The sequence below is a fragment of the Armigeres subalbatus genome, chromosome 2 (assembly GCF_024139115.2).
Source record: "Armigeres subalbatus isolate Guangzhou_Male chromosome 2, GZ_Asu_2, whole genome shotgun sequence".
NCBI classification, from domain to species: domain Eukaryota; kingdom Metazoa; phylum Arthropoda; class Insecta; order Diptera; family Culicidae; genus Armigeres; species Armigeres subalbatus.
Genome location: NC_085140.1, coordinates 24,305,926 through 24,366,873, shown reverse-complemented (window position 1 = coordinate 24,366,873; position 60,948 = coordinate 24,305,926). Strand labels below are relative to the sequence as shown.

Sequence of the window (60,948 nt, the reverse complement as noted above, 5' to 3'; positions counted from 1 at the left end):
GGCCGGGCACGTAGCCAGAATGTTGGACAGCAATACGGTGAAAATGGTTCTCGACAACGATCCGACGGGAACAAGAAGCCGAGGTGCACAGCGGGCAAGGTAAATCGATCAGGTGGAGGACTGCGTGGTTGGCGAAGTGCAGCCATGGACCAAGCTGAATGGAGAAGACTTTCATGTGCAGCACAGGCCACTCCGGCCTTAGTCTGGTAATAAATAAATAAATGAGTTCAGTAAGCAATTATGAGTAATTAATCGGTCAAGAATAACGGCACAAATTATGACAATACCTATTACAGACTACCATGAGCGTAGCCAGGATTTCGAGAAGGGGGGAAGCAACTTTTTTGGTCTTCTAAATCGTAGTTTTATAGTAGTTTTATTAAAACACATGAATAAAAACACATGAATAATAACACATGAAACCAAATCCAAACCAAATCGATACAATAATGATTAAAACAATAATGAATTTAAAAATGCATGATTTATTGCTCATCAGATATTTTCCAATAAAGTGAGAAAAATATTACCGAGCTTAGTATTCAGAAAGAATATAAAATCGGCTATAACAATTATTATAAAAATCCTGCATTCTTCCATAAGTTTAAGAAAACTAGAACCATACATCTGAATTTCTAAACAAATCCAGAAAAATCAATATGCAAGCTTTCTCCAGGAATTCCTTCGACAATTGCTCCTGGCATTCTATCCGAAATTCTATCAGGGATTTTTTAGGGATGCGTCCAGCAACTTCTTCGGCAGTGTCTTCAGGAATTCCACCATAAATTTTGCCGGGAATTGATCCGAAAATTATTTACTCCAAGAAAATCTTTACGAACTTCTTTATAAGTTCTGCAGAATTCCTGCAATAATTCAAATAATTTCGTGCTGTTTCCATAATTTTAAGAATAAGAATATTCCGTGGAAATTCCGCAGAATTGCCAGTAAACATTCCTGAGAATTTCACGAAAATCTTCGAATTTCTTGTGTAAATTCCATAAAATTTTCCGTGAATTGTTTCGAATAATTTCTTGTGAAAATTTCAAAGAATTTCTCCAGGAATCCCACTGGAAATTTATACAAAATTATACCGAAAATGAAATCAACAATGGAATTTTCGGAGGAATTCCTAGATTAATTCGCAATGAAATCCTGAAATAATTCCGGTGGAAATTTCAAGATTTCCACTGGGAGATCGTCCAGGAGTTTCTCCGAAAATTCCTCCTGGAATTCTTCCAGGAGTTCCACCGGCATTTCCACCAAGAATTTCTTTAGGATTTCCTTCGAGAATTATTCCTTTAGTTCTATCGGAAGTTCCTCTGAAAATTCTTCCGGTAATTTCGGCAGAATTGGAATTTATTTAGGCTTCTTCAGGAATTTATATAGATTTTCCACCAGAAGCTCCTCCGAGAATTTATCTGCGAGCTCCTCAGGGAATTCTCCTGGAGGTCCTCTGATGACGGTTTCAGCTAGACGTGATTTGTCTATAAGATGAATTCTCTTGTTTCCGAGAATGCTTCTGGTAGTTTCCCGGGGTTCATTTGAAAATTCTCCCGGGTGTTTCTTCAGAAATTCTTCCAGAAAATTCCTTCGAGAGTTCCTCCGGGAATTCCACCAGCAATTCATCCGGTAGTTTCTCCGGAAATTCCTCCAGGAGTTCCACCAGAAGCTATTCCAGGAAATTATTCAGGCTTTTTTCAGGAAATCATTTAGGATTTCTTCAGGAATTAAGCTGGAAATTCCTCCCTAAGTTCTTCCGATAGTTTCTCTGGGAGCTCATCCGGGAGGTCCTCTAGGAATTCTTCTAAGAGTTCCTCCTGGAATTCCTCCGGGAGTTCTTACGGGAGCTCCTCCGGTAGTTCCTTCGGGAATTCCTCCGGGAGATCCACCAGCAGTTTCTACGAGTATCCCTCTGGGAGTTTCACCGGCAGTTTCTCCAGGTGTTTCTCTGAAAAGGAACTCCCGGAGGAACTCCCAGATTAATTTCCGGAGGAACTCCCGGGGGATTTTCCATAGGAATTTCCGGAGAAATTATCAGAGGAATTCTCGGAGGAACTGCCGGTGGAACTTCTGGAGGAATTTATTGAAGAACTACAGGAAGAATTTCCGGAGGAAATCCTGGAGGAACTCTCGTAAGAATTCTAGGATGAACTCCCAAAGGAACTTCCGTTAGAATTCCAGGAGGAACTCCTGGAAGAATTCTTAGAAGAACCTCCCGGAGGAATTCCCGTAAGAACTCCCAGAGAAATTCTCCGAGGGACTTCTGGAGGATTTTGTAGATAAATGCCTTAATAAATGCTAAATGAATTCCTGGAAGAAAGCCTGATTGGATTTCCGAAGGAACTACTGGTGGAACTTCAGAGGAACATCCGGTGGAATACCCTAGAGGAAGAAAAAAAAATTGCTGAAGAAACTTCCGAAATCACATTTCCCGTGAAATTCCTGCCAAATACCGTCAAGGAATTCCTGTGATGTTCCTGGAGGTATTACCGGAAAATTTCTTGGAAAAACTCCTGGAAGAACTCCCGGAGGAATTCCCACAAGCACTTCCGGAGGGATTCCCACAAGCACTTCCGGAGGAATTCCCACATGGAAGTCCTGAAGAAATTCTTAGAGAAGTTCCTAAAGGAATTTCCAAAAAAATATCTGAAGGAATTCCCAGAAAAATACCAGGAGGAATTAATGCAGAAATTCCCAGATGAAATCCTGAAAGTATTCCCAGATGAATTGCTGAAGAAAATCCCTGCGGATTGTTCCGAAGAAATTTCTGGAAGAAATCTTGGCAGATATCCGAGTAAATTCCGAGTGAAGTCCGGAAGGAAATCTAGTACACTAGTACACTAGAAAATCTCCCGGATAAATTCCTGAAGGAATTCCTGGAGAAGTATCTGAAGAAACTCCCGAAAAAATACCTGTAAGAATTTCTGGAGAAATACTTGGACGAATTCCAGGAGAAATTCATGAAGATATTTCTAGAGGATTTCTTGAAGGATATTCTGAAGTAATTGCGAAAAGAATTCCATATTGAAATGCTAGATGATTTCGCTATTGAATGTTTGGAGGTATTCCCGGAAAATTTCCTGGAAGTAATCCCGGAGGAATTAAAGGAAGAGTTCCGAGAGGAATGCCCGGAGAAGTTCCTAGAAGAATTTCCGAAGGAATTTCTTATAGATTTACAAGTGAAATTATGGAGCTAAATCGGATGATTTCCGTCATAATTTTTTGAAGAAACTTCTGGTAGAATTTTGGGTAGAAATTCCGTATGTATTCTTGACGGAACTCTCGAAGAGAATAGCCGAAGAAATATCTAGAAGTATATCTTGGAGGAATTTCCTCGTGAATTTCCTAAAAAAAAATAAGTGGGGGTTTCCTAGATAAAGAGGAATTACAATTACATGAGAAGGATTTTCTAACGCTTTTCAGAGGAATTTGTGGATAACTTTCCGGAGGAATTCAGAAGTTCCCAGGGCAGCTTCTAGAAGGATTTCAAAGAGAATTTTTGAGCCCGAAAAGTTTCGAGTTGTTTTGAACTTTCATATATTATGGATCCTGGATGCCCTAATAAGTTTTGGGAATCCACCTATTTCTGTATATGATTGGATCGTAAAATGTACATGTTTGAGGGAATTCATTTTAGTACCCGTTCAATTTTTCCACAATTTAGGGGTGGCGACGCCCCCTCTCCCCTGCCCCCTCTGGCTACGCCCTTGAAAACTACACATAAACGATGTACATAAACTTGGAAGCAAACACTAGTGAAATCTACAATTAGTGGTTATTATCATTTTTTTTAACTAAGAACAGCAATAGCAAGATAGATAAAAAGATAACAATGTTCTTCTGTTATTATTCTAACCACTGATAATATACAACAGCCCACAGCAGCATCAACAGCAACAGCATTTCTAGCAACCATCCGCCCACCATTCGATCCCGCAACAACAGCAACAGCGGTAGTGACCCTTCGGACACCACATCAGTATTTACTTTCAGGAATGGATACATGGGATGAATGTATAGATGGATTGGAAGGAAAGAGGCCATTTGGGAGGAAAGGTATCTAATTTGAATTATAACTTTTTGGATGGATTCAAAGGATATCTAAAAGGACGGATTCAACTAGGATAGAGAGAGCTTGTAAGGAAAGGTTTAATTTTCTTGTAGCATGTCTAGCAGCTCATCTTCAGTGTCCACTCGATGATTCTCATTCTGCGGGTACTTCTTGATGTAGACAATTCCCTCTCGCGTTGTCACTGAGTGCAGTTAACCATTTCTTTTGGCGAGTAAAGCCTTGCTATTGATTGCTCTGACAGATTCTGACAATCAGCCTTGTTAGCTTGTCTGGGTATGGGCCCAGGGTTTAGCTCGGACACCATCCTTATCAGCTGCGGTATTGTTATTGTTCTTGATCTGTTGAATGGCATCCTTAACTTCTCTCAAGGCTAGGGCTGGTTGATTTTCATCGTCCGCTGAACTTATGTAGTCGTCTCCTACGATTGACCTTCACTGCCTGTGCTTTCGGCGCTATTTAGGTGCCATGCAGCTTCTTATAGCAGTTCTGTATTAAGAATCTTGCTTGCTAACAAAGAGCTTTGCAAAAAGATTTAACTATAGGATTCATGAAATTATTTAGTTAGAAATAAGAGAAGACTTATGAGGCAGAAGTAGTGAATCAATGCCACCAAGTCATTTAGCAGGGACGTTTAAAGCAGGTTGCAGGTTTGTCGATAAATCCAGTAAGCAAGTACCAGCCACCAGTAATGAATAAATAGTTTTTTTTAAGTAGGTTACAAGTGCTGAGATTGAAAGGGGCCAGACAGGAGTAAACTGGAAACTTGCGACAAGGCATCGAGTAGCTAGAGATGTGCATAACATGATATAACAGACACGCAACCACGCTATTGGAGGACCAGATCGTTATTAGCACCATTAAGCGGTGACATCGTGTTAGCCTCATGATATACGAATGCAAAAATGGTAACTTGGCTTCGAAACCTCGCAGTTAATAACTGTGGAAGGGCTTAATGAACACTAAGCTACGAGGCGGTTCTGTCCCAGTGTAGAGATGTAATGCCAATAAGAAGAAGAAGAAGAAGAAGAAGTTCCAACGCTAGCGGAGGGAACAATTATAGCTAGGAATACATATTTAGAGTAATGTCGAGTTAGACAAAGTTGTGAGCACACTTAGTCGCTACAGGTTCGTCATACCTAATGAATTTATAACTAGCTTCTGAAAAAAGATTCAGGGAAATAAAACAAATGAATGCCAACGGCATTTAACACTGGCTAGACCAAGATGAATACACCACTGTGATTTTAGTTATGGGAGAGCCAGCCGGTTTGTTTTCGTTTTGCACTGAAAATGAATTTTTCACCCCCGCCTTCTTCTCTTCCACAAACTCGGCAGATTGTAGCACCTAGTAGTACTGTATTCATCTTGGGCTAGACTAAATAAGGTTTTCTACGGATGCTACTACGCCCACCTTGGTGGTGGGTAGAACAATTTACTGAGACGATTGACACACTAACGTTTGACCTAGTTAGCCATTCGTTATGACAGATGACGCCTTTGCAGTAGAGTAAGCCAGCTGCTGCATCACCACTAGAGGACAAATCATACTGAGCCTCCAGCAATACTTGACGTAGTTCTCGCCAAACGTCGGGGGCTGTGTGCACGGAATCAAACGTGCTTGCTTCGATTAGTTTTGGAGGAAGACGAATTCTCGCTTAACTTTTCAAAAGGACCTAAGTAACATTTTTTACATGAATTAATTTGAATACTGCAATCAATAGCTTTCATGTTGTTCTGTTGATTGCGCTATTCAAATTAATTCATGAAAAAAAATGTTACTTAGGTCATTTTGAAAAGTTAAGCGAGAATTCTTCGAGAGTATCGCACTGCGAGAGCAACACAACTGCCATGGTTTTAACTTTTAATTAGCTGTTAATCTCAAAATTATGCGGCAGGAAATAATGAACACATGCAATTCATTTGAGGGCGCAAAATTAGGGCTAGAACATATAGCTTTATTGCAATGCAATTGTAGTTGTTAGGACAGTTTTTTATTTGTCTAAAGTTTTACTATGTCTGAAACTCGATTATGCATATGCACAACATGTGATATATTTAGTTTAAAAAAGGTAACCGCTCCCTTCGGTGGGGTTTGATCCCACGAAACCAGTATGCTAGACAGGTGCTTTCCCTACTAAGCTACGAAGAACCTCCGTCGTCCTCCGCAGCTTAGCGGGTTCTGATGAAACCAAATTCCCAGCACCGGGCACGTAGTCATGATTATTGAAGGAGCCAGACAGTACTAATTACTCATCCTACTTGGTTCACATTGTATAAAAATACATATGAGAGAGTTCTGAAAATGTATTGCGAGAGTTTGCATTGAAAATTGCATACAAGATGTAAAATCAAAGTATATTGAATAGTAAATCCTAGGTTTGAATGCTCCAACTTCCGAATTTTCAACTGTGTGGAAATTTGCTGGATAGGGTAATCCTGAACAGGCTGGAAGTGTAACAGAAGTAACAGAGTAACAGTAACAGAAGTCATGATGATTAACAATTGCCATGGGTTGTTGCATGCTGAAACTGCTGAGAGGATAAGGACTTGTTCAGTTAGAGTCCTTGAGATCATTACAGCACCTGGGCGTGATGATTGACGATACCGAGACGATATGTATCATTGCTGGGTAGATGCTAATTGGCATACTATTGGAACAAGATGTTGAATGTTTCAGGGAATAATTGATAGAGGCCAAAAAAACATTTTTAGGAGATATGTGCCATTGGGCACATGTTTATTTATATGCATTAATTTTTATGCATTTAAAACCGTTACAAATATTATATAAAAATTATATCCTACTGGTCATAAAAATTAAAAACATACATTATAATAAAATAATAAAAAAGTCATCAGCTTTTTTTTTTCATATTTCGTTTATTTGAAAGGCTCATTTGCCATGAAGCGTTACGGAGCCGAAATCAAGTTTTACAATACTTTTCTTGATTCTTATACATAGTGTTAGAAGTCATCAGCTTTGTTAAAACAAATTTTGAAAAACCTCAACATTTTCCGGAAATTTTATTTATGCTCAAAAAAATCCTTTGCCAATTTTTTTTAATGATTCCCCCAACAACTCTGAAGCCCAATGGGTCAATCGGGTCAATAGCGAAAATTAGACTCATTGAATGAAACCACATTTTTGTACACATACAGACATCATCTCAAATTGTCGAGCTTAATCAGTTTGAATATAACGCTATGGGTCTCTGAGCCTTCCATTAAAATTTTGGTTTTAGATAGAACATATAACCTTTCAGTGCACGAGAAAGGCAAACAGTTACAAGTCCATCAGAACATTTAAACCTGCGTCAGAACATTCGATTACTATTACGACTTCTTCGATTAGGTAAATGGTTACGGAGTGTTACTCATTTACCTAATTATTATTCATTTACCTCATCAGTGCTATCCCTTCCATTCCAAAGGGACGTTCCTGTACGTTCCTGTACGTACTCACACCGCAGCTATAGTACGGGCCCGTTTGCTGTTATCAGTGAACGATTCTGCCCGTCGCAGGCAGACTCGACCGAACTGGCGCTACCTTACAAGAAGATCGAACGGCCCGGACAGCTCCCAGTCCTACGCTGCCATCCATCCAGGAAAGGTGCAATCGTGTTGTGCTCGCGCATCTCGCCTTCCCCATACCGAATCAACTATTCCGCGAGAACTCTATCATGGAGAAAGGTTCCAATTCAGTAAACGGCCAAATTAGTTTCGCGAATAGTTTCCACTAGCCGCGCGCACGTGCATCGAAGGAAGAACACGACGTTCGTTGTAGGATCAGACAGATCGAGGGAAGCAATGTTGACTTGGACACGGTCCGGTAGATTCCACTCTCATCATTATAGCGCTCGCTGATTGCCTGAGTGACTCCAACGTGCGATTATTTTTTTTTCTCCATATCGCTCGCTCACTTATTCCCGCATTATCAGAACCCAGCGCGCCGGCTCTTGTGTTGGTTCAGAATCGTCCGTCGGTGCAGTTGCAGACAGATCAGAACAGAATAAGACTTTTCTGCACTGTCAACTACCTGGCTACATAGAAACAGAGAACTTTCTTCGTCGTGCGGATTGCCACTGCTGATAAGGGTGAGAGTGCCGCGCCAAAGTGTTGGAAGACCTGTGAACTATCCTATCTGTTGTGAGATTATTTTTGGTGTGCAGCATCCCGAGCATGTCGTCGCTGATGGAAAAACGCAAATTCCCGGGCCTGGAGGCCCGCTCCAAGATGTTCCTCCGGAGCAATTCGTTCCAGAAGCTGTGCGCACTGGCCCAGCCCATGCGGCTGAAAGGTACGTTCGCGAGGCGTTGCATTTCACAGTTAGTTCCGCGGAGTGTAATTAGGGCCGTATATAGCGTGAGTGCATGCGAGGCGCGGAAAATTGTACCAAGTGCTCAATTATTTCCCAGTTTGTTTTACGGCGAAATTGTTCTTGTAGGGTTTCTTGAGCGTATTGATTTGTTTTTTTGCGCTTTTTCTTGTAGTACGAGATATAAGGGTAATGTGATGATTGTTGGACATCCTGTTTGATTAATACGGTAGAGAATGTGCAAATAATTATAAAAATACATCTACATTGGAATAAGTTTTAATACTTTTCAACAGAACTCTGTTGAACTTGCCTTTCTGTTTTACTTAATTAAAATTTAGTTTCTCAACAAATAAGAGGTTACCCTCGAAGTCAGAACAGATGGGCACTTGTTGCGTTTATCATTAAGCGATGCGGTAATGGGATTTGCAATGCGAAGGTAGTGATACTATGTGTGGTGAAATTCTGAAAACGGCAGGATATCGCGACGTAATATGTATTACTATTCTCACTGCTGTGGTGTGGTGAAAGCACCGGTCGGTCGTTCGTTATCTATAAGCTGATGGACAGACGGCGTGGTGTAGTATCTTAACGGTTCATTGCGCCTTTTCTGTGGCACGAAGCTAATGCAATAGTTTGCGTCTGTGGGTTAACTGCACTTGAAAATCAATATTTGTATAGAAATGCTCGTATACATGCGGTCTGAGCAGGATCAGACATTTAGCGATAGCGCACTAATGACAGGGCAAATATTGTCTGCGGATTAGATGTCACTCACGTGCAACGGGAATGATTCGGGAATACGAAGGCCGCTGCTTCCTCAATTCTAAACATAATCAAGTAAAAATCCTTGTGTCTCATACTGGACCGGTGGAAATAAGGAGATCACAAATAATCAATGATGTGAAACATCAATCTTATAAAAGTGAAGTTTATAAAAATAAAAATCGAAACGGATATTATGTATTAGAATCTAGGTCAACGTACACAGTTTTCCTGCGATGTAGAGAGATGTTTCCAACTAACCAAAAATGAATGGTTTCAATCAGAAGAAAAAAAAGTCTTAAACGACGAGCACACTGATTAAATATACCCAAAAACACAATCAAATTTCACTGTTTTTCAGTTCAGATAACCTCGAACATGTGACTAATCATAAAAATTCTAATATTTAGACAATTCAACATAGCTTCGAATTAAATATAAGTTATCAGAACGATGACACAGGCAGCGCATTTCCCTTCATTTAGAAGATTTATATCTCGCCCTTGCACAGCCTTACTCATCATTTACCTGTCAGGAAGAAAATGAGATTCTTACCCACTTTGAAAGCTAAGATTCCATGCAAACGACGTAGGTTTCTGTTTTCATTTACGTATTTCTTGAATTTGAGACACCCTTGGTTTCCAAAATAGAATTAAGTCATTCAACGAATTGAGTTGAGTAAGCTAAAAAAAATGTTCATCATATTTTGGACCTATCATAAAAATGTCGACTTGGTCTAGTTATGATCAAGACATTACGTAGCGTTACAGTTGAGGTCAAAGTACGTATCTGTAAAGGTTACAACGTGGTTGTAACCAATTGAATGGAATAATACTAAACTCGTCTTGTGACAAGTCACATTCCACTAAAAGTGCTTGATAATTTTCGTATCAAGTAGGAATTAGTTGCGTGCAACAGAATTTAAGAAACAATAAAAAAGCTGGATTTTCAAATTAATATCATCACAGAAAATATAAATGAATAGTGAAATGAAATAAAAAATACACTGGATAGAAGTTAAAACATTTGAAATTTGAAAATGATCCATAAATATTAGAATCGTCATACCAAAAAGCCGAGAAAAGCATCTACATTTAGTTTTGTTAGAAGCATTTAAAAACTGTGGAAAAAGTCGTGGGAATGCGATTCAAAATATAGGAACTGTCAATGTTGGACAAATAATTTATTTTATTTAATAAATACAACTTGAATTCTGACTGACTGATTTTTTCATCAGAACGACTTGCAGCCCGGGCCGGCTCATGTGTCTTAAATTAAAAAAAAAATACATTTAAAAAATGTCCAGGCGAAGAAAATCGCGAAAGCCATTAAGCATGAGCATGAGCATGATGAGCGTTCCTTTTGTAGTTGCTACTCCTTGATTGACCAGAATAATCACAGTTGCACAGGGAACCAAATGGAAGGGAAGCATGGAATTTGCTCCCCAACCTCAATGTGAACAGTCCGAGAGCTCTACTACTATTCCAAATGGTCGATAACGTCGCTGGCCACGTCCTCACGGTCTATCTTGGGTGGACAGGAATTGAAGATGCAATCAATCGCCCACTGCAAGCCGAGGACACCTCTAGACTTGCCACGAGTTCATGCGAAATTTTATTGGAATCAGGGGGTTAGGTTTTATGGCAGAGGTTCGTCCTGGTTAACGGGTTGCCAATGTGATAATATACTTAGAACTAATACCAATAGCAGTTAGAATGTGCATACTACACCTTTGTCTGTACGTGTCAACGATCAGTAATAATGGCTGTCTATAATAATGACCGGAAGATTGGATGTGATTATTTTGTAATTTTTTTTCTACATAATATATGTGACTTTTAGTGGCCACAGAAGATGGTCCAAGGCCAGTAAATTGACCGAAACTTCAGGACAGTCGAAAAATATTATTTTATCTTTTTCGCTGAAAATGAATCAATAAGTGAGAACATTTTATTCGATTTGATGCCGATTTGATGTTTTATTCGATTTGAATGCCGAAACGAGCTTTTTCGTTCATTTTGAACTCTAACAGTCATCTGCTCGAACTAGTTAAGTTGAAGGTATAGAGGATAGAAAATGGAAACGGTATGATAGCCCGTTTACAGTTCTAGCTATTGGAAGAACTTGAGAAATATCTGGAAAAATACAAAGTAGGAGGAAATGGAACGAACCTGAGTTTGAAACCACGACCTCCTGCGTATGAAGCAGAAGTGGTAGTCATATGACCACCAGGACCGTTCTTAATTTGAGCGAACAAACCATTCCCAAGTAACAATTTCCATGCTTCTTGGGTTTATTTAATTCTTATAGCGGATTTATGAAAGCAATCGCCACAGCTAGTTGCTCAGTTTTATTGTCGATCTTATTGCTATCAATAAACCATAAATATGCTGAAAAAGCTTCAAACGTCAAACGCTTATTGACCTTATGAGCAGCTCTACGGTCGCGATGAAGAGCGTGATAAATCCTATTTTCAAAGCTCTGTAAAAGCTACAATTTTTGGTCGTAATGTGGCCAAATGAATTACCCCAATAAGAATATTTGCATTGCAAAGAGCTTATGACGGTATTCAATAAGAGCAACATTTTTCTAATCGAATTTTGTGAAGGCCATATTGAAAATGAAGAAGCATTTTAGATCAGTGCAATTTTTTACTAAAATTCATGATTTGATGATAGTTTCACCGAGTAAAGCACTTTTTTGGTGATTGATGAGCATTACAAATATTTTGGGGCGAAGTATCAATCGAATCAGTAGAAAGTTACGATACTGCTGTTATGATTACTTGAACTCAAAAGTCTAGAACTACATTATTTTGAGAGCGCGTTGTATTCAATCTAATTTTTTCACTAGCTTTCGCCATGAAGTTGAACGCGCACCTCATTTGGATAGAAGTGAATTGAAAAACCGACCTGAAAAAAATATTATTTTATAATCATCCTCATCACGATGGTCATCACCAATTTATTTTGTTTTTATTCTCAGCAAAGTTTTGTTTCTCTTTTTTTAAACTAACATTTTTGACAGCTGTCGCAGCCAAATTCCCTTTTTTGCGGGTGGTTTAAAAAGGATTTCTAAATAACTCTTATAAGACGTCTATAGTGGTTAACTAGAGAGGGCCACTTGGCCATATCTTACTCTTATAGTGGTCATCAGAAAGTTGTCACGTAGTCATGGGTTTTATTGTTAGATCTTATAATTTTATCTTGAAAACCATTCCTAGAGCGAAATAAAACTTAAAATGTTACTTGGGTTAGGCCAAAAAAAAGGACATTTGGTCGAATAAATCGTTTATCTGAATATATCATTTGACCGAATACGACATTTGACCTAATAATAATAAGTCATTTTGCCGAAAATGCCGTTTGGCTTTAAGGGGTATTTGGCCGAAAATATAATTTGACCAAACGGGTCAAATGGCCGAAAAGGCCGTTTGGTCGAACATGTCATATGGCCGAAAATGCTTTTTGACCGAAATGGTTGTATGACTAACAGAACCATTCGCCCGGAAATTTCATTTGGTCGAACGGGTTATTTCGCCGAAAAAGTCGTTTGGCCGAATAGGTCATTTGCCTTTAAATGCCGTTTGACATTTCTCACTTCTATTCTTCTCACTATGAAAAGTAAGAAGTGAGTGATGAGAGAAAATTGTGACGTCTTACTTCGTATTTCTCACTCATTATTCTCAATTTTAATTTTTCACTTTTCACAGTGAGAATTGAAATGCGAGAAGAGAGAAATAATAAGTGAGAAGTAAGGCATATCACTTCTCATTGCTCACTCATTGTGAAAAGTGAGAAGTGATAAATGAGAACTGTGAAAAGTGAGAAGTGAAAATGATAAGTACGTAGTGAGAAATGAAACAGTTTACTTCTCGCTCATTATTCTCATTTCTTATTTTTTTACTTCTGACAGTGAGAGTGAGTTGAAGTGAGAAGTGAAAAGAGAAAGTCTAAGTAAGAAAAGAGAAGTGAGATGTGCTGAGTGAGAAGTGCCCAGGCAACATTTTGATACCTATAACTCTTGATATCCCAAGTAACAATTTCCATGCTTCTTGGATTTATTTAATTCTAATAGCGGATTTATAATAGTAATCACCATAACTAGCTGCTTAGGTTTATTGTCATTTTTATTGTTATCAATAAACCTCCTATAAATGTGCAGAAAAGGCTTCAAACGTCAAACGCCTGTTGAGTTTATGAGCAGCTCTGCGGTTATGATGAAGAGTGTAATAAATCCTGTTTTCAAAGCTAGAATATAGCTTCAGTGTATGGTCGTAATGTAGTCAAATGAATAACCCTAATAAGAATATTTGCATTGCAAAGGGTTTATAACAGCGTTTAACAAGAGCAACATTTTTCTGATCGAATTCTCTGATGGCCATATTGGAAACGGAGAAGCATTTTCAAGTCACTGAAATTCATATTTAGACGATGTTTTCATGGCATAAAATACTTTTTTGGTAATTGATTTTCGTTACAAATATATTGAGGTAGATTATCGACAAACCCAGCAGTGATTTATGATAATGCTGTTATAATTATTTTACAGAACTTCATCCTTTTTAGGGCGCATGATGTTCGATTTTTTCACTAGCTTTCACAATGAAATCGAATGCGCGCCTCATTTTTATGGAAATATATTGAAAAACAATCCTGAAAAAAATATTTTGCAGTCGTGCTCATCATGATTTTCATCAACAATTCATTTTGTTATTATTTTTCTGCAGAGTTTTGTTTCTCTTTCTCCAAAGCAATATTTTTGACAACTGCCGCAGCCAAATTCCCTGTTTTGCGGGTGGTTTAAAAGAGGTTTCTAAATACTCTTATAAAAGGTTTATAGTGGTTATCTAAAGAGGACCATTTGGCCATATCCTACTCTTATAGTGGTCATCAGAAGATTGCCGTTTAATAGTTAGTTTTATTGTTAGTTCTTATAATTTGATCTAGAAAACCATTTCTAGAGCGGAATAGAACATGAAATGTTACTTGGGATAGGTTATTATATAAAAACCAACTAAATCGTATATAATGCACAGATTGGTTATATACGCACCAAAGTGGAGGCGATATAGGTACATACGAGTTTTATTACAATTTTTCCCGACATCAGAAGAGCAGTATTACGATTAAACATCAAAATAGAAAAAATATTTAAAAAAAACTTTCTGGCACCAGGTCTCAAATATGCGAACTTTGGCTTTGCAGGCGGATGCTGTTTGAAGTGGATCGGATTTTTGTCCAACATAAACTTCTAAATACAAGCCATTTGGACTGAAGTGGTTTCCACTGTATTACGATTCACATAGACATTCATTCGCACTGATATAGGATATTGCAAGGAATGTAAGTCATTACGAGTTTTTATTCACACAATTATGATTGATTCACTACGGCAACGGTTCTCAACCTGGGGTACATGTACCCCTGGGGGTACCAACGCCGGGCCCAGTGGATACCTCGGACAAAAATGCGTAATGGCGGATGAATTACAATTCTAATCAAAACTTAGTGATAAAGTTTTGATAATTTTGTATTTCAAAACTTTGTCTTGTACTTAATATGGATGGCGATCAGTAAATCATGGCCTATTAAACCCTGCCTTCAACAACCAGTACAATGGATAGAGGACTGTGAGACAAAAGATCAAACAGGCAAAACCACAAATGAACAAATCTGTACTATCTACCTGATCAAAACTGCATGTTGAATGATATGTTAAGAATATGATTTTTAGCTAAAATCTAGATTCAGCAGATTTAGAAGCCTCCATTTGTGAGACATGAAGGCTTTTACCTGAAAAGCTTAGCGGCTTCGTTGCCATAAAATCGGAAGCATTTTTCTACGCTTCTCGGAAACATCCTTCCAAGCAGCTCGGAGGACTCCTTTAAAAAGGTTCAGAAACCTTTTTTTTTCAAGAAGCCCGGAAGCCTCATTTTAAGGTGTTCGGAAATTTTCTTTCAAGAAGCCCGGACTCCTTCTTTTAAGTTTGTTTTATGAAATTACTAGTTTTTTCTGCTTCTTTCAAATGCCTCGGAAGGATCTTTTCAAGAGGTTCGGAACGCATTATTTTTCACCAGGCTCGAAAGCCCCTTTTTAAAAGACTTGGAAGCATACTTCCAAGAGGCTTGGAAGCTTTCTTCTAGAGGCCGAGGAGTCTTCTTTTAAGCTTTCCTCTTTAAAGTTTATTTTTCGTTTCTCCTTCTTCTAAAAACTCGGAAAGCTCTTTTCAAAAGGCTCTGAAAACTCCTTTCAAGAGGCTCGGAAGCCCTCCTTTGAAGAAGTTCGAAGGCTTGGAACCGTACTCTCGAGAACCTTATAGAAGCGTCATTTCAAGATACTCCGAAGCCTCATTTTAAGTGTCTCGAAAGCCTTCTTTCAAGAAGCTCAGAAACCTTTTTTAAAGTGGTTTGGAAGCATTCTTTCATCCAAAAGGGTCGGAAGGCTCTCTTTAAAAAGCTTGGAAGGTTTCTTCCAAGATGCTCGGAAACCGCCTTTCGAGTGGTTCGGAAACCTTTTTTCAAAAGGCTCGAAGCCTTCCTTTAAGAGGCTCGGAATTCTTTTTTCAAGAGACTTGGAAGTGTTCATTAAAGATACTCCGAAGCCTCCTTTTGAATGGCTTGGAAGTCCTCTTTCAAAAGCTAGGAAGACTCCTTAACAGCACAAATCTTACTGCTTTGGTTGTAGCAGCACTTATGTGACTCGATTTGGTCGTATATGAGTGTAGAAAATCGTGTATGACAAGTGTACTACTCGGGCTGTTTTGAAAAGCTCAAAAGCTTCCTTTCAAGAGGCTTGAAAGCCTCCTTTCCATAAGCTTGGAAGCATTCTTTTAAAACACTCGGAACTCTTTTAAAAAGGCTCGGAAGGCTCCTTTCAAGAGGCTCGGAAGCCTCCTTTCAAAAGGCTTGAAGCCTCCCTTTAGAAGGCTCGGATTTTTCCCTTCAAGAGGCTTAGAAGCGTTCATTCAAGATTCTCCAATGCCTTCTTTTAAGTGAATAAAAAGCCGCCATTCAAGAGGATCGGAAGGCTGAAAAGTGTTTATTCAAGATACTCCGAAGCCTCCTCACAGGGGACTCAAAAGCCGCCATTTGATAGTTTCGGAAGACTCTTTTCATGAGCTAGAAAACCTTCCATCAAGATGCTCGGAATCCTTTTTTAAGAGGTTTGGATGCGTATTTTCAAAACAGCTCAGAAGCATCCTTTCTAAGATACTCAGAAGTCTCTTTCAATACGCTCGGAACCCTTCTTTGAAGGTATTCAAAAGCCTTCTTTCAGGAAACTCGAAGCTCTCTCTTCAAGGGGCTCGGAATTCTTTTTCCAAGAGGCTTGAGCATACTTTCCAGCAGCTCAGAAGCGTCCTTTCTAGATGCTCGGAAGCTTCCTTTTAAGTGGCTAGAAAACGCACTTTCAAGAGACTCGGAAGACTTTCTTCAAGATGCTTGGAAGGTTCTCTCTGAAGAGACGCAAAATTCTTCTTTCAAGATGCTCGGAAACCTCCTTTCAATACGTACGGAAGCCTTCAATAGTAAAAAAGTTCTGTAGGGAGCTCGATGTATGAACTTAATTTCAAATTAAAGTTTGAAAAGTTTCAAAGTAAATGAAAATTTTAGAAAATATTTATGGAAAGCCGTATATACCGTTAGTTTTCAGGCCCATTTTTCATATATCGATTATTTTCAGTGACAGCGAAAAACATAGGGGGTACCTCAATTAATGCAAATGTTTGAAGGGGCACCTCTCAAGAAAAATGTTGAGAACCGCTGCACTACGGAAAAAAATTATCGTATACGATGCGTTCAATACAACATTTTTCGATAATAATCTGACATAGCTTGATATGCAATGCGATTTAGATTATTTTAATGGACTCAAATCCAACTTCACACTTTTCGCATTCACTATTGTTCGGTTAAACGACATTTTAAATCACATTGCCCGTTCCGTTGATTCTGAATGAATTTATTGGAATTAAAAATAATTCTCAATAGGTACCAAAGGATTAATCTTGTCTTATTGTTTTTTTTTTGCGGGAAAAAATTTAGGGGCCTTCTTTAGCCGTGCGATAAGATGCGTGGCTATAAAGCTAGACCGTACCGAAAGTGGCTGGGTTTGATTTCCGGTCTGGCCTAGAAAATTTCGGGTTGCCTCATGACATACGAATGCAAACATGGCAAGCTACCTTGGAAATCTCGCAGTTAAGAAGAAGAAGAAGAGTAATCGTCGACGAACATCACCGATGCCACTGGGACCGGTGCCGACGCCATCATTACTATTAAATTTTGTGTCACTTTGAATAAAATTTGTCTCAAATCAACACTCTTCGGTTTAAAATGGTGGTCCTGAGAAGAACTGATTTACGCTTGATGTACCTTAAAAACCACAAACAGCAGTTCAATCAAAGTTAATTGCCTATTTCCGGGGATTAAACCACCTGACTTGGACGTTAATTTGTTATGGAAAATATATGTTATTGATACTTTCTTTTCGATGGGACTCGAACCCATGACCCTACAGTACTGTAGGGTCATGGGTTCGAGTCCCATCGAAGGGAAAGTGGTTACCTCCAATACATTTTTCAAATCAATATCTTCCACATAACGTACATATTCACATATGAGTTTCCATAACATCATAAACAGAAATCAAATTGTTTTTGCGAATCTTGCGAGAAGAACTCACTTGCTGACGACTATGGCCACTCAATGATTCACCACAATTTTCAGAAAAAAAAATGTAACTTAAGGTGCTACTGATACTGATAACGGCCACACGATGATTTCAACAAAACCGTAACAAAGGTAAAATTAAATTCTTTGCAGCAACAACAATGGTTGCATTTTGCCTTTGTGGTAGCGTCAGTAGATTCAGCGGTAGAAAGTGACATTTTCACACGAGTTTAATAATGAGGATAAACGACGAATATTGATTGGTTGCTGTTGAGTTAGTGATTGAAAAGACGCATGGTTAAAAGAAAATCGGTCCTTTTAATTATCAAAAGTTTTGCATAAGAGGTGACCGAAAACTTCCTAGAAGACTACAATCAGAGTAGACGCAACGAAGACGCTTTTTGTCCTTTTGTAGCAAATCATGGTCTGGTGATTTTTGGCAGCAGTTGTACCCTAGTTCAACTGTGTCGCCAGAATCGAACTATCGGTTGACTGTTATCGAGTTGGAGATTGGAAAGGCATACAATTGAAAGCAAATCGGATTTTTTTTTTTCAGAGCAAACATTCAACAATAGAGTTGAAATGAGAGGAATTTTACCCAAAACACTAAACAGAATCGCAGATGGAAATCCTCCCTTGGGGGCATTTGCAAAATCTGATAACACAAATCAGGCTCTATCAAAAAGGGCGAATGTCGCAAGAGAGAATTGGCTCGTCGACTTACCCTCTTTTGAATAAAAGTGACAAGCAGAGGATTTCTTTGCAGTTTACCGCCTCAGAATGTAAATTCGCATTGTTTTCTATCGTTCTGAGGTGATAAACCACAAAGAAATCCGCTGCTTGACACTTTATTTAAAAGAGGGGAAGTCGATGAAGAGAGTCCTATCTTGCGACATTCGCCCTTCTTCCAGATAGAGCTTGAAATTTACTTGATGCCGTTGAGTTGGTTTTATTTTCTCCAGCCAAAGGGCTGGGACGCTATCGACGACGATGTCCTCACGATTGATTTCATAAAATTATAGACAAATCAACTCTCTTCAGTAAAAATGTGGGTAAAAAGAAGAAAAATTTGCAACAAATAATGCACCTCTACAGCCACTAACAGCGAACAAATAATTGTCGCGATACTTGCAACAATATTACAAATGCTGTGTAGGAAGAACTACATTGGAACCAGTTTTGTTTGCGTCATTTGCGCCATGGCATCGTTGCCCTCCGTTTTTTCTACATACAGCGAACTCTCCCTTACTCGGTATTGAAGGGACCATCGAGTTAAGGAGGTATCGAGATAGGGAACAGATTTCCTTTCCCCTTACTAACTGTCGATAATAAGATGATACGATATGTGGTTTACTGGTAGTGGAAATAACTAAATGAAAAGTGCGAAGTCAGTGGTGAAAAGTGAGAAGTGATAGTTGCGAAGTGAGAAGTAGGATGTGAGTAGTGACATAAACAGAAGCAAGGAGTGAGAAATGAGAGATGATAATTGGGAAGTGAGAAGCGAGATGTTGAGTAGTGAGAAGTGAGTGGAGAGATATAAGACAGAAAGAAGAAGGAAGTAGGAAAAAGCAAGGAGGAACGAGAATCTCGTTTTAACTTCTCGTTCCCCGGTCCACACTTCCTACTCCCTTCTCACAAACCTCTTCCCACTCCTCATTTCTCACTTAATACTTACTTCTTACTTTTCTCTTCACACATCTCGGCTCCAAATTTCACTCCAAACTTCTCACTTCTCACTATTCATTTCTCACTTCACACATATCACTTTTCTCTTTGCACTTCTCGCTACTCATTTTCCACTTTTCACTTCTCCCACTTATAATTTCTTATATCTCACTTCTGACTACTTTTTTCTCACTTATCACTTTTCACTTCTAAAATCTAACTTTTAACTTTTCACTAAAATCTAACTTTCAAATTTTTACTTCTCACTTCTCTCTATTCATTTCTCACTTAGCAGTTTTCAATTTTCACTTCTCACTTTTTTAAATTTTATATAGGGGGAATGACGGCTTTGGCAGGTTTTGTTCTATTATTGGCAGGGGTTTTTTTTATGACTGACTAGGCTCAAATGTGGCTTAAGCATTCTTTGCATATCAAGGAATATTGTGGCCAAATTTCATAAAATTTGGTCGACAAAAACCCCTGTACCAATAATAGAACAAAACCTGCCAAAGCCGTCTTTTCCCCTACGTGATTTTTCATCTTTTAAATTTTTTTTTTAAATCGCGTATATAAAGTTTAAAAAAAAGTGAGAAGTGAAAATTGAAAACTGCTAAGTGAGAAATGAATAGAGAGAAGTGAGAAGTAAAAATTTGAAAGTTAGATTGGATTAAGGCAATGTTGGTAAACAGGGAAATATCAGCTACCTTAGGATGCTCATCTATTGATATTAGAGCAGTAAAAGGGTGCCCTCAAGGAGGCGTGCTGTCACCTCTATTGTGGTCATTAGTTGTTGACGATCTTCTCACATACTTGTCGAACCAAGGTTTCGAGATAATCGGTTTTGCTGATGATATTGTCATAATAGTCCGAGGAAAATATGACAGTATTATTGAAAACAGAATGCAAATAGCACTAAATTTTGTGGCTATGTGGTGTGATAGGGAGGGATTGAATATAAATCCATGTAAAACTACTATTATACCATTCACCAGAAGGAAAAACATTCGATTAGGAAATATAAAAATGAAAGGAACACTTTTGAAACTTTCAAATACGGTTAAATATCTTGGAGTTACACTTGACAGGAAGCTCAACTGGAATGCACATCTGGAGCAAGCAATTAACAAAGCGATAAATGCTCTTTGGATATGTAAACGAACGTTTGGTAAGCAATGGGGCCTGAAGCCGAAGATGATTCACTGGATTTACTCGGCAATTGTAAGACCCAGAATTACCTATGCTTCATTGGTATGGTGGCCAAAAACAAAGGAGAAAATTGCGCAAAAAAGCTTAACAGAGTTCAACGATTAGCAACTATCTCAACAACTGGTGCAATGAGAAGTACACCATCCAAAGCGTTGGATTGCTTACTTTTTGTACTTACTTTACATCAATTCATCCAATTAGAAGCCGAAAAGAGTGCTCTAAAGATCCGACGATCAATAAGCCTCTTGGAAGGTGATCTTACAGGTCATCTGAGTATTCTAAATATGATTAAAATAAACCCACTAGTAATAAATAATGAAGACTGGATGGGTAAAATATATAACTTTGAGCGTTTATTCAAGGTAATAAATCCTGGGCGTACTTCTTGGGAAAACGGCGGTCCAAATCTACGATCAGGATCAATAGTTTTCTACACAGATGGTTCGAGGCTGAATAACCAAGCAGGAGCCGGGGTGCCTGGCCCAGGGGCAGCAATCTCAATACCCATGGGTAAGTGGCCCACTGTGTTTCAAGCTGAAATACAAGCGATTTTGAGATGCTCTAATTTGTGTTTGCGACGCAAATACAGGCATTCAAATATCTGCATTATGTCGGACAGTCAAGCCGCTTTGAATGCCTTGAAGTCAGCGACTTGTACTTCTAAACACGTCTGGGAATGTATAAATTCCCTTCAAAACTTGTCTTGTTGTAATCAAGTCACTTTATATTGGGTTCCTGGCCACTGTGGAATTGATGGGAACGAGAGAGCCGATAAATTGGCAAAACTCGGATCATCAAACAGTTTCTGTGGACCAGAACCATTTTGTGCTTTATCTGCATGTGCTCTAAAAATGGAGCTGAAAATGTGGATGCGAGGCAGTCCAAAAGGTTTATCATACCAAATATTTCTGTTACCCGTAAAATCTTAGAACTTTCCAAAAAAGATCTTAGAACATATGCGGGCCTAATAACTGGTCATTGTCCGAGCCGTTATCACTTGAAGCAAATGAAAAAACTTCAAGATGATTCATGTCGATTCTGTGGCATGGATAAAGAAGACTCGGAACACATTTTATGCCATTGCCCGGCAATTGCCAACAAAAGAATAAAGTTCTTCAACAAAGGGCTATTAGAACCTTATGAAGTTTGGAGAACAACACCCAATCTGGTGGTGCAGTTTATTAGAAATGTACTACCAGATTGGGAAAAGGCTACCAGTCACATATGACGGTCATTCTGAATAGTGGCTTGGCATCGTGATATAGCCATATTAAAAAGGGGAATACATCACAATAGATCAAAAAACTGGTCGCAGTGATAATGATACCCAACACGGAAAAAAAATTCTCACTTATCACTTTTCACTTCTAAAATCTAACTTTTGAATTTTCACTATTACTTCGCATTTCGAATTTCTCACTTCTAACTTCTCACTTCTTATTTCCCATTTCCCACTAGTAACTTCTCACTTCTTGCTATGCACCTCTCACTTCACACTTTGAGTTTCGCACTTCTTACTTTCATATTTGCACTTCTCACTTCTGTTTATTTATTTCTCACTTATCATTTTTCAATTTTCACTTATAACTTTCTATATCTCACTACCGATTTCTCACTTCTAACTTTTCACTACTCATTTTTTACTTATTACTTTTTAACTCTCACTATTCACTTCGCACTTCGAGTTTCTCTCTTCTCTCTTCTCATTTTTCAATTCCCACTATTCATTTCTCACTTCTTACTTCACGCTTTTCACTTCTAATTTCTCACTTCTCACTTTGCTCTATTTATTTCTCACTTTTAATTCTTCACTTCTCACACTTCACTTCATTTCTCACTTCTTATTCTGACTTTCTGACTTTCTCACTTATCACTTCTAACTTTTCACTTTTCACTTATTACTTTTCAATTCTCACAAATCACTATGCACTTCAAATTTTTGACTTCTCACTTCTCACTACTTACTTCTCACTGCTTACTCCTTACTACTCGTTTCTTACTCCTCACGTCCTACTTTTTACTTCTCATTTCTCAATTCTTACTTCTTATTTCTCACTTCCCACTTCTCGCTGATCACTTTTCACTTCTGACTTCTAACTAAGATTCTAAATCCCATTTGAAATCTTATCATTTTCAATAGTAAACCATATTCTCAAACATTATTTTTTCTCACAATCAGTCAATTATCGCATAAGTTCACTACCTGTATCAGTTTTCACCGATCCATGACTACCCGTGCGACTTTTTTAATCGCAGCCCAAGTAGTCGCCTAAATAGATCAAACCTAAAATTAAAAGCTACTTGATATTATTGAAAATTTGGTCGCTAAGTAATGGAACTAGACGGTAAAGGCTTTGGTAGCACGTGATATTTGTATTGCGGATAAATTTTGCTCATTGCTTTGGAAAATGGTTACAAAACTTGTCACAATACTAATTATTTAAAATATTTTTTCTGACTAATTAGTAATTACAATATCTTACGGAAATTCTGCTTTTGGGTATTGTACCATACAAAAAAATGACACCTTTTGTTATCACATTCAAAGGCTCTCTTGCTGTGTGAAATTTATTCGCGGTACACAAAACACGTGCTTTCAAAGCATTTACCGCCACAATACATCACGTGGCAGCCAAAATGTCAAAAATCCATATCAAAGTAGTTTTTATTTTCTAGAGGTATGTTTTTCTTAGGTGACTATCCGGCGCTTATTTTCCGTTGCGGCTAAAAGTAAGTGGTGTAAGATTTTGTAATTTTGGTTTCAATTTATATAAATTGATTATTCGAGCAATAGTCGTTCCCGGTCAACCGTTTATTCGGCCAGATAAAATATTTTATTCAACAGTTTTTTTCGGCCAAACTCTACCCCACTTGTTTCCACTTACCTTTAATTGATTTGCTCGTAACAAGTTGCATCAGACGGTATATGGTTTCCTATTAAAAATTGGGCTCCCAAGTCATGACCAAAATACTATTTGAGGAGGTCAAACGTAAAGGGGTGTAAGTGCCAAAAACAGTTCATATTGCGAAAAATGGGTACAACGTGGATGCGTAGGCTCCTGGAGACTATCAAAGGTATAAACTATATCAATATATTGCCGCAAAGCTCTAAAACTAAAGTATTTTTTCCTGCAGTCAACTTAAATTTGACAAAAATGTCACTTACACACCTCTGCTTCTAACATACTCAATTTTTTTTAAATACCCGAAAACGGCACGAGAATGGGGTTTTTATGAAATCAATATTAGAATAATATCCACACTTCTTTTCCTGCAAAGTAAACGAGAAGAAAAAACAAACAGCACTCAGTCTTTTGATATACGAATACGAAATTTATGATTTTGCTTCAAAATTTCAGTTTATAACTGAAAAAGAACTTATTGAACATTGAGATGCAAGGTGGCAATGTCCCAGTGAAGAATGTAATCCCAGGAAGGAAGAAAAAGAAAGCTATTATTGTTGGTTAAACGCAGATTAAACCAGATATTGGAAGGAAAAACCCACATGGCGCCATTAAACATTGACTTTCTTGATATTTCATCTGAATTGCTGTTGATTGACGTAAAGTTTACTTTTCTTAGAATAACCTTTTACTACTTTTACATCACGTTGTCGCACACATGCCCTTCAAACGAGAGTGCATTTCGTAATGATGTAATCGCTGCTAGACATGATAACCGATTTGTCGTCATTATCATCCACTAATCATCCCACATACGTATCGCCACTCAAGTTTACTAACATTCGAATGACATCAAACCATGGGTGCTCCATGAATCACATAAGTGGAACCACGTTCGCCATTAGTTTTGCAAAATTTAGTAAAACCGCCGTAGTGCCTTCGCCGAAGAAAGCATTTCTGCGACGTATTTCGCAGCTCAGTTGTTTATTCATCCATCAATCGTCAGTTGTTATAACCTACGTCGTCGCCGCATTTTGTTTGTGAATTATGCGATAACAAATTTTGAACGTAACGCTCTCCCATAACAGGTACCGACGGTTTTAGTGTGATGACTTGTCGCAATCTCCTGACTGCAGGGCGAATCCAAGTATCGCATCGCTTTCAAATTGATATTCTATGGCACTGCAACCATAATATTTACACCAAATCAATGATCCATTCGTCCCGACAACCGCCGTGCAAAGCAAACAAATAATTTGCACAATTTTATTCTCTCCTTTCCATTGCAGGCTTCAAGTCGAACAAGGAAGCCCTCAAATCGGTGTTTGAATCGCTCATCGTCACGACACGTGGCGTCATCCAGTCGGTCACGTACAGAATCCTGTGCTTTCTGTTCTTGACACCGTTCAGTAAGCTGGTTAGGGAACCGTTAGCAGCCGTCGAGAAGGATGGCCGGTTCCAAACCGTTCGGGTTAGTAGCAGCTACTCGCGGCAATACAGTGGAAATTAATTTATGACAATTGGTCGAATGTCGTTTGTTCAAAAGGGCGTTTTGACATTCAAGATGGCAAAAATGGATTTAGCTCGTTCCATTGAATGTTAAATCCATGCGATTGATTTCATGAATAATCACATTTAAAAGGCAATTTAATGTATTGGAATTTCTTTTCATTTACAGTTGTTCCTTAAACTCACTCTGTCGATGATAATTTCGGACGATAAATCTGCAGTAAAATGTGATAATGGCCGCTTTGACTGTTCGATAAATGATGAACCGGTGGTGAGCCGATTGGTTGACTGCGTGGATGCCGGCGTGCAAACTGATCCCGAATCTTCAGATTCTGAAGAGCCATCTCTGGAGCAGTTCTTCGACTGCAAGGAAGACACTCCTCCCAGTGCTGTTCCGGCGAAACCACCAACCGACGAACTATTGCACAGATTGCTGGAGAGGTCCCCCTCATGTTCACAGCCGGACACATTGCCGACCCAGAGCAGCCAACTTCCGCTCAAATTGACCGTCTATGCCTGCATGTTGGGATGTTTCGTCCAGCTATCAGCACTTGTCTACTTACTGAACGTGGCGACGAGTATTCCGCCCGGATTAGTGTTTCTGATTTTGTCGGTCATCTACATCGGATACGTGATGATGAGGGTAAGTCATAACATAGTCTATACGGAGAAGAAAGTTGATAACGGATGCAATGCAATGTTTCCGTAGTGCATAGCCAGGAGTATAATATTTCAATGCCAATGACATCTTTTACGCGGCACTGCCTCCAATCAAGAATCTAGAAATAGCATTTTAATGTGCATTTGCTACATTGTGTGCATATTATGGCAAAGCATAGTCGACTACATTTTACATCCGAAAAGATCGTCGACTAAAGGTTGTTGAATTTGTTATTAAATGATAATAAGAAATGATGAAAACGCTCACAATCGTCTTTGTTCACGAAAACAAAATTATCGCTACCTGATATGTGTACCACCACAACAGTTTTTGCTAGATGTACCTTTCGACAAATACATATAGCTAAGTAATGCGAATCATTAGCACAATTACGACAGGACCCTGAAATGTTTCCAAATCTGATCATTATTGTAACGTCTATTACAAAGTTGTTAGTCGGTTCAGTAACGTTCAGAGTCGTAGTGAGTATACGGCCCTTTTCTTGTGGTTCATCACAATACAACGCGGTTTTATCGGCCACTCCAGGTACTTAAAGCTCGATACTGAGTGAAACTTTATGGAAACCGGTTGAAACCCCCTGTAATGGTATCACTGTAGGATCAGTGGTCCTCAGCACGGTTTCCCTCAGAATCGTTTTCCACTTCAATTCTCCCGGATATTCTTCCCTTAATATTTGGTGACAAGGCGAACATATATAAACAAAATGGGGGAAAACAAGATTTTCTTTACACATGAGGTGAACCTGCCCAGGGCCGAAAACCTTTTTTAATAAAGATAATAATAATAATAATTTTCTTTACAACAACGTCTTCTTTCTGTCCTGTTTCTCACTGTCCTCACTCACTTTTCCGGCGGTTTGGCCAATGTTACGTGGCCCACAGTTCCGAGAAGCGGTTCCGATTTTGCCAATTAAAATGGAGAAAACAGAACTGTGCAATAAAAATCCTATTCGACTAGATGCTGATGTCATATTCGAAATTCAGAGACAATACTCGTCGATAGAAATCCTTCCGCGCGCACTGTTATATGAGCAAATCAAACCACCTTCCTTTTGCCAGTGAAGACATATCAGTTTCTACACTGATATTCTTTCCTCTCCCTTCATACGGGGGTTTGGAGGAAGGTCGTGCGATTTATACCATCACAAATACTGGCCTCCGCTCGCTTCAATAAAAAAACATTCTCCATGCTTTCCGTATCCTAACGGAATTATAAAATCTATACTTTCGCCTTTTATTCTGTTATTAACATGTACGTCCTAAGTATCCTTCTCCACTGGACTCGATCCTGGGCCAATCGCTTCCAGTCGTCCTGGACATTGAGCGCCCTCAGGTCATCTTCAATTGCAAAGCCATCGTGTACGCGGCCTTCCAAGAAGCCTGCGGCCTCTCCCGGGTCCTCTACTAAATATTATCTTCGCTTGACGTTCTTTCGGCATATGAATAGCGTTACCAGCCCACCGTAGTCTACCGTGTTGAATAGGCTTAATAATATCCAGCCCTTTTACACACTTGGTACAATTCGTGATTCATGCGGCGCCGCCAGATACCGTTCTCCTGTTTTCCGCCGAGTATTGTCCGCAGAACCTTACGCTCAAACACTCTGAAAGCTCTCCGATCAGCCTCCTTTAACGTCCATGTTTCATGGCCGTATAAAGCCACCGGAAGAATCAGAGTAGTACACAGCGCGAGTTTTGTTCTCGTTTACAGACTACGGGACTTAAGCTTGTTGCGAAATCCGTAATAAGCCCTATTTGCAGCTGCAATACGCCTTTTTACCTCGCAGGTAACATCATTATCGCATGTCACTAATGTTCTAAGATACACTAATTCTTCTACCACTTCAAATTTTTCACCATCCAGCACCATTTCGCTACCACCACCACTAATGAACCCACGTTGATTACCAGCGACCATGTACTTCGTTTTGCTGGTATTGATCGTGAGTCCAATCTTCACTGTCTCCCTCTTAAAAGGCACAAAAGCCTCTTCCACGGCACGGCGATCAGTTCCGATAATATCGATATCGTCCGAAAATCCCAGGAGCAAATGCGATAATGGTACCGCTTCTTTGCACACCAGCTCTCCTAATCGCCCCTCGAGAGCTATATTGAACAGTAGATTCGAGAGTGCATCACCCTGCTTTAATCCATGTAAGGTAACAAATGGGGCCCTCCTTAGCCGTGCGGTAAGACAAGCGGCTACAAAGCAAGACCATGGGTTCGATTCCCGGTGCCGGTCTAGACAATTTTCGGATTGGAAATTGTTTCGACTTCCTGGGCATAAAAGTATCATCGTGTTAGCCTCATGATATACGAGTTCAAAAATGGTAACCTGGCTTAGAAACCTCGCAGTTAATAACTGTGGAAGTGCTCAATGAACACTAAGCTGCGAGGCGGCTCTGTCCCAGTGTGGGGATGTAATGCCAAAAAGAAGAAGAAGGTAACAAATGGCGTCGATATTTCATCCGCAACCCTTACACTTGATTTCGATCCGTCCAACGTTATACGAATCAGCCGTATCAGTTTGGCCGGAAATCCAAGATCTTGCATAATTTGGCATAATTCATTCCGTTTCACTGAATCGTACGCCGTCTTGAAATCAATAAACAGATGATGTGTCTGCAAGTTGTTAAACAGAATAAGGGACATAATTGTGTACGACGAATTAAAGAGGGTTATTCCTCGGTAATTAGCGCACTCCAGTGTGTGGCCTTTCTTAAAGAGAGGGCAAATGAGGCCATCCAACCAGCTAGCAGGCAATTCCTCGTCTTCCCATATTTTCGACATAATATGGTGTAGAACTTCATAAAGCTGCTCACTGTCATGTTTAAGAAGTTCAGCCGGGAGTTGGTCCTTCCTCGCAGCCTTATTGTTTTTCAGCTCGTCAATAGCTTTTCTAACCTCATCTAGTGTGTGCGACTCCACAGCTTGTCCATCGTCGCTAATATTTATTCTACTCACCGATGCACAGTCACTTAAACTATTCAACAAAGTCTCGAAGTTCCACCAGGTAGATGGCGAGATGGCGCAGTCTTTCTCAGCACGTAGTTGACAGACTCATAAAACCTCATATCGGAAGCATTATACTACGCTTCTCGAAATCATTCTTCCAAGCAGCTCGGAAGACTCCTTTCAAGAGGATCGGAAGCCTCCTTTCAAAATCTTCAGAATCCAACTTTCAAGAGGTTCAGAAGCCTTCTTTTGGAAACTTCCTTTCAAGAGGCTTGAAAGCCTCCTTTTAAGAGGCCCGGAAGTCTTATTTCAAGCGGCTCGCATTCCACCTTGTATGAGGCCCGGACGCCTCCTTTCGAAAGGCTTTGAAACCTTCTTTCAAGAGGCTCGGATGCCTCCTTACAAGAGTCTCGGAAGCCTCCTTCAAGAGACTTAGGAAACCCTCTTGCAAGAGACATAGGAAACCTTCTTGCAAGAGGCTCGGAAGCCTCCTTTCAAGAGGCCTCGGAAGCCTCCTTTCAAGAGGCCTCGGAAGCCTCCTTTCAAGAGGCTCGGAAGCCTCCTTTCAAGAGGCCTCGGAAGCCTCCTTTCAAAAGGCCCCGGAAGCCTCCCTTCAAGAGGCCCCGAAGCCTCCTTTCAAGAGGCCCTCGGAAGCCTCCTTCAAGAGGCCTCGGAAGCCTCCTTTCAAGAGGCCTCCGGAAGCCTCCTTTCAAGAGGCCTCGGAAGCCTCCTTCAAGAGGCCCCGGAAGCCTCCTTCAAGAGGCCCCGGAAGCCTCCTTCAAGAGGCCCCGGAAGCCTCCTTCAAGAGGCCCCGGAAGCCTCCTTCAAGGGGCCTCGGAAGCCTCCTTTCAAGAGGCCCCGGAAGCCTCCTTTCAAGAGGCCCCGGAAGCCTCCTTTCAAGAGGCCCCGGAAGCCTCCTTTCAAGAGGCCCCGGAAGCCTCCTTTCAAGAGGCCCCGGAAGCCTCCTTTCAAGAGGCCCCGGAAGCCTCCTTCAAGAGGCTCCGGAGCCTCCTGTCAAGAGGCTCTGGAAGCCTCCTTCAAGAGGCCTGGAAGCCTCCTTCAAGAGGCTCGGAAGCCTCCTTCAAGAGGCCCGGAAGCCTCCTTCAAGAGGCCCGGAAGCCTCCTTCAAGAGGCTCAGCCTCCTTTCAAGAGGCCTGGAAGCCTCCTTCAAGAGGCCCGGAAGCCTCCTTCAAGAGGCCTGGAAGCCTCCTTCAAGAGGCCTGGAAGCCTCCTTCAAGAGGCCTGGAAGCCTCCTTTCAAGAGGCTAGGAAGCCTCCTTTCAAGAGGCTCGGAAGCCTCCTTCAAGAGGCTCAGGCCTCCTTTCAAGAGGCCTGGAAGCCTCCTTTCAAGAGGCCTGGAAGCCTCCTTCAAGAGGCCTGGAAGCCTCCTTTCAAGAGGCCTGGAAGCCTCCTTCAAGAGGCTCGGAAGCCTCCTTTCAAGAGGCCTGGAAGCCTCCTTTCAAGAGGCTCGGAAGCCTCCTTCAAGAGGCCTGGAAGCCTCCTTTCAAGAGGCTCAGAAGCCTCTTTTAAAGTGGTTCGGAAGCCTCCTTAAGAGGCCTGGAAGCCTTCTTCAAGAGGCTCGGAAGCCTTCGTCAAGAGGCCTGGAAGCCTCCTTCAAGAGACTCAGCCTCCTTCAAGAGGCTCGGAAGCCTCCTTCAAGAGGCTCAGCCTCCTTCAAGAGGCCTGGAAGCCTCCTTTCAAGAGGCCTGGAAGCCCTTCAAGAGGCTCGGAAGCCTCCTTCAAGAGGCCTGGAAGCCTCCTTCAAGAGGCTCGGAAGGCTTCTTACAAGAGGCTCGGAAGCCTCCTTCAAGAGGCCCAGAGCCTCCTTCAAGAGGCCTGGAAGCCTCCTTCAAGAGGCCTGGAAGCCTCCTTTCAAGAGGCCCGGAAGCCTCCTTTCAAGAGGCCCGGAAGCCTCCTTTCAAGAGGCCCGGAAGCCTCCTTCAAGAGGCCTGGAAGCCTCCTTCAAGAGGCCTGGAAGCCTCCTTCAAGAGGCCTCGGAAGCCTCCTTTCAAGAGGCCTGGAAGCCTCCTTTCAAGAGGCTCGGCCTCCTTCAAGAGGCCTGGAAGCCTCCTTCAAGAGGCCTGGAAGCCTCCTTTCAAGAGGCCCAGCCTCCTTCAAGAGGCCCGGAAGCCTCCTTCAAGAGGCCTGGAAGCCTCCTTCAAGAGGCCTGGAAGCCTCCTTCAAGAGGCCTGGAAGCCTCCTTTCAAGAGGCCTGGAAGCCTCCTTCAAGAGGCCTGGAAGCCTCCTTTCAAGAGGCTCGAAGCCTCCTTTCAAGAGGCCTCGGAAGCCTCCTTCAAGAGACCTGGAAGCCTCCTTTCAAGAGGATTCGAAGCCTTTCTTCAAGAGGCTCGGAAGTCTTCTTCAAGAGGCCTGGAAGTCTTCTTCAAGAGGCTCGGAAGCCTCCTTCAAGAGACTCGGAAGCCTCCCTTCAAGAGGCTCGGAAGTCTTCTTTCAAGAGGCTCGGAAGCCTCCTTTCAAGAGACTCGGAAGCCTCCTTTCAAGAGGCTCGGAAGCCTCCTTTCAAGAGGCTCGGAAGCCTTCTTCCAAGAGGCTCGGAAGTCTTCTTTCAAGAGGCTCGGAAGCCTCCTTTCAAGAGGCTCGGGAGCCTCCGGAATCCGGAATCAATCATGGATCTCAAACAACGAAATCCATCGTCATTGTCACCAGAGGCCGATTGCAACAGAAATTCTGGATCGAGTCGGCCACACCTCATGTAGGGGCGGAAACGAAATCTGAACACAAGCATTAGACTGGATTCCAGCGGGACATTGCAGCAGAGGCAGACCCAGAGACTCATGGCGGTGCAGCCCCAATAAAGAAATAGAATAAGTCGACCGAAATCTGAGTAATTATTTGAAAGGTTTTCTTGGGATTGGCGAACCATTCTCACGTGGACATACTCCTACTAGTAACAACGGAAGTAATGTCTTCACGGTCAATTAGGAATTAAAAGAGAAAAACGCGAGCAGAAAAAAGTTTGACGATATAGTTACTCAAGCCGCTTTCGAACGCTTTTGGTTGGTGGATTTGCTGTCTAGTTTCTTCAAATATCCAGAGATGGCTTCAATCCGGTTTAGTCCCAACCATATCTAATGTGGTGTCATCTGGATCGATTTTGCCATGCTTGCACTTTGCACCATTCTTTCTTATTTTCTCCAGCGCAGCGCATATGGTTCATGAGATGAAATTCGCAAAATTTCATCCTAGAGTAAAGTGGTCCACCGTCGCATTCCAACATTTGGCCCACGCTGAAAAGTGTCCCGCGAAACATCCCTCATTCCCGAATAATGTCCTAGTAAGATATATTTTTTTTAAATCAGTAGGGTTGTGTACAGAACGGGTGGATATTTTCGCATCTTACGATTTTGGCAGCTTTTCTGTTTCGATTTATTTATTAGTGAATTCTAATAGACCTCGGTGTAATGGATCTGTTAAGCGACAAGTCACAAAAGATCAGGAGAGTCTACTAGTTAGAGCAAGAATCAGAAATTGAAGAAGTAACTACGGAATATCATACGAAAATGATGGATGCAGATTTCCACGAATTTTCACGCACGTTCCCTGAACATCTGGGCGATGATCTAAAGAAGTAAGATGAAATATCTGATTAATGTGTCATTAAACCCAAAGGGCAGGAACAGCCAAAATAAACCGTGTATAACCACTACATATAGAAATAGTGCTTAGTAAATAAGAATGAGCAATATGTCATATTGCAATAATTCGAAAATCTGTCTGTGACAGAAGAGTCAAAATCTAAACTTCAATTAATTATACTGCAAGCAAATCAGATAAGGCTAAGTACAAAAAAGTGTGTCTCACTTTTTTTTGTACACACGCACATACATACATACACACATACAGACATCACCTCAATTCGAAGAGCTGAGTCGATTGGTATATAACACTATGCGTCTCCGAGCCTTCTATCAAAAGTTCGGTTTTGGAGTGATCCAATACTTAGTATACGCGAAAGGCAAAAAAAATCACACACATCTTAATCAAGAGTGAATACAATTATATCGATGTCCATATTTCATGTTTGACTCTCAAAAAGCATTTTCAAAAGAAAACAGGCAGGATACCGTCTTTGACTAGAGGACGCCACATACAAACTACTTAACCATCTTACCATCAATGCTCAAAACCACCTTTACCCGTAAATATAAACTGTTCAGATTTCGAAGATTTGTCGATCATGTAGATAAGCATATGCGGTATTTCGAAAAAAATCGTTTTAGGGCATTCGAAACGAAATTCCGCGGAATTTGAGTATGGCGAAATCTGATTTCGTTTCGTATCGTTAAATTTCAAAAATTTCGACAGAAAAATCATTCTTTTAACGAAATTAAACGGAATTTCGAAATTTATTTTTAATAATTCCAATTTCCATATCATAAAAAAAATTCGGCTGCGCCGCACAATGAAGCCATTCAGCTTCCACTCATTATTTTATACATTTAAATTGTTTCACTAAACCTCACTACGTAATACAATTATCTATCTTCAACAGAAACGCATTTAGCTTTCCGCTTGAAAATTTCTTCGATGTTTTGTTAAAAGTGTTCAAGTATAAAACGTAATGCATATTTGTTCATTTAAATAATATTGTTCATTGAAGTAAAAATAATTTGTAATAATTCTGATTGCTTATATCATGGAAATCTATAATTTTCTCACATTTTCCAGATTATTCAAATGCTTCAAAATCGTACCGATTTTCTGTCATTATCGTGCCGGTGCGGTGCGTTTTCCGTAGGGCAGTTTGTTGTTAGTTTGGACGTGCTGCTGCTTTCAACAACTAATATTTGGCAATAATCGTAAATGTCTGCGTTCGAGTTGTTGGCATAAAATAAATCCAGCTTTTCGCGCACGGTAATGGCGGCTCTGTTGATTTAAAAGTGTATCCGACCCCGTACTTCATTGACGTCTGACTTGGGTTTGACAATTCGATTACCCTCTCCCCTTATCCTGGAACAGGAGGAAAACGGAATGTCAAACCCAAGCCAGATGTCAATGAAGTACGGGGTCGGTTACACTTTAAAATCAACAGAGCCGCCATTACCGTGCGCGAAAAGCTGGATAAAAGGTCAAAGTACATGTACAAGTAATGTACAAGAAGCGTATAAATAGTACAGCCATTTGTCTTATCATTTCATATTAAAAATTGGCTGGATCGGACTATGGACTCAGAAGTTATGGCAAAAATACTATTTTTCCGTAATATACCAGAGAGTCACCGATGCCACAGAAGGATTATTCCGAGTTTTTCTTCTAAATAATTTCTGACTACACTACTGCAAGTAAAATAAAACATAGGATTTTTAATTGGCGATTTAATTTTTTATTTTATTTTTTATACATACATATTGTATGGGGAAGTACCTATATGGCCTCCACTTTAGCATCTTATGTGACATCATATACGATCTTGCGTTGACTGGGGAGGGGCATACTTTGGAAAATGGTGAATAGATCCAAAATGATCTGTTACTTACCTATGTCCTTTTGAAAAATTAAGGTGGTTATACAACAAAGCCACAAATCGGCCATCTTGGAAACCACGTGCCTTTTCTTGTGATTTTTCAAGAACACGAATTGAGAAAACCACAATGCCCATGGGGATGAAACATCCGTAGATCGTTTGCTTACTTGTGCTGAACAATCGACTTTAATTTCAGCATTGTACGAAAATTATTACGCTAGATTTGAACTTTTGATAATAGGAGTAGAAAACCGTGTGGTGAATTTGAAATTCACCACATGGCTTGATTGTATAATCACCTTAAGTCAGATTTTCCCTGTGGCATTTGGGTAACAATTATGTAGAATGAAATTAGTAGTGATTCAGTTTCATTTCAAATTTTCGATCACTATTCTACTTTGAATCTGGAGCAAAATAGAACGAACTCACTTGTTTCCCCAACACATGTTTTTAAAATTTTCAATTAAATGAAATCATTATGTTGCTGCCAAGAAAGGCGCCGTTATTGCAAAGTGGATTGATCCGTAGATAAAATGACGCATTCATGCACTGAAATATTTGAAACTCGTGATTCATTATTGATTCAAATCTGCAGAAAATAGAACTAAGCGTTTTGCCAGTTTTAAGTTTTTGACAGCTGACTGGTGTCTGAATCTAAAACAGCTGCTGGGCAAATACATGTTTCAGATTCATATTCAAAATGAGCAATGCTGATTTTGCTCTAAGGCCGTTACATTTAATAAAATTTATGCCCTACTGATGCCGGAAAGGTCAAGGGGGAGGAGGTAATAGAAAATAAATATTAAAATGAAAAAAAAATCAAAAACCTTCTCGGATTTGTTAAAGATTGTTTTGAAAATATTACGTGTCCAGATTGATTTTAAAAAGCAAAATAGTGATTTTGAGCGAAAACAAAAATTTGGGTTGTGATTGTAGTTTTTTTTGTGAAGTTTCGCTTTACAAAAATCACGCAACCACGAGTCCCATTTTTACTACATTAGATTCGGCACCGAGGTTTTACATGGAAACATATCCTTCTTGTAATGTGATTGTGACTAAGTAAAATCCTTCTCACTCATTTTACACAATTGAAGTGCCCGTAAACGCAGCTTATCATTGCTTGTACAAAAGACCAAAGCAAACTGTAACAGATTGTGTGTTCCGTAACGACCTCCAACAATAATAAGATATGCAACATAAGCGACATCCTCCACCATCTAACCTCACGCGAGCTGCAATGTGAGCTCCGAGTACTTCAACAAGCAGAATCAGAGTGGAGGCCATTACTTTTTAACCGCTTTATAATTATATTCGCATAAATCAAGCAACAACGCGTGCCCCTAACCGAATGAACTGGCGGAGTGAGTGCGCGAGCGACCTGCTGCAGTACGGGGCAAAGGACATTTGGCAAACTTTTACATGGCTTCGCATTTCCGTCGCGGTGTGCTTGCAGAAGTATCAATGAGCGTTAGGGCGATCCATCTTCTACGATCCCTTCTGTCATTTTGACTTAATGAGATTGCTAATTTGAAGTACATCTTACATTGATTAATTATTTTAGAGCGTTTTAGGGGAAATACTACAAGGTTAAAAAACTATTATTCAATTGAATAGTGGAAGTAAATGGAAGAATAATAGTCTTTTAACCTTTTAACCTTACATCTTACATGTTAATATTATATAAGTTTGTTCTTTTTTTTTTATTCCTTTCTTTATTTGGTAGGCACTCTGTGTTACTTAACCGCTACTGTGCCGAGATCTACTGTGGCATTCTGCTGCCAGAATCCACACAGAATCTATTTTTAGATTTTCCATTATCATTATTGTTGTCGTTGCTTGTCCATCTCATCGTCAGTCCATTGTGTCCGTTTGTCCATGTCGTCTATCCAATGATCGTTGCATTGTTCGGTTGCCATTTATCCGGGTAACGTTGGAGGAATGCCTCCGAGAAGAACAAGTTGTCAGTCGTCATCAGGCAGCCGTGACGGTAAGGCGTGCACCCCAGAACGCCACCGTATGGGCTGCGGATCCGGTGACTGACGAGGGTTTGGTGGAGGGGCTGGGAATCGAACCCATGACCATTCGCTTGTAAGGCGAACGTGTAGCCAACTACGCTACGGGATTCCCCTATAAGTTTGTTCTAGCAGACTTGAAATAAATTTAAATTCCGAATGCAAAATCTTAATGATTTAACCATAGAAAGTAGAAATACTTTTTCATGAAGATTAAAAAAAAAACATTCGGGAAATTAGCAGTGCTCTAATAAAGATTTCAAAGGGCCTGGCTGGGAAACAGCCACAGTATTCCGTTTTTGAAATCGCTGGAATTAATGTCCTTCCGTAGGACGTCCGTCGTATCTGCTTTTAGAACCGAGTCGAGTTCAAGTCCTAGTTTGGCTAATGTGTGACACATTTTTCCTAGGACCGGGCTTCGATTAATAGCCCCATGACATGCATGCTTCAACTCTAATTAAACATGGCACATTTACTCGGATAGTAATTTTTGTCCACTTCTGTCTCCCTTCCATTGCAGATCACCTTCAACCAGTGCTTACCGCTGAAACAGGGCACCGAACCGGGCCACGTAAAAGCCTCAACGACCGCGACCGCGACCGCGACGACGGTCCACCCAGTGAAGCCTCCCTGCAAAGAGTCAACCACGAAGGCCAAAGAAATTCATCCCATTTTGGGTGCGGTGCGCAAACAAGTGGCATCGCTCCTACAGTGCAAGAAGAGGCTGCTGATGGCGCCAACCAGTAATGGCAGCAGGATGAGCCGCTGCGACATGGCACCCCGGAGCAGAAGCAGGCCTTCTGCCAGGATGATGCTCTCCGCGGAAGATAAGACCATCAGCAAAATAAAACTCTTCTAGTGGGAGGGTGATGGGGACCCACGAAATGCTAACAAGGCTTCCATCGCGGATCACACGAACGCGATGGGAGACACTTTCAATGCCAAAAATTTGAAAACCACCACGGACGACGGGCGGGCGGACGGGAGAAAGACAGCCACCTCCATATACAAACAGCCATCATCATATTATAACACGGACCAAACATGAAAGCAATATTGAAACGTCCTACATGCAAGCGGCCTTTTGCTACTTCACACCAAAGGGTATACGACGTGAAATCAAATTCGGCGGAATTCAATAAATTGAAGAGTGCATTAATCAATTATTCCGTTTGTGCTGTACTGATACAAATACGTAATAAAATACAACTCTATTGGCTAGTCTGTATACAGACTAATAAACAAATGTGTTTTTTACAGCACCAATAAGATTTAGTTTCTTCTTCTGCTTGTTCTTTTACTTATACGTCTTCTTTTTTTGTCGTTTTTCCCCCACAAGGATATTACTGTCTCGAATTTCTAAAAAAGAGATAAAAAATTTCTTACAAAAGTTTAAGAAGAAATCGACATTGCTTTCCCTGCAATGTAACCATGGATGTATTAATTACTCTTTTTTATTATTTTTTATTATTTCATAAACCAATATACCTATGTGAAATGAAATTAAGAAATTAATAACTCTTGTAAAAATTCAACTTAGAGCTGGCACCAAGGCTGGGACGATAGCTTGTATAATCTTCGTTTTATCATTCTGTCCTTTCGGAAAATCTTTCTATATAAAAATGATTTTGCATTTCCTTTGAGGCAATACAACTCACGAACGGATGGACCAAATTGCAAGATTTCCTCACTAATCGATTCGTCTTGGGATCAGTATACAAAACATTTTGCTAGGAAAATGGATCATTTGCAAAAATACAACCTTAAGTTCGTCATGTAGTATTTATGCTTAACGCTGCATCATCCTCAAACCTTCCGGAGAATTATTTCATTATCGCTAATTTGAAACCAATAGTAGGTAGTAGGTAGGTTAGATTTTCAAACCGTTCACATTTCCTTTTCATCCCGGCACAACAAAATCACACACCCTTATTCCACCGCGGAATGTCACCACACTGCAACCGTGCGATGTGGCATTAGAGGAACCTCCCGAACATCCAGCGCCTCTCTCTCTTTCTGCTATGCCGCAAGTCGCCCCCGCGAAAGTGTAATTTGGTGGAAAAATTGTCATGTAGAAAATAATATCATAAATCGAACCTCACCTGTCGCTCCAACCGCGGCGTGGCGCGCCTCAAGCCAACTGATTGGATACACGTTTGTCGAGTAGTAGGAAAAACTTGCTTCAGGAAAATCGAAATCTCACACCCCCATCGGCCATTATTTGGTTTGGTGGTGCATTGTGCCAAAGGGGCGAGGGTCATCGAATCGCGTCGAATAGAGGCGCCTCCACAGCAAAAGCATCCTTCCGTGCAGAGCAATTGGCATGCATATGCAATGCTCTCAGGCATCGGAAACAATGTAAATCGATTGAGCTGGTGGTTTTGTTTGTTTTGAATTGTGCTTTTTATTGTCACTCAAGCCACTGATGTTTGGCCGAGAGTCATGTTGCAAAACATAAGGGGGCAATGTTGGGCGTCGATGGTGTGGTATCATAACCCGATGGTGTCTTAATGTAGTTTCAATTGAGAGGTACACACGTTTATCACTATATGCATCCGAGCATATACACTAGCATTAGCATTAACATTTAGCAGTTCGCACAAATTCGTAGGTGGTACAAGCCAAGACTATTGTATGAGACTAGTATCACTTTCATCCGTTACCACAGATATTGATTTGGGACTAATCACTAACTCTTAGATGGAAGCAATGCAATCTCCAATAGTCGAGATCTGTCCTGGCCACGTCCTTGCGAATGCTGAGGAAGGGGAAGGATGGTTTGTTGGACACCTACTTAAGAAAGATGCAGAGAACTCTACGACCTTTCATAGGTGCCACGGGAGGTTTTGGGATTGTGTGGAAGGTTATAACAGTAGGAATCGTTTTGGTATAACGTGAAACACAGAAAGAATTAAGATACAAAGTAGGAAAGGGACTAGCCTGGATTTGAGCCCACAACCTATTGCTTATAAGGCAGAAACGGTAGCCACTAGACCACCGAGCTCGTCTATCCGAGCATATACACTAGATGATAAAATACGTATAAACATAACGATGATAGTTCAATGTATTTATTTTATTTGCTCAGACTAAGGCCGGAGTGGACTGTGCAGTACATAAAAGTGGCTACACGCCACCAACCACGCAGTCTACGGAAGGTCCGCAAATCGTCCTCCACCTGATCGATCCATCTTGCTCGCTGCACACCTCGCCTTCTTGTGCGCGTCGGATCGTGGTCGAGAACCATTTTCACCGAATTACTAACCGACATTCTGGTCTGCCCGGCCCACCGCAGTCTTACGATTTTCGCGGTGTGAACGATGTATGGTTCTCCCAACAGCTGATGCAACTCGTGGTTTATTCGCATCCTCCACGCATCGTCCGACATCTGCACCTCACCATAGATGGTACGCAGCACTTTCCTTTCGAAAACTCCTAGTGTGCGTTGGTCCTAATCGAGCATCATCCAGGTCTCGTATCCGTAAAGGACTACCGGTCTAATAAGGGTTTTGTCAGATTGTCAGTTTGGTACGGCGATAAACTCTATTCAATCGGAGCGTTTTGCGGAGTCCAAAGTACGTACGATTTCCTGCCACCAGATCATTTTCGGCCCAAATACACATATTCTTCTACCACCTCAATTTCGTCACCACCGATGCAAACGCGCTGTGGATGGCTCACATTGTCTTCTCTTGAACCCCTTCCTATCATGAACTTCGTCTTCGACGTGTTAATGAATAGTCCGATCCGCTTGCCTTCCCTCTTCAGTCTGATGTAGGCTTCCTCCATCTCCTCAAAGTTACGTGCCATAATACACTCAACCCTCTTTTTACGTCACTTATTGGGGGGACGTAAATCGAATGTGACGTAAAAAGAATTTTTGCTAAAATTTCTAGTATTTCACTTAATTTATTGATAGTGAGGATACTTTCAAATACATTCACTTGCGTCTTACATGAGGTATTGTAAGATCTCTCCGAATCCAGCAGATGTTATAAGATCTCCAAATTGTCTTGGAGTTTGAATCAAATGGTCTACCGAATCGACCAAAGCCTTCATGATATCCCAAGTCGTGGTATCAACTCAATTATGTCCTCCAAGGATTTGTCTTTCACTTGCGTCTCAAAACAAGACATATGAGGTGTTGTAAGATCTCCAAATTGTCCTGAAGTTTGAATCAAATGGTCCACCAAATCAACCAAGGCTTCCATGACGTCTCCAGTCTCGGTGTCAACCCAATTTTGTCCTCCGATTATTTGTCTTTCCCATCCGTCTTCAATTCTTGCATGTATGAAGTTGTAAGATCTCCAAATCGTCCTGGAGTTTGAATCAAATGGTCTACCGAATCTTCTGAGACTTGCATGATGTCCTCAGCCGCGGTATCATCCATATCAAGCCTTTCGAGTATTTGTCTTTCACTTGCGTCTCAAGTCCAAGTATATGAGATGTTTTAAGATCTGCAAATTGTCCTCGAGTTTGAATCAAATGGACAATGGTCTACAGAATCAAACAAGGCTTCCACGATGTCCCCAGCTTCGGTGTCAACCCAATATTGTCTTCTGAGTATTGGTCTTTTACTAACGTCTCAAATACAGGCATATTCGATATTGTAAGATCTCCAAATTGTCCTGGAGTTTAAATCAAATGGTGAAATGAATCAACCAAGGCTTCCATGGCGCCCCCAGCCACGGTATCATCCCAATCATGCCCTCCGAGTATTAGACTTTTACTTGCGTTTCAAGTCCAGATATATGAGATGTTTTAAGATCTCCAAATTGTTCTGGAGTTAGAATCGAATGGTCTACCACATCTACTGAGGCTTGCACGATGTCCTCAGCTGCGGTATCATCCCACTCATGCCCTCCGAGTATTTGTCTTTCACTTGCGTCTCAAGTCCATGTATATGAGATGTTTTAAGATCTGCAAATTGTCCTGGAGTTTGAATCAGATGGTCTACAGAATCAAACAACGCTTCCACAATGTCCCCAGCCTCGATGTCAACCCAATTGTGTCTTCTGAGTGTTGGTATTTTACAAACGTCTCAAATACAGGCATATTCGATATTGTAAGATCTCCAAATTGTCCTGGAGTTTGAATCAAATGGTGTAATGAATCAACCAAGGCTTTCATGGTGCCCCCAGCCGCGATATCAAACCAATTATGTCCTCCTATTATTTGTCTTTCACTTACGTCTCAAATACCTGCATATGATACGTTTTAAGATCTCCAAATTGTTCTGGAGTTTGAATCAAATGTTCTGCCGAATCAAACAAAGCTTTCACGATGTCCCCAGCCGCGATGTCAACCCAATTATGTCTTCTGAGCATTGGTCTTTTACTAACGTCTCAAATACAGGTATATGAGATGTTCTAAGGTCTCCAAATTGTCCTGGAGTTTGAATTGAATGGTCTAATGAATCAACCAAGGCTACCATAGTTCCTCCAACCGCGGTATCAACCCAGTTTTGTCTTCTGAGTATTAGTCTTTCACTTCAGTCACAAATTTTGGCATGTAAGATGTTGTAAGATCTTCAAATTGTCCTGGAGTTTGAATCAAATAATCTACAAAATCAACCAAGGCATTCATGATTTCTTCACTCGCGGTATCAACTCAATTATATTCCCTGAGTGTTTGTCTTTCACTCGTCTTGAATCAAGGCATATGAGGTGTTGTAAGATCTCAAAGTATTGCTGGAATTTGGATAGTTTGCAATTGCGTCTCAAATTTTGACATGTAACATGTTGTAAGATCTCCCAATTGTTCTAGAGATCGAATCAAACCCAAGCAACACCTCTTGTTTCTCAGTGAGTAACAACAACTGTGGTATGACTTATTAAAGGTCTAACTTATGCACAACGCGTCGTATTTTCTTTGTGACACAAAAAGCGCAAGAGGTGAAGCCTATTTGCAACATCTTGCGGCTACAATGAAAATAAAAACACAAAAACCAACCGGGAATCGAACCATAGACCTTGAGAATTGCAATCTTCTACTATAACCATCACACCAACAATTCTATTTGGAGATTCTGCTACAAGTGCACTATATAAACAACAAAGTCATTTGTAACTTCATTGTACCTTATACGGAACATGCAGGGAATGTCAAAAATAAAATACTGCTCAGCTGAGCTCAAAGTGTTTTGCAACATATCAGAAACATTGTCGTAACAGCAATGAACCGAAGTGTTATTAATTCTGCAACTTATCTGTTTTGTTTCTGATATGAAACACATCGAATTTAAAACCACCCAAGAAGTCAGATGGGTAGAATATTGCGACGCCACCTAAACGGAAATGAAACATTGTGATTTTCTGAAACTGGGACGTGACTTTAATGTGACTCGATGTATTGCCAGTGTCTTCAATGCAATTTATTAGGAACAAACACCTATTTGAAAGATGTTGCGCGTGCTGCTTGGGAATGGTCTACTGAATCAATCAAGGCTTCCATTATGTCCCCGGCCACTAAGTCTAGACTTCAGATATTTCTTCGATGACATGGAATGGAATAATTGTTGAATGCGTATCTAATATGGATCTATAGATCAAAAAGGGAAGCACCATTTGAAAATAATAATCCTGTAGACCTTATGACCTGTACTCCATTACTTTCTTAAATTACCTGGAATGGAAGAATAGATGAAGAGGTATCCAATGTAGTCCTATGAATCAAAACGGGTATAAGCAAAATTTTTAAAGTGTTAACAGCCTTTTGGTTACGCGTGTTGACTGCAGTGGCGTAGCCACGGGGTGGTTTTGGACATAAAACTCCCCCAGAGACAACATTTCTACAAGAATTTTTTTCGAAAAAACAAATTTTCAGAAAAACCCCCACCCCCCAGACCAATTTTCTGGCTACGCCACTGGTTGACCGTATAGCTTATATTTCAGGGATGGATTGGATGATATTTATGGATGATCTGCAATGGAACAATAATTGAAGCCGTATTCACTTTAGTTCTATGGATCAAAAAGGGCATGGCCTATATGAACTGCCGAATTTAGTCTCAATCAAATTTCTAGAACCATCCCAACAAACATTTTAGTTTTATGCTGATTTCACCGAAGTCATGTAGAGCAAATAATGGTTTTCATGACCGTTATAGAACTAAAAATGTTCCTTGGGATGATTGTCTGACTTGTGCTGCGCAGGTTGTTACTGGGGTTGCTGGGGACATCATGAAGGCCTTGGTTGATTCGGCAAACCATTTGATTCAAGCTCCAGGACAATTTGGAGATCTTACAACAACTCATATGCCTGGAATTGAAACGCAAGTGAAAGACAAGTACCCTGGAAACATAATTGTGCTGATACCACGGCATGGGGCATCATGGAAGCCTTGGTTGATCCGGCAGACCATTTAATTCAAACTCCTGGACAATTTCTTCTTCTTCTTCTTCTTCTTCTTCTTCTTCTTCTTCTTCTTCTTCTTCTTCTTCTTCTTCTTCTTCTTCTTTTTCTTCTTCTTCTTCTTCTTCTTCTTCTTCTTCTTCTTAGCATTACATCCCTACACTGCGACAGAGCTGCCTCGCAGCTTAGTATTCATTAAGCACTTCCACAGTTATTAACTGCGAGGTTTCTAAGCCAAGTTACCATTTTGCATTCGTATATCATGAGGCTAACACGATGATACTTTTATGCCCAGGGAAGTCGATTCAATTTCCAATCCGAAAATTGCCTAGACCGGCACCGGAAATCGAACCCAGCCACTCTAAGCATGGTTTTGCTTTGTAGCCGCGCGTCTTACCGCACGGCTAAGGAGGGCCCTCCTGGACAATTTGGAGACCTCAAATCATCTCATATGTCTGGATTTGAGACGCAAGTGAAAGAAAATTACTCGGAGGACATAATTGGGTTGATACCGCAGCTATGGACATCATGGAAGCCTTGGTTGATTCGGCAGACCATTTGATTCAAACTCCAGGACGATTTGGAGATCTTACTACATCTTATATGTCTGGATTTGAGACGCAAGTGAAAGACAAATACTCGGAGGACATTATTGGGTTGATACCGCAGCTATGGACATCATGGAAGCCTTGGTTGATTCTTCAGACCATTTGATTCAAACTCCAGGACGATTTGAAGATCTTACCACATCTCATATGTCTGGATTTGAGACGCAAGTGAAAGCAAATTACTCGGAGGATATAATTGGGTTGATACAGCAGCTATGGACATCATGGAAGCCTCGATTGATTCGGCAGATCATTTGATTCAAACTCCAGGACGATTTGGAGATCTCACTACATCTTATATGTCTGGATTTGAGACCCAAGTGAAAGACAAATACTCGGAGGACATAATTGGGTAGATACCGTGGCTGAGGAGATCATGGAAGCCTCGGTGGATTCGGCAGACCATGTAATTCAAACTCCAGGACGTTTTTGAGATCTTACTACATCTTAAATGTCAGGATTTGAGATCCAAGTGAAAGACAAATACTCGGAGGACATAATTTGGTTGATGGGGACATCATGGAAGCCTCGGTTGATTCGGCACACCATTTGATTCAAACTCCAGGACGATTTGGAGATCTTACTACATCTCATATGTCTGGATTTGAGACGCAAGTGAAAGAAAATTACTCGGAGGACATAATTGGGTTGATACCGCGGCTGGGGACATCATGGAAGCCTTGGTTGATTCGGCACACCATTTGATTCAAACTCCAGGACGATTTGGAGATCTTACTACATCTCATATGTCTGGATTTGAGACGCAAGTGAAAGAAAATTACTCGGAGGACATAATTGGGTTGATACCGCGGCTGGGGACATCATGGAAGCCTTGGTTGATTCAGCAGACCATTTGATTCAAACTCAAGAGCAATTTGGAGATCTTAGAACAACTCATATGCTTACATTTGAGACTCAAGTGAAAGACAAATACTCGGAGGACATATTTGGGATGAATCCGCGGCTGAGGAGTCTAGGGAATTCTTGGATGACCAGGAAAGGAACGGCTGCTTAAGGCATATTGAGTTTGGTTTAATAGATCATATAGACATAACAGCCCTTCGGTATCGCGGGTAGACCTCAAGACCTATAATCCAGGGAATTCTTGTATGACCTGGAACGGAATTTGGTTCAATATATCAAATTGGACATAAACCATTTTTACAAGAGATAACAGCTCTTTCGCCACGCTTGTAGACCTTAGGTCCTCGGTTACGCGTGTAGACTCTAGGAAATTCTTGGATGACCTGGAATGGAACAAGCATCTACTTTGTTTTTTGGGTTTCTAAGAGTGCCTTCTTATAGGCTTACTTTTGGATGTCAATAATGTTTCAAATTCTTTTACGACACGTGTCGTAAAAAAAAATGCCGTAAAACGAAGTGACGTCTAAAAAACTGCCGTAAAAATAGGGTTGAGTGTATCTATGTCGTCGGCGAAGCCAAATAGCTGGACGGACTTATTGAAAATTGTACCACTCGTGTTAATCCCTGCTCTTCGTATTACCCCTTCCAAAGCGATGTTGAATAGCAGACACGAAATACCATCACCTTCCGGTAACCTTCTACGGGTTTCGAATCCGGAAATCCGTGCATTAGCTGCCATAGTTGGTCCCGACCAATTGTATCATATGCGGCTTTGAAGTCGATGAATAGATTATGTGTGGGCACGTTGTATTCGTAGCATTTCTGCAGTACTTGGTGAATGACGAACACATGGTCCGTGGTGGAGCGTTCGCCCCCCAGTAAACCACATATCGTATATGAAATGATAAATTGTATCGCATATATTGCTATTTTCTTTCACATTCGTATATGACTGCTTATATAGATGGCTGACATATGAATATTATTGTATATGATACCAGTGTAAGCAATATTTACGATTGCGTTTATGGAAGTTATAAACCTATATAAACAATATCAGTTTTATCGGATCAAATCGGAAATATCGTTTATGTATACAAATATTGTCATGCAAATCATATACCGATGTGCGTTGTACGTATATAGCTTCCACCTTCTGCGCGTTGAGCACTGAGCCACTGAACCTTACCGATTGAATTAATTTCAAAATTACTTACTTCATTCCATCTGCCAAAATTCCGATTATTGCCTGTGTACTTTTTCACTTTTTCACTGTATCGCTCAAATCTGCACTAACAATTTATCGAACAACTAAAATGTAATTAAGCTGTAAACACAGTTTGAGAGTAAACACGATGAAAGACTGATGTTGACATTTCATAATCGTTTATACGTGGGTTGAATCGTTTGGAATGATGCGCAATCGTTGTTATGTACGAACATTATCAGGATAATCATAAGTCGTTATCATATACGATTCAAGCCACATTTGTACGCACAACAACATGGGATCCGAATCGTATTAATGTAGTTCATATCGTACACTGAAGCTCTTGCCAATAATAAATCGCCATCTAGATTATGATTGTCAAAATTTTGCTGCTTTTCAAGAGTTGCTGAGTAGCGCAAGGGTAGAGCATCAGCCTTTAGTTCCAGAGGTCAAATGTTCGAGACAGGGTTGTTACCATTTATTTTTCCAAATATTCAATAAGTCGTATAAATGTTCATGGAAACTCGAGAAAGTCGTTATTTAGCCCGTATATGGCCTCCACTTTAGTAGGTATATAGCGATTCGGTGCATTATATACATAATATCTTATGTGTATATGATGACTTATATCAATAGCAATAGGTATAAAAATGTTGACTGGGCCATAACCCGTCTGGTACTGCCCCACGAACTCCCTTGCCATTGGTGTTAGTCGGCGGCATAAAATTTGGGAGAGTACCTTGTAGGCGGCGTTCAACAATGTGATTGCGCGGTAGTTGCTACAATCCAGCTTATCGCCCTTTTCTCCCAAACCTTGGTAATCACCCAGTGCAGCGCTCTAGCCAGTGCCTCACCACCGTGTTTAAACAGCTCTCCTGGTAGTTAGTCAACTCCAGGGGCTTTGTTGTTCGTCAGCCGGCCAATCTCCACCTGGATTTTCTGGAGATCCGGAGCCAGTAAAATTATGTCCTGCGCGCGTTCTCCCAGGTTCATCACCATACCGCCATCTTCGTCTGCCACATCGCCATTCAGGTGCTCTTTGTAGGGCTGCCGCCACCTTTGGATCACCTCACGCTCGTTCGTAAGAAGGTTCCCGTTTATGTCCTTACACATATCAGGCTGTGGCACGTGGCCCTTACGTGAACGGTTCAGCTTCTCAAAGAACTTTCGTGTGTTATTAGCGCGGTACAGTTGCTGCGTCTCTTCACGGTCTCGATCTTCCTGCTGGCGCTTTTTCCTCCGGAAAATCGAGTTTTGTCAATATTGCGCCAGTTTATATCATACCTCGTTCACTTTCGTGCGGTGTTGCAGCAATCTCGCCCATGCTGCATTCTTCTCTTCTACTAACTGCTCACATTCGCCGTCATATCAGTCGTTTCTCTGATCCGGGGGCACCGTGCCAAGTGCAGCGGTTGCGGTGCTACCAATGGCGGATCGAATATCTCTCCAGCCATCTTCAAGAGACGCTGCGCCTAGCTGCTCTTCCGTTGGGAGTGCCACTTCCAGCTGCTGCGCGTATTCTTGGGCTAGTCTACCGTCTTGTAGCCGCCCAATGTTAAGCCGCGGCGTCCGACTTCGACGCGTGTTGTACACCGTCGAGAGTTTTGAGCGCAGGCATACTGGAACGAGGTAGTGGTCGGATTCAATATTCGCACTGCGGTAAGTGCGGACGTTCGTGATGTCGGAGAAGAATTTACCGTCGATTAGAACGTGGTCGATTTGGTTTTCCGTTTCTTGGTTAGGTGATCTCCATGTGGCCTTGTGGATATTTTTGCGGGGAAAGAAGGTGCTTCGGTGCGTTCATGTTACCGATGACGATTTTGACGTCCCGCAGTGGGCATCCATCGTATGTCTGCTCCAGCTGTGCGTAGAACGCTTCTTTCTCGTCGTCGGGTCTCCCTTCGTGTGGGAAGTGCACGTTTATGATGCTATAGTTGAAGAAACGCCCTTTAATCCTCAGCTTGCACATCCTTGCGTTGATTGGCTGCCATCCAATCACACGATGGCGCATCTTACCCAGCACTATGTAGCCGGTTCCTAGCTCGTTGGTGATGCCACAGCTTTGGTAGAAGGTAGCCGCTCGATGCCCGCTTTTCCACACTTTCTGTCCTGTCCAGCAAATCTCCTGCAGCGCCACGACGTCGAAACCTAGCGACTTGCAGTTCCATGTTCCAAGCTTCCAATCGTGGTCCTTTATTCGTCGCCCAGGTCTTTGCCGATTATATCGAGTCGCATTATCTCTTATATTGTTCGTAATTATTGGTTTTCCAGGCGGCTTATTGGGCCTGCGCAAACCTCCTTTCTCGTCGGAGGGCCGTCGTGTCAGGGCTGTTTGGCGTCCCACATAACACCAGGACTTGGGCTTGTGCGCTTTGAGCGGCACACGGTTGCTTTGGCGGAGCCTACTCGCGGATACATGCAGCTTTTTATAGAGGTTTAACAGGGCCCACTATCAAACCCCATCACATCCTAGACAGGCGCCACAACTCGCAGATGGCCTGGGGAGGGATCGTCAAGCCTTTGAGCATAGTCCCTGCTGCCCGAAAAATCCTTTCATATCCCTTTTCATACAAATCCCTTCATATTCCCTCATATTTACTGTTTTGCGATTTTTTCACCTCATCAGCAAAACTGTAGTTCAATCCATTAAGAAAAAAACAAACAACCATGCGTTCACCATTATTTAACTTGCAATTGAGTCATTTTGCACCACCACTAATTAATACTAAGGATTTATATAATTTATTTTGTTTTGTTATTGTAATTGTAAATGTCTTTATTAGTTTGTTTACGTAAGCGTGTCGGTACAAGGTCAAGGCTCTAACTAATTGATTATAATATGTCTAGTAATACGAAGACAATAAGTTTTAAATAAATTCCAATCTGCCCTTTGGTAATTAAAAGTTGATCGGATTGGATTATTGGAAGAGGTCCCAGAACGCTTCCCCCCACGAGGCAAAACGCATTTTTTGTACTCCCTCATATTTGCCATGTTTGAGATGTTTTTAACCTGGGAAGGAACTTGCAAAGAGGTAAAAATATAATTTCATCTGCTGCTACTTTTTCACTTTAACGAGTATCCTTATGAAAATGACTAATTCGCGAATTGGTCAAAGTGCCCTATGCGACTGTCACCGTTCGCCAATCGTCTGAGAGAATTTAATAACTTGGTGGCTTTAGCGCCACTCTCGCGTACGAGAGAACACCAGTATGTTGACTTGCCCGACTATTTTTGAGATAATTCCTCAGGGAAAATCCTCGAACGGTTGCTGGCTTAATGTTCAACAACCCGCTTAATCTTGAGAGAACCAAACTGCAACCCTTTTCCTAGTAACCCTATCAATCACTTAAGCTCGCCCAACCGAAAAGCAAAACCAATAGAGGAATAGAAGTCTGAGGTGCAATCTACCAACGGAAACGTAAAGAGAACAGCAGGTTCCCACGGAACTGCCGAAACAAAATCAATTGACTCTCAGAGCTTCAAATTCAACAAATTTTTTTGGGTTGGGCGGAATTTTTATACTAGCTAGGGGGAAACTATTCCATGACCATGATTATACAAGTTTTCACGTACGCAGGATTTTTCGATGACTTTGAATTCCGGCGGGGTGCCGAAGACGATGTTCTTTCTTGCGGGAGAAAACGATGTTTTCCGGCGGGACGCCGAAGGCGATGTTCTTTCCGGCGAAGCGCCGAAGACGAAGAGTTTTTCTGGCGGTGTGCCTTGAGCCTTTAAAGCCTCTTTTCAAGAGGCTCGGAAGCCTTTTTCAAGAGACTCGGAAGTCTCCTTCAAGAAGCTTGGAAACCTCCTTTCTAGAGGCTTGGAAGTCTTCTTTCAAAAGGGTTGGAAGTCTCCTTCCAAGAGACCCGAAAGCCTCGTTTTAAGAGAGTCGGAAGCCTTATTTCAAAAAGCTCGGAAGACTCCTTTCAAGAAAGTCGAAAGCCTTCTTACAAAAAGCTCGGAAGCCTTACGGAAGACGAGATCCGGAAGCCTCATTTTAAGATGCCCGGAAGCTCAGTTTCGAAAGTCTCGGAAGCCTTTCTTCAAGAAACATGGAATTCTTCGTTCAAAGGGTTTAGAAGTTTACTTTCAAGAAGCTAAGAAGTGTCCTTCCGAGATGCAAAAGAACCCTCCCTAGTAGCACAGTTCGGATCGATTTAGTTGCAGTAACTCCAATGTGACTGGATTTGGTCGCATATGAGTCACAGTAAGTGGTATGTGACAAGTGTGCTACTCAGGCTTTTTTTAAGGGGCTCGAAAGCCGCCATTCAAGAGGCTCAAAGATGCTTCAAGGCGCTCAGAATTATCTTATCAAAAGGTGAGGAAGCCTACTTTCAAGAGATCCAGCAGCTCCTTTCAAGAGGCTCAACCTCCTTTTAAGAGGTACCGGAAGCCTACTTGCAAAAAGCTTGGAAGGGACCTTTTAAGAGGCTCGAAAACCTACTTTTAAGTGAAACGGGAGCCTCCTTTCAAAAGGGCTCGGAAGCATCCCTTCAAGAAGCACAGAATTCTTCTTTCAAGAGGCTTGGAAGCATTCTTCTAAGAAGCTCAGAAGCAACCTTTCAAGATGCAAAGGAAGCCTCTTTTTAAATTGCTCGAAAGCCATCATTCAAGAGATTCGGAAGCCTTTTGTCAAGAGGTGCAGAAGCCTACTTTCAAGAGATTCAGAAGCTTCTTTCAAGATGCTCGGAAGTCTTCATTCAAAGGGCTCGGAATAATTATTTCAAAGGCCTACTTTCAAGAGGGGGTACCTCAATGAATGCGAAAGTTTGGAGGGGTACCTCTCAAGAAAAAGGATGAGAACCGCTGACCCAGACGATGGCGGCGTGAGCTTGTGTCAAAATGGCCGAACTAAAGGTGCGGAGGGAGTGGCGGCTGGACGGAAGGCTTCTGATTTGGAACCGTCGAGAGCGTCCGGAATAACCGTTTCCTCGAACTAGTAGCCCACTTTCCCTTAAGACCCGGCTTCACTTACCTTTCGGATTCATCGGGCGAGGACTAAAGAAAGCTAATAATTCTCGGTTCGGGTTCGGTTCAGCGTACGATAATTTGCAACGTATGGGAACCGCGTTCTCGACACCTGACCACCAGGGGGTTGTAACGTAATGGTGGTCTTATCAACAGTTTTAGGCGATTGTCGGGTGAGTTTAGCTCGACTAATTGACGAACTTCACTCCCCTCCGTTTGGGTACCTCAGAAGGGCCACAAGGCCACAAGCTTAATTTTGGACCCACAGCAAAAAGGACGGAACCCCAATTCGACTCCGCTGGTCGTCACACAAGTCCAGCCCGTACAAAAAAGCGCCTACGCGCTGGAAGTCCAACGCGAATGGCGAACGTTAGTCGTGTGCAAGATTATAATCATAATTTTAAATTACCTGTTTTTGTCTCCAATTCTACTCCGGCAAATGGAGAGAATCGCGAAAGTGTCAGACGCACTGACCGAAATTAGCAACTATCTGGAAGACACCAAAATTCTGTTACAAGCACTTCACTTTACCACTGTTCTCAATTATTACTTCAGCAAATTTTGAATTAACACGTTTCACTAGAAAAAAAATTGTGTAGAAATACTAAAATTGTTCGGAACTTGGAAACCGCGATACTTCTCTTTCTCTAGTGTGAGCGAAAATAAACGAGCTTAAGGATTTTTACCTTCAAGAAATCTTGAAGTACAATTGCTGGTTATGTACACCGATTCACATGGCGATATCCCAGGATCGAGCAAATGGTTGGAAAAGAGCTATCTAGCTTCAGGAGCCATTACTGCACTAACAGAAACAGTATACCACATTGCTTAGCCGAGACACAAATACTTCCTTACCCGAGACAGTCAAATAGTCGGGCAAATACTGATTATATTATGATCTCGCTTTGGACTGTGAATCGTCAAGCCGACTTAACGAATTCAAGCATTATTCTGCTTAAAAAGAAAAAAAACGTTCAAAGCTTATTGAATTCATATAATCTAATAATTACAACAAAAAATAAAGCAAAAAATACTTGATGACTAATAATTAAGCTTTAACTCATTTCAATGATATTTTACTATTTAAAAACGTCAAAGCTATTTAATAATTAAAAATAATAATCTAATTTCATAATATATTAACAAATGATTTTGCTTAAAAAGATAAAAACGTCTTAAGCTTTAAGCAAATCCAATAAAATTATTCCGACAAATTCACACAGCGTTACAAGACCAACCTATAATGCACTATGCACTTGCACGCACTGTCCGTACTAGAATTGCTGGTTAGCCGACGCGTGGTGTATTGTTCCCTAAGTTCCCTTTAACAACTTTAGTTTAAAATGAAGTAAAGAGTTTATGTTTGATCCTACACCACTGCAGTGGCGCTCTGTTAAGGAGATTATTTCTTAAGATAAAATAAAATGGCTAGGAATTTGAATAGCTCATTTGTATGTATTCAAAATATGACAAACATTGATATATAGGATGAAGCACAGCTTTGATGTTATTAAATTTTACCGGCAAGTTTCCATCCATCCTCATACGAACACGTCAGCAAAACACAAAACTAACATCTTAGAACAAACATCAACAAACCCAACGGCTCTCCTCAAGTTTCACCCATCAAAAGTAAACATAAACTCCCTCCATAGCTTAACAAAACATCATCCTTCGCTTTTGTCGTCTCATCAATCCACCCACTACTGCCAGCTGGCCCGTCATTCGGGTGCGAGTGCTACACGTCTTCGACTATGCTGCCCAGTCAACGATTTTGAACTTAAATCGTCGATTCGTCAGATTAGCCAAATCGGCTCATAATCGAACAAAATGGGAACTTAACGAACGGCCATAGCTTTCCGGAACTGAAATCCACACTCCCGTATCGCGGATACACGCGTCCAGTCAAAAATCACGACCGATATGGATGCCGGGCAAACAATCATGTGGCTTTACGTATAGGGACTACGGACTGCTGTCGTCATCGTTCGGGCGTCATAACCCAAAAGTTGCTCACTTCCCTTTGCAATAAGTTTCCCGTCGGAAGGCAAAGCTGGTCGCTGACTCTCGGGATGGAAACTTGCCCCCCTCGAATGAGTAAAATGGGAACTGTGTGAGAGAGAGAATGTTTATGCGAACTTTGTTTGTCTGGAAAGAGGTGGGTCGGCATATTGACACATGGCAGTAAAAGAGGGTTTCTCCGCTCACCTTACACCCAGTTATGTTTTCCACCATACTTGGCTTACAATCGATGTTTTGGCAAAGGTGTTGGGAGAGAACCAATAGGGATGACCAATCTAGTTTTTCGTTCAATTTTAGTTTCGTCTGAGCAAGACAATGAAGGATTCTATACTGCAATTTTTGCTTCTCCAGATGTAGATTTCAAATTCGATTTGGAATGGATTTGGATTGGATTTAGATTGGATTTGGATTGGTTTGATTGGTTTGGATTGGTTTGGATTGGTTTGGATTGGTTTGGATTGGTTTGGATTGGTTTGGATTGGTTTGGATTGGTTTGGATTGGATTTGGATTGGTTTGGATTGGTTGGATTGGTTTGGATTGGTTTGGATTGGTTTGGATTGGTTTGGATTGGTTTGGATTGTGTTTGGATTGGTTTGGATTGGTTTGGATTGGTTTGGATTGGTTTGGATTGGTTTGGATTGGATTTGGATTGGTTTGGATTGGATTTGGTTGGTTTGGTTGGTTGGATTGGTTTGGTTGGTTTGGATTGGTTTGGATTGGTTTGGATTGGTTTGGATTGGTTTGGTTGGTTTGGATTGGTTTGGTTGGTTTGGATTGGTTTGATTGGTTTGGATTGGTTTGGTTGGTTTGGATTGGTTTGGATTGGTTTGGATTGGTTTGGATTGGTTTGGATTGGTTTGGATTGGTTTGGATTGGTTTGGATTGGTTTGGATTGGTTTGGATTGGTTTGGATTGGTTTGGATTGGTTTGGATTGGTTTGGATTGGTTTGGTTGGTTTGGATTGGTTTGGATTGGTTTGGATTGGTTTGGATTGGTTTGGATTGGTTTGGATTGGTTTGGATTGGTTTGGATTGGTTTGGTTGGATTTGGATTGGTTTGGATTGGTTTGGATTGGTTTGGATTGGTTTGGATTGGATTTGGATTGGGATTTGGATTGGATTTGGGATTGATTTGGATTGGTTTGGATTGGTTTGGATTGGTTTGGATTGGTTTGGATTGGTTTGGATTGGTTTGGATTGGTTTGGATTGGTTTGGATTGGTTTGGATTGGTTTGGATTGGTTTGGATTGGTTTGGATTGGTTTGGATTGGTTTGGTTGGTTTGGATTGGTTTGGATTGGTTTGGATTGGTTTGGTTGGTTTGGATTGGTTTGGTTGGTTTGGATTGGTTTGGATTGGTTTGGATTGGTTTGGATTGGATTTGGATTGGTTTGGATTGGTTTGGATTGGTTTGGATTGGTTTGGATTGGTTTGGATTGGTTTGGATTGGTTTGGATTGGTTTGGTTGGTTTGGATTGGTTTGGATTGGTTTGGATTGGTTTGGTTGGTTTGGATTGGTTTGGATTGGTTTGGTTGGATTTGGATTGGTTTGGATTGGTTTGGATTGGTTTGGTTGGTTTGGTTGGTTTGGATTGGTTTGGTTGGTTTGGATTGGTTTGGATTGGTTTGGATTGGTTTGGATTGGTTTGGATTGGTTTGGATTGGTTTGGATTGGTTTGGATTGGTTTGGATTGGTTTGGATTGGTTTGGATTGGTTTGGATTGGTTGGATTGGTTTGGATTGGTTTGGATTGGTTTGGATTGGTTTGGATTGGTTTGGATTGGTTTGGATTGGTTTGGTTGGTTTGGATTGGTTTGGATTGGTTTGGATTGGTTTGGATTGGTTTGGATTGGTTTGGATTGGTTTGGGATTGGTTTGGATTGGTTTGGATTGGTTTGGATTGGATTTGGATTGGTTTGGATTGGTTTGGATTGGTTTGGATTGGTTTGGATTGGTTTGGTTGGTTTGGATTGGTTTGGATTGGTTTGGTTGGTTTGGATTGGTTTGGATTGGTTTGGATTGGTTTGGATTGGTTTGGTTGGTTTGGTTGGTTTGGATTGGTTTGGATTGGTTTGGTTGGTTTGGATTGGTTTGGATTGGTTTGGATTGGTTTGGATTGGTTTGGATTGGTTTGGATTGGTTTGGTTGGTTTGGTTGGATTTGGATTGGTTTGGATTGGTTTGGATTGGTTTGGATTGGTTTGGTTGGTTTGGATTGGTTTGGATTGGTTTGGTTGGTTTGGATTGGTTTGGTTGGTTTGGATTGGTTTGGATTGGTTTGGATTGGTTTGGATTGGTTTGGATTGGTTTGGATTGGTTTGGATTGGTTTGGATTGGTTTGGATTGGATTTGGATTGGATTTGGTTGGTTTGGATTGGTTGGTTTGGATTGGTTTGGATTGGTTTGGATTGGTTTGGATTGGTTTGGATTGGTTTGGTTGGTTTGGATTGGTTTGGATTGGTTTGGATTGGTTTGGATTGGTTTGGATTGGTTTGGATTGGTTTGGATTGGTTTGGATTGGTTTGGATTGGTTTGGTTGGTTTGGTTGGTTTGGATTGGTTTGGATTGGTTTGGATTGGTTTGGATTGGTTTGGATTGGTTTGGTTGGTTTGGATTGGTTTGGATTGGTTTGGTTGGTTTGGATTGGTTTGGATTGGTTTGGTTGGTTTGGATTGGTTTGGATTGGTTTGGATTGGTTTGGATTGGTTTGGATTGGTTTGGTTGGTTTGGATTGGTTTGGATTGGTTTGGATTGGTTTGGTTGGTTTGGATTGGTTTGGATTGGTTTGGATTGGTTTGGATTGGTTTGGATTGGTTTGGATTGGTTTGGATTGGTTGGATTGGTTTGGTTTGGATTGGTTTGGATTGGTTTGGATTGGTTTGGATTGGTTTGGATTGGTTTGGATTGGTTTGGTTGGTTTGGTTGGTTTGGATTGGTTTGGATTGGTTTGGATTGGTTTGGATTGGTTTGGATTGGTTTGGATTGGTTTGGATTGGTTTGGATTGGTTTGGATTGGTTTGGATTGGTTTGGATTGGTTTGGGATTGGTTTGGATTGGTTTGGTTGGTTTGGATTGGTTTGGATTGGTTTGGATTGGTTTGGATTGGTTTGGATTGGATTTGGTTGGTTTGGGATTGGTTTGGATTGGTTTGGATTGGTTTGGTTGGTTGGTTTGGATTGGTTTGGATTGGTTTGGATTGGTTTGGATTGGTTTGGATTGGTTTGGATTGGTTTGGATTGGTTTGGATTGGTTTGGTTTGGATTGGTTTGGATTGGTTTGGTTGGTTTGGATTGGTTTGGATTGGTTTGGATTGGTTTGGTTGGTTTGGATTGGTTTGGATTGGTTTGGATTGGTTTGGATTGGTTTGGATTGGTTTGGTTGGATTTGGATTGGTTTGGATTGGTTTGGTTGGTTTGGTTGGTTTGGATTGGTTTGGATTGGTTTGGTTGGTTTGGATTGGTTTGGATTGGTTTGGTTTGGATTGGTTTGGTTGGTTTGGTTGGTTTGGATTGGTTTGGTTGGTTTGGATTGGTTTGGATTGGTTTGGATTGGTTTGGATTGGTTTGGATTGGTTTGGTTGGTTTGGTTGGTTTGGATTGGTTTGGATTGGTTTGGTTGGTTTGGATTGGTTTGGATTGGTTTGGATTGGTTTGGATTGGTTTGGATTGGTTTGGATTGGTTTGGTTGGTTTGGATTGGATTTGGTTGGTTTGGGATTGGTTTGGTTGGTTTGGATTGGTTTGGATTGGATTTGGATTGGTTTGGATTGGTTTGGATTGGTTTGGATTGGTTTGGATTGGTTTGGTTGGTTTGGTTGGATTGGTTTGGATTGGTTTGGATTGGTTTGGTTGGTTTGGATTGGTTTGGATTGGTTTGGATTGGTTTGGATTGGTTTGGATTGGTTTGGATTGGTTTGGATTGGTTTGGTTGGTTTGGTTGGTTTGGTTGGTTTGGATTGGTTTGGATTGGTTGGATTGGTGGATTGGTTTGGTTGGTTTGGATTGGTTTGGATTGGTTGGATTGGTTTGGTTGGTTTGGATTGGTTTGGATTGGTTTGGATTGGTTTGGTTGGTTTGGTTGGTTTGGATTGGTTTGGATTGGTTTGGTTGGTTTGGATTGGTTTGGTTGGTTTGGATTGGTTTGGATTGGATTTGGATTGGTTTGGTTGGTTTGGATTGGTTTGGATTGGTTTGGATTGGTTTGGATTGGTTTGGATTGGTTTGGTTGGTTTGGATTGGTTTGGATTGGTTTGGATTGGTTTGGATTGGTTTGGTTGGTTTGGTTGGTTTGGATTGGTTTGGTTGGTTTGGATTGGTTTGGATTGGTTTGGATTGGTTTGGATTGGTTTGGATTGGTTTGGATTGGTTTGGTTGGTTTGGATTGGTTGGATTGGTTGGTTTGGATTGGTTTGGTTGGTTTGGATTGGTTTGGATTGGTTTGGATTGGTTTGGATTGGTTTGGATTGGTTTGGATTGGTTTGGTTGGTTTGGTTGGTTTGGTTGGTTTGGATTGGTTTGGATTGGTTTGGATTGGTTTGGTTGGTTTGGATTGGTTTGGTTGGTTTGGATTGGTTTGGATTGGTTTGGATTGGTTTGGTTGGTTTGGGATTGGTTTGGATTGGTTGGATGGATTGGTTTGGTTGGTTTGGTTGGTTTGGATTGGTTTGGATTGGTTTGGATTGGTTTGGATTGGTTTGGATTGGTTTGGATTGGTTTGGATTGGTTTGGATTGGTTTGGATTGGTTTGGTTGGTTTGGATTGGTTTGGATTGGATTTGGATTGGTTGGTTTGGATTGGTTTGGATTGGTTTGGTTGGTTTGGATTGGTTTGGATTGGTTTGGTTGGTTTGGATTGGTTTGGATTGGTTTGGATTGGTTTGGATTGGTTTGGATTGGTTTGGTTGGTTTGGATTGGTTTGGATTGGTTGGATTGGTTTGGATTGGTTTGGATTGGTTTGGATTGGTTTGGATTGGTTTGGATTGGTTTGGATTGGTTGGATTGGTTTGGATTGGTTTGGATTGGTTTGGATTGGTTTGGATTGGTTTGGATTGGTTTGGATTGGTTTGGATTGGTTTGGATTGGTTTGGTTGGTTTGGATTGGTTTGGATTGGTTTGGTTGGTTTGGATTGGTTTGGATTGGTTTGGATTGGTTTGGTTGGTTTGGATTGGTTTGGTTGGTTTGGATTGGTTTGGATTGGTTTGGTTGGTTTGGATTGGTTTGGTTGGTTTGGATTGGTTTGGTTGGTTTGGTTGGTTTGGATTGGTTTGGATTGGATTTGGATTGGTTTGGTTGGTTTGGATTGGTTTGGTTGGTTTGGATTGGTTTGGATTGGTTTGGTTGGTTTGGATTGGTTTGGATTGGTTTGGTTGGTTTGGATTGGTTTGGATTGGTTTGGATTGGTTTGGTTGGTTTGGATTGGTTTGGTTGGTTTGGATTGGTTTGGTTGGTTTGGATTGGTTGGATTGGTTTGGATTGGTTTGGATTGGATTTGGTTGGTTTGGATTGGTTTGGATTGGTTTGGATTGGTTTGGATTGGTTTGGTTGGTTTGGATTGGTTTGGATTGGTTTGGATTGGTTTGGATTGGTTTGGATTGGTTTGGATTGGTTTGGATTGGTTTGGTTGGTTTGGTTGGATTTGGATTGGTTTGGATTGGTTTGGATTGGTTTGGTTGGTTTGGTTGGTTTGGATTGGTTTGGATTGGTTTGGTTGGTTTGGATTGGTTTGGATTGGTTTGGATTGGTTTGGATTGGTTTGGATTGGTTTGGATTGGTTTGGATTGGTTTGGATTGGTTTGGATTGGTTTGGATTGGTTTGGATTGGTTTGGATTGGTTTGGATTGGTTTGGATTGGTTTGGATTGGTTTGGATTGGTTTGGATTGGTTTGATTGGTTTGGATTGGTTTGGATTGGTTTGGTTTAATTTGGATTGGATTTGGATTGGTTTGGATTGGTTTGGATTGGTTTGGATTGGTTTGGATTGGTTTGGATTGGATTTGGATTGGATTTGGATTGGGGCTGGTTTCATTTTGTTTTCTTAGATCGTCAAACAATCAACTTCCAATCTAATTTAATCAAAACAAATTCCAGAAAATAGTTCTTTAAATTATGTGTTGAAGAAAACATTCCTGTTTTATTGTTGTGAAATGATTAATTATTATTACTTTATTTGTTATCTTTTAGGTCGTCATAGTCGCATAGAGTCAATGTCCATCAAACACTAAGTCTTGTTCGAGCATAGCCCACTCTAGGCACGTGCTTGCAATTTATATTCCGTTTTCGGAGCCATCATCAGCACCATCATCATCGTCATCGCCGTCCAAGCGGCATCCCTTTTCTGGCGTTGCGGAAGAGCAAGGTGGTGATGTTGCGCCATGATTGGTGCCGGTGGGAAAAAACGGGGAGGTGGCAAAAAGGGCCTCTGCTCCACAACTTCGCGCAACGATGACGTGTTTTGGTTGGAAGCCGCATTCGAAAGCTCGTTCCTCCGTTCGTTCGCTCGCTCGCTCGCTCGGCATGGCTGGTCGGTGGGTCCTCGGTTGGCCGGTCGGCCACTCAGTTGATGCAGACAGTTGGCGAACGAAGCACACGCGCGTCCGGTGTTAGTCCCTGTTCCGTTCCGACCGTTTGAATCCGAGTTAATCCGAGAACCGCCAAGCAATACCAAAGCTGATTTGTTGTTTCTTGTTTTTCTTTTCCGTACTCCGGGGAAGTTCCGAGTTCCTGCCGCTCCTTGGTTACCTCGACAGGTTCGGTCATCGTCCGTCGCCTGAAAGCCTACTGCAATCGACGTTGGGCGACGTGTGACGTGCGATGCGTCTGTGTGTGAAAATTCTGTTTGTATGAAAATTTCGATGTGTTTTACAATTGATCAGTGCCGTATACAAAGTTAAAAAGGATATTTCCTGTCGAAATTGATAGAAATTCGTCGGTTTCCGGTGGTTTCGCGTGCGGACCGTGCAGGAAATTGAATTACTGCTAGTGGTTTCCAACCCCCGCTCCGGGTTTGATTCGGGAGTTAATATCGCTCAGTTGATGGTTTCAAAAAGTTCTCAAGTCTAGTTCATTGTTTGCGAACGAAGGAGATGCCTTCGCACGATGAAACGCCGTGATCTAAGATGCGGTAGTGACGTGAAGGAAAAAGCGAGTGTGCGAATCGTGTGAATCATATGGTTGCTTGGATGCGGTTGCCGAAGACGCTGATAAGTCGTGGATAACTTCGATTATATAAAAAAAAAACTTCATCGGAGAGGAAGAGAAAAGCCGCATATAAGGTACAACAACATCAGTGACAATCCATCATTCTTTTATTCGACGTTCGAATCAGCTGACGGCCGAGACGATACCGAAGAATGAGGGAACAAAATTATGAGATCTAAAATTCCTAACATACTTCGGTTCGATAACTCTGATCGTGCTCTTTCCGCATCGCAAAAAAACTGCTTATTATGTAATGAAAAATTTATACTAGTGAATTTGATAGTACATCGACTCGAGTGAATGCAAGGGCACCTAGATAGAGTAGCAGTTTTTACCTTTTTTGATGGCCCTGTGCACACTGGGGCAGAAACCTAAGTTTGTCTGAGCTTTTGCTGTAGTATTAGAAATTGCCTGCGGCTGAATTTGGTTTTCGAATTCCTGGATATTCGAGTAAAGCAAATTGGGCAGATAAATCAGTTTTCTTTTGTTAAAAA

General features: G+C 41.0%; 2 protein-coding genes across 8 annotated transcripts in view; both read left to right on the top strand.

The window, feature by feature from the left end:
• Window positions 1-7,582: 7,582 nt before the first annotated feature.
• On the top strand, window positions 7,583-37,505 carry LOC134218256 (uncharacterized). The gene is made up of 4 exons (XM_062697185.1): window positions 7,583-8,369; window positions 24,884-25,065; window positions 25,273-25,746; window positions 36,755-37,505. Exons 1-4 carry the CDS (start codon window positions 8,252-8,254, stop codon window positions 37,091-37,093), a joined length of 1,113 nt encoding a protein of 370 aa, XP_062553169.1. The 5' UTR covers window positions 7,583-8,251; the 3' UTR covers window positions 37,094-37,505.
• A 22,657-nt stretch (window positions 37,506-60,162) lies between these two features.
• LOC134218252 (potassium voltage-gated channel subfamily H member 6) overlaps window positions 60,163-60,948 on the top strand; it is a 531,314-nt gene continuing 530,528 nt past the window's right edge. For 3 of the 7 annotated variants that reach the window (XM_062697175.1, XM_062697178.1, XM_062697176.1), the window contains exon 1: window positions 60,165-60,528. The gene's annotated coding sequence lies outside the window, so the exon portion shown is untranslated. Of the gene's footprint in view, window positions 60,529-60,948 lie in introns of all 7 variants that reach the window. The other 4 variants (XM_062697177.1, XM_062697179.1, XM_062697180.1 and 1 more) reach the window with 4 other exon arrangements.

Excerpts from the sequence above, each read along its gene's own strand:
- LOC134218256 (XM_062697185.1), top strand. The coding sequence starts at position 8,252 with ATGTCGTCGCTGATGGAAAAACGCAAATTCCCGGGCCTGGAGGCCCGC. Across the intron at positions 8,370-24,883 it reads CCAGCCCATGCGGCTGAAAG|GCTTCAAGTCGAACAAGGAA; the intron begins GTACGTTCGCGA and ends TTTCCATTGCAG. Across the intron at positions 25,747-36,754 it reads TCGGATACGTGATGATGAGG|ATCACCTTCAACCAGTGCTT; the intron begins GTAAGTCATAAC and ends CTTCCATTGCAG.